The sequence below is a fragment of the Bidens hawaiensis genome, unplaced genomic scaffold, assembly GCF_021521415.1.
Source record: "Bidens hawaiensis isolate Kalapana, Puna unplaced genomic scaffold, B.hawaiensis_p1.1 tig00049023_1, whole genome shotgun sequence".
Taxonomy (NCBI): Eukaryota; Viridiplantae; Streptophyta; class Magnoliopsida; order Asterales; family Asteraceae; genus Bidens; species Bidens hawaiensis.
In genome coordinates, this window is record NW_027498770.1 from 1 (window position 1) to 72089 (window position 72089).

The 72089-nt window shown below is 38.4% G+C and overlaps 4 protein-coding genes and 1 long non-coding RNA gene across 5 annotated transcripts; 2 read left to right on the forward strand and 3 right to left on the reverse strand.

The window, feature by feature from the left end:
* Positions 1-2327: 2327 nt before the first annotated feature.
* Positions 2328-3836, reverse strand: LOC143597773 (aquaporin TIP2-1-like). The gene is made up of 3 exons (XM_077076177.1): positions 3637-3836; positions 3281-3531; positions 2328-2865 (listed from the first exon to the last, which is right to left on the reverse strand). The coding sequence occupies exons 1-3, from the start codon at positions 3761-3763 to the stop codon at positions 2497-2499; spliced, it is 747 nt and encodes a 248-aa protein (XP_076932292.1). The 5' UTR covers positions 3764-3836; the 3' UTR covers positions 2328-2496.
* Positions 3837-8775: 4939 nt separating this feature from the next.
* On the reverse strand, positions 8776-10831 carry LOC143597770 (uncharacterized). The gene is made up of 3 exons (XR_013146988.1): positions 9412-10831; positions 9115-9311; positions 8776-9021 (listed from the first exon to the last, which is right to left on the reverse strand). It is a non-coding gene; the product is annotated as an uncharacterized LOC143597770 (long non-coding RNA).
* Positions 10832-17703: 6872 nt separating this feature from the next.
* LOC143597769 (uncharacterized) lies at positions 17704-50482 on the forward strand. The gene is made up of 4 exons (XM_077076175.1): positions 17704-17751; positions 19292-20202; positions 50018-50203; positions 50291-50482. The coding sequence occupies exons 2-4, from the start codon at positions 19339-19341 to the stop codon at positions 50480-50482; spliced, it is 1242 nt and encodes a 413-aa protein (XP_076932290.1). The 5' UTR covers positions 17704-17751; positions 19292-19338.
* On the forward strand, positions 42400-45305 carry LOC143597775 (uncharacterized). The gene is made up of 4 exons (XM_077076179.1): positions 42400-42523; positions 43785-44695; positions 44781-44966; positions 45093-45305. Exons 2-4 carry the CDS (start codon positions 43832-43834, stop codon positions 45303-45305), a joined length of 1263 nt encoding a protein of 420 aa, XP_076932294.1. The 5' UTR covers positions 42400-42523; positions 43785-43831.
* Positions 50483-51440: 958 nt separating the features above from the next.
* LOC143597774 (auxin-responsive protein IAA27-like) lies at positions 51441-53759 on the reverse strand. The gene is made up of 5 exons (XM_077076178.1): positions 53252-53759; positions 52255-52487; positions 52042-52171; positions 51905-51966; positions 51441-51691 (listed from the first exon to the last, which is right to left on the reverse strand). The coding sequence occupies exons 1-5, from the start codon at positions 53620-53622 to the stop codon at positions 51654-51656; spliced, it is 834 nt and encodes a 277-aa protein (XP_076932293.1). The 5' UTR covers positions 53623-53759; the 3' UTR covers positions 51441-51653.
* Between the last annotated feature and the right edge of the window lie 18330 nt (positions 53760-72089).

The window sequence follows — 72089 nt, forward strand, 5'->3', positions numbered from 1 at the left end:
TATATGAACATAGTTATACTTCTTTTCATGTACATAAATATGATATTCATAATAACTAAGGCCCCGAATTCAAAAATAGCATTTCCTTTTTACCTTAGTTCTTTTTTATCATTTAGCATCTAGAATTTATCCTCAAATATTTTCCCTAAATCAATCCAGTTGTTTAAGAGTGGTCATTTGACAAGTTGTGCAATTTTGGTTAGCCCGAATTAAACCATATGCAAGTTATTTATCCGAAATTCCAAACCAACCCGTTATGAATCATGACTGGCCATTTTCTGTTACATGTCTTTCAAGAAAATTAAGGGGTAAATTGGTAAACAACCAGGCATGAGGTAGGATTATAACCACACTGATAGAGACCTCTAATGGTGAAGGCAATAGCACTCGTCTAATGATCTAAACTCGGACAGAAAATGGTCATTTTGTAAACAAAAAAGCCAAACTATCAATCTAGAACACGGGTGCAGTTCAACCCATGAATGCATGACAAGTTGACAACAGTTAGACCCCTTGTTATGGGCATGAAATGGAGGGTGGCAAGTTGAGGGGCTTCAAGGCATTACCGGGCAGCAAATATAAAGCTTCAACACATGGTTGGGCCTAAATGGGTGGGGCTTTAAACCACAACACGATGCTAAAGAGATGGGGCTTTAAAGTGACGTGACTCTTTAACTTGGGCTTTAAAGCCCCTCCACAACAACCAGTCTTGTCTTATAGTGGGTTCTCCAATCCGGAGCCCCGTCCCGGTTAAGCATATCCTATCAAAGTATCAATATTGGTCACACTAAGCCCAATCTTTCATCGTGGGAAAGGGCCTAATTGGCTTTCCTAACCGGCTTTTACCTATAGTTATTCATGATATGAATCTTGTATGTAAGCAAGTTCATTTAACAAATGTTGTAAAGAATAGTTCAATAGCAACATAAAAAAAAATGATTTAACTAATAAGGCCATATGTATTGGGCGACAATTAGGGGCGATTTCCGGCGAAGATGAGCGCAAACACCCCCCCCCCCCCCCCCCGCGATTTGTGGGGCGATAGGGAGGGGGGCTATTTCTCGCCTGCTTCCCTTTTGATTTTTTTTATTATTGTTATTATTAGTGATTGTATGTGATATATATATATATATATATATATATATATATATATGGCTACAACACCATTACACCCCAAAAACAAAACCCGTCATTTGTTGACCGGAGCGTCACATGGCATAAAACATCCCATTTTATAGCCCCTTCACTACACATAGCCTAACAGGTAGCTAATTATTTAGAATAAAGTTTCAGATACCGGTGACGTCCGGTGTAGTGATTGGCCTTATCAACAAGGCTATGATTGACCTTTTTTGGCCAGGCTACAACCAAATGTGACACCTCATGATTGCACAATCTTTTTTTGTTGTTTTACACATTGTGAAAGGATGAAGTTATGGACAACAAACTAAACATAAATTTTGGATCGACACTCTAGCTCGGTAGACTTGAATCTAAAACAGTAAAAAGTAAGCTTGTTTAATCTGAATTAGAGTCTAAAATAAGTTTATTTAGCAAACGAGCCCAAGTGTCATTTATCGAGCTCAAATAGCTCACAAGTCAACAAACCTATTATTTTTATAATTTATATTTAATATGTTAAAAGATATATTTATATAATCATAATTATTATTAATATATTATACATAGCATCAACAACATGTTAAAAACAACTAAATAGTACATACTATCTTAAAACACATAAACTATATTCTTATAGAAACTATAAATTAGTTAATAAATAATAAGTGAGTTGCGCCTCAAGTGGAATTCGAGTTTGAGAAACTATTCATGAGAAATAGAGTTCGAAACTTGAGCTCTTGTAACTTAAATGGATCCAAAACAGAGTACATTCCTATTCGAAAGTCCATGATGTAGCCTTGCTAAAATTTGCTTCAATGTCACGTCTCAAATATCACCAACCCGTTTTTAACAAAGAAGTTAATAATGAGAAAACATCTAGGACTAAACATGTTTAAAGGATAGTGAATGATGCTACAGATATTCTTTTACAAGTTAATGATAACCAATCAGAACAGAACTAAAAATAAAAATAAAAAATAAAAATAAAAATAAAAATGAAGGGCCAATAATCACAATATCACATGCAATGATAGACCCGGATAGGCCCATCCACTCACTATATTCCGTTTTCTTTGAACCCAATCGAAAAGGCCGAAACATGCCAGAGCAAAAGTACACCATATCGTGGGCCCACTTTCTAGTTTCTTCCACCTCATACCATACAAATATGTGCATGGCCCATTTAGGAAATAAAACAAAAAAAATTTAATAAACAAAGAAAATTACATTTCTTTTTAATTTTACAATACCCATTAAGGAAAGATTACAATTTTGGATGAATTTCTCACTAAATTAAAATAAACAAAGAAAAACAAATAAATTGCATTTCTTTTTATTTTTACCACTCAACGCAAGAACAAAAGCATTGGAAATCTAGTAGTCATTGGTGAGGGGAATATGTTCATTAGAAATGAACACATTTGGGTAAATAAGTCCAGCTAAGCCACCGCCGATGAGAGGTCCGACCCAATAGATCCAGTGTCCGGAGAAGTTAAATGCAGCAACTGCAGGACCGAATGATCGAGCTGGGTTCATTGACCCACCTGAGAATGGGCCTGCAGCCAAGATATTGGCACCGACAATGAACCCGATTGCAATTGGGGCAATTGTGCCCAATGAACCCTTCTTTGGGTCACATGCGGTAGCGTAGACAGTGTACACCAATGCAAAGGTGATGATGATTTCAAAAACTACCCCTTGAATCGCTCCCACGCCTGCTCCAACACCGTGTGTAGGGATGGCCTGGAATTAAAATACCAAAACACCACTTAGAGTTACACATAATTTCAAAAATGCCACTGCTTACAGGTAAAAACATTAATCATTAACTGATAACCACCCAACCCAACCCAACCCAACCCAACCCATATCCTTTTGGTCACAAACTCGTTTTGATACGAACCAAGTTGGTACATAAACAACTTACAAGTCAGCCCATTTTGACCCCTAGCCCGACCCAAGCCGACCTATTAGCCACTCTTAGTAAAGTCTAACATGACAAATTTCAACCCGATAGCATTTTGTCCAAAAAGCGACACCTTTTTAAAAAGGCCCGTTTAGTCACAAACTCATTCTGCTTAGAACCCATTATGACCTAAGCCTGATTTGACTTTTGACCGAAGCCCGTTTTGACTCATTCTGACCCTAGTACTCTCACCTGGCCTCCGGTGACAAAACTGAGAAGGAAGCTAGCAATAACAGCCCCAAGGAGTTGAGCAATCCAGTAAAACAACCCAGTTATGAAGGTGATCTGGCCTCCAACAGCCAATCCAAAGGTGACAGCTGGGTTCACATGGCCACCAGAGTTGTTGGCAGCTATAGAAACCGCCACAAATAGGGCGAGCCCGTGGGCAACCGCAATAGCTACTAGACCAGCAGGATCTAAAGCAGCATCTGCTGTTAATGCAGCTGTCACAAATCAACAAAACAAGTTATAATTAATAATGTTACTTTAGATATGAAAAAAAACGTGACATGATTATTAATGGGTACGTAAGTGAGGTTTGAACATACAGTAAGCGATGGCGGACCCGACACCGGCGAAGACAAAGAGCAAAGTGGAGATGAACTCGGCAACGTAGGCCTTGATGGAGTTGGAGCTGAATGAATCATCAAAACTGCCAATGGCTATTGCAGGCATTTTTGTAGATGAGGTGAAAATATTAGTGGAAAGATGAGAATATATTGGTAGTGTGTAGATAACGCTAAGGAGGCTTTATATACAAAAAGTTTCTAAAATAATAATATGATATATATAATAGTAAAATTGTGGTTTTATTTTATATATTGCATCACAAGAATCACTGCTTTGTTGTAATTTGTTGTTTTATTAGACTTGTCACGAGATTCATCTACCATATCAATCAAAATTCAAACTTATAATGTATTATCAGGGTGGGTGTGATGGTGATTATTGTATTTCTGGTTTTAATATTAAAATAGTAATTAATCCTTTATTATTATTATTATTATTATTATTATTATTATTATAGTTTTTGATCCTTTCGGATTTTTTCATGTTGTATAAAAGTTATGTCAACTTGTTTCGAGTTTTCATTCTGTAACTTACAAGCGTTATGTACGTGTGAATAGTTTTAAGTGTCTGATTATGGTATACATTTTTGGCGTAAATCAATACATGCCTCGCGTTTGAGTTCATCACTTTTAACCAATCAGTAAGAACTCATCAGCACCTCTATATAATAATATGCATAAACATTTGGTACATGAATGGTAATATTCTAAGTATTAGTTATCAACTATGAGATGAGATGGCCAGTCATCATAAAAATAATAATATATGATTTGTAATAAAGTATTTGTAATGGTTTTACAGATATTAATATTTAATACATAGTTTCCGATTAATCCAATAATTGTGTTGTAGTTAAGTCAATAAAGTGTACTTTTATTAATTATAAATACTAGTATAATTTAACTTTTAACGTATTAATTAAAACAATCAAACAAATATTAGGTGATCAAAATTGAAAAACATTATAATTAGACCGTAATTATTTTTTATGATGGGCCCAACCCGGAGATGAGGGACGCCATAAATGGGCCCGAGTGAACCGACCATTCATATAATAAGAAGATGGTGGGTGGTGTGGTCGTTAGCCATAGTTGGTATATAGGTTCTCTATTGGGTTGGTTTTTGACTTTTTGCCAACAGACCTGGCCGGCTGACGTGGATGGATAACAGCCAGCTGTATATTTACCTTTTGGACTGTTATTACAATAATAATTTAGAGTACAAGAATATCAAAATTGTGCATGCTAAGTTCGAACCCTAGAAGGCTAGAACAATGGTTTTTTCCTCTCATACATTTGTTGGAATTGAATTGGGACCTCAGGAAGTTCTCGCAAAATGCTTGTCAGTTGTCACATACATGGTTCGAACTTTCGTAAATCCTCATTGTCTCACACTTAACTGAGTTAACATTTGCCAACTAAGTCATGAATCATTGACGAGTAATGACCAGTTCCATGTTGATATTGGAACCTATTGTATTAGGGTTTAGTATCAAACCCACGAGTCTGTTTAATCCTATATTGTATGAAAATCGATAAGCATTTATGTGACACTAATGTTAACTTTACATGCTATATTGAATGGAAATCGATAAACGTTTTAAGTTTTTAAAAGCTTTTGTTAAAATCATCCAACTTTAATGACCTATGAGGCTGTAAAAGCTAATAAGTAAATTGTTTCAAACTCAATTTCAAGCATGCCCTAGATCTACAACACCACCACTTGATCCTGAAAATGTCAAATAGATAACCAAAAAACCGGGTTGTAGTTTTAATGAAATTGCATGACGCCATATTTAAAAATTATGACTTTTTTAAGATTTTATTTTTCTAGAATGTCTCTTTCGATGTAAAGACTTTTCCCAAAATGTATTTTAACAGAAACCTTGTCTTACTCTTAACTAATGCATAAATTTGAAAATCAAACTATTATTTTTTTATTTAATTATTAGTCTATGTATTTTATTCCATTCTTTAGTGTATATTTTATTCTACCATTGTTATATTACAACCAATTCATTAATTTTATTAGAAGTCTAAGATAATGATAATAGTTAGTAAAATAAATCCTTAAAGTGAGTTTTTTTCAAGACTAAAATCAAAAGATGCAGTCATGGATTTAATCCTAAACAAAATATAATTTTGGTATAATTTTGTGCTGAGTAAGTGATTAAAGTAGATGTAACATTTGTCGTTAAGAAAAAGTTATACTAAAAATATAGTGTTAAAGGAACACCATTTTTCAGAAATTCTGTTTTTATAAACATGTCAACTATTCAACCAAATAATTACCACTTTAATACTAGTGGTGTCAATCGTGTCAGGTTGGTGGGTTAATAGATTTTGGGTTGGCGGGTTGACATGTTGAAATTCTTCAACCCTAACCCAACCCATATATTTATTCGTGTCGTGTCGTATCGGCCCATTTAAACTCGTGTCGTGTTTCGGGTCAACCCATTTTACGTTCATTTACGAATGCGAGTAATATCTAGTGGCATAATAATATTAAAGACAATCAATTAATCTTATTCATATAAAACATTTTAATAATTTTGTGGTAGTTTTTATTGTTTTTGTGCATTTATCTCATATTCTTAATTAACAAACTTATGTTTACATATTTTGCTAAAGACAAGAACAAATGAATGGAAATAACAAGAGAATAGACAGTTAGGACTAATAAAATAAAAATATTGGAAGTGAAGAGTAGATAAAAAATATTTTTAAAAAAGTAATTAGTTTGATTATTAAAAATTAATAGATATATGAAAAATTATAAATCAAAGTATTTAACTTTAAAATTTAATACTTATTATCTCTAAAATCAAAATATTAATTTCTCTAAAATTCTTTTGGGTTAACAGGTCAAACCACTTTTTAACGAGCCAGGTTCGGGGTTGACCCATTTTTAGACATGTCGGGTTCGCGTTGACTTGTTTAAAAAATGGGTCGTGTCATCCGACCCAAAACATATATTTTTTCGTGTCAAGTTTCAGGTCGTGTCAAGAACTAACATCCCTATTTAAAACATCTTTTTAAAAAGATGTTAAAAGTAAGATATAAAATGTTTCTTTAAGATAAAATTGATTTTGGATATGCTGAGTAAACAGAGAGCATATTAGACATCCACATTATTGTTGAATAAAGTAGGAATATTTGCATATTTCATCCTCTTAAACACAACTACATCTCTTCTACATCTTGTCTTATGGGCTGTTTGTTTTACATCTAAATGAAACTATTCAGATGTAAAAATCTGATTCGTTCAGACTTCAGACTGTTTGGTTTCAAACAGAAAAACATCTGAATGGTTTAAATTATGTATGGATCATTCAGACTTATTGTTGTTGCTGAATAGGACAAATGCTCATTCAGATCTGAATGAACCAAACAACCCCTTAGATTTACAAAACATAAACACTTGTTAAAACTGGTCAGAGTTCGGATTTATATTTGAATATGTTATATTTCTTTCTTCGTGTACAAAAGTTAAAGCGTTTAAAACTTTGAATTTGGCTTGTCATATATATTTAACAATTATGTAGGATATCCAACACGAATATTCTAGTCTAGATTATGCTGGAAGAGTCTAATCATGATTCATGAGGTAAAATGCATCTTAATTAATCAATCACTTGTTAGTTTTAGTTTACGTACTTACACCTCACAGTACTTGTCTATTTCTTTAAAACAAATTATAGATACATAATGATCTCTCACAATTTCATACTTAACCTTAACTTCTACATTTTTTTAAAAAAAAAGGTAGATGGTTATTTTAAATTTTTAATGATATATTAGAACCTACCTGTGTATATTTCCAATTGTTTAAAAAAAATCAACAAAGAAAAAAAATAAATATTGACATTTCTATATATTTAACTCATTTGCCCCAAAATCAAAAGTTATGAAGGCAAAGAGAGTAAATATAAAACTGATGATTCCATACCTGCCGGTTTCCATGGTATATTTTGAAATGAGACATTAGGGTCAATTATATTAAAATAAAATAAATAAAAATTGTATGATTTGATCATTGCCTTGTCTAAAATCAGTTTTTTTTTCGGTCGTAAAACGGATATTATTTGATCTAAAGATTGGACATGAGAGCGCACAATTTGAACAAATACGTAAACTTGTAAAAATTAGGAACAAATGTAAAATTTTAGTAACCGTGTAATTTACTATTTTCTTTATCCCCACATGAATTGTTCTTGCATTCCACCAAGGCCGGCGCATACAATTGATGCTTCTATCATCCCCGAAAACCGCTCATAAGCATCGTATAAAAGTTCTTTGTCGTGACTCATTGGTCTACACAAATATTCGTTTATGGATAATTGAATAATACGTCAAGAAAGGTGTAAAGTGTCACGTGACGTTCTGTCAGACATAGCTAGATCTCATCGTAAGCGTCAACAGTCCCTTATGCTAGCTGGAGAATTGCATATATGCACTTTTGAATTTACGAAAACCCCTTTTTAGGTGTGAAAATGGGGTAAACTGGTTGATATAAAATTAGGTTTAAATAATTTTTTACTTTATTTTATTTCTAAGACGGTAGTTGGTATATAGCCGTTGGGCTTCGGGATCATCGGGATAGCCACACCGCTCAGGATGAAATTTGCTCGGTTTGATACCCATGGGGCGGTGCTCCCGCCGGGTCCAAGGTGGCACCACACCCATCTTATAGGCAATACGTCCACCCTAAGTTGTCACTTTTTTATTAAACGAAGGTTGATGGTTATTTTAATAATACATTAAAATGCTATATATATATATAGATTTCTGATTATTTATAAAATTCGAGAAAGATAATAAAAAATATTGACCTATCTGGATATTCTCAAAAAATTAACTTCAAACAATTGACAACCCAAACCAAAATGAAACATGATCACACTGGATTATTCAACTCCATAAGCAATGAGAAGCAACTAAAAATTTTGAGATTATAGCAATATGCATGGTTAGCCAAAGGCACGACCCGTTAGGTAACGGGTCAAAACCGTCTTTAACAACACTGCTAGAAATCATACTAAAAAAACAACACTGCAAGAAATCATTCAAACCAACATCTCTACCAGTTTTTAAAACTTTAAATTAAACCGCCCAAACTCTAATGTGTCTGTCATATCAGTTTAAAACTTGCTATATGAAAAGTAACTGAGCCCTGCCAATATCATTGCATCCAGCCGCCCTAAGATTTCTCAGGACATACGACACGATTTCCTCCTGTGCCCCTACACGAGAAAGCTGTATCACGGCTCCCCTAACTGAATGACGCCAACATCGTGAAGAAGGCGAGGTGCAGAATCTGCATAAATTCGCGGGTAGTCCCAATGATGGTTCCCCATATATAATCTGTCACCAGAAGACAAAAACAAAGATGTAAGACAGTTGTTACTATACCAACTCCGTGTAGAAGAGTAGAATTATAAAAAGATTATTTTATACCCATAGAGAAGATTTCCAGGAATCTGAGCTGAAAAATAAACGAGCAACCCTCGGACAAACCTAAAGCATGGAATCAGCAACATGCCAACATCAACAATACTCCACGATCTTGAATTTGTTTTAACGACAATATGAGACATTTTTTCAAGTGGTGGAGTAAGAAGAGTTCCCCTAAGTCGTGGTGGAATTATCAGATTCTGCATTCGACATGTAAATTAAACAAATTGTAATTCCAATATTCCATACCACAAAAAAAAAATAAATAAATAAAAATAAAACATGTTTTCAAGAACATACCCTTTTGGAGGTAGTACACAACATCAAGCTTTTAGCATGTTTCAGACACTACAACATTTTGACTAATCTTACAAACCAATCATCGCCCTCCTTTTGGTATCCTTTAGGATTTAGCTTGATACGAGCTATGACAAGACCTGGAAGGTTGACGTTTGAAAGTTAGGTACTATAGTCCCGTTGTACTTGAAAGAAAGGAGGTTCGGGGCACCAATATTGAGAGCCACCAGTTTATTGAATCTTGTAAATGATAAGTCCCGAAGAGAGTTACTAGAAATGTTAAAGCTTCCACTCATATCGTCATCGTCACACCCCACTAGTCTCAAAGTTTGAAGAAGCGGTAAACTTTCGTCGCAGTTTTCGAACATGTTGGTGTCCATATCGAACCCATCTAAATGCAAAAGGCTTAACTTTTTGCAATTAATAAACTCGATTTTGCAGGGTGTGTTACACGGTGCGTAGAAATATAAAGTGTTAAGATTTGGCGTGTTGAGCTGCACGCTCTTCAAGGCACCACAATGGCTCAAGTAAATGATACTCAGCTTGAAACTATCAAACCTCAGGTTCCTCATCCCTGGGCATTCTTTTAGAGCAAGAAACTCAACTGAGTGAAAGTCATCGTTCAAAATCTTTGGGAATTCCAGCTCGTTTAACGTGATCCCGGCCAGCCAGAGTTTTTTTTGGTCTTGAGCACTTACTCGGCGCCATGTTCTTGATAAAACTTTAAGCTGGTCTTTATCCGGTGGTGGAAGGAAAGACATGAGATGGGTAAGGATGGTTTCAGGCAGTGCAGAGAACCTGTCTTGGTGACCAAGTAACGGATGTTTGCTATCTAGGTATCGTTCCCAAGAGCTCTTTGCTGCACTTAGTCCCATCTTGATGCCTCGCAGAAAGATTTATGATGCCAAAGGTTGAATATAATCTGCACATACAGAAAGATCCATAAAGCACCAATTTTTTCTTACACGCATTGCTGGAATTAATACTAATTAGATGCACATGCCCTTAAAAACAGAGAGTATTTTGGAAACATAAACTAAAAGGCAGGCAGTATCTTGATACAATAAATCAAAACATATCACTCATCATGAATAGCATAAATGATAAAACATAAGAGCATATAAAAGCCCGAACCAGTTGTTTAGTTCATAAAATTGTTAGATAAACACACTTCATACAATAAGAGATCAAATTAAAATTGCTCAATTCAATCCTCAATCAAAATTCACTAGCAGCAGAACTACTAAATGACTACACTCTTCATCATGTTCCATCCAAATGATACACAAATTCATTTATCAACCTTCACAGACTAACTGCCGATTACCACTAACATATATAACTGCTCAAAGTGAAAAAGATATAGAGGCATAAATGAATCAATTGCTATTTAACATAAATACACTACCGGGATGCAATGGAATCAATCAAGGGTAACGGAAATCACATAAAACAATTAACGAAATACCAAAATAAGAGATAAAACTGATAACTATGATGGTTGATCTTACAGGGCATGAAATTGTTTTCTGAATTAGCCTTTATGATAATTTGCTAAAACTCACCGAATGAAAGCTCTTGAGCTTGCCCGATCTGCTTAGAAAACGCTCCCCTAAACTCGATTCTAGGGTTCCGATAGAAGCTGATCAAAATGCAGCTTCTTCGCTTTATTCCCGATCGACTTAGAGAACTTTCCCCTAAACTCAATTCTAGAGTAGATAAAAGCTAACCCGATTACAGCTTCTTCGCTTTACTCGATCTACTTAGAAATCTTCCCTCTAAGCTTAACTCCAGGGATTGATGAAAACACCAATCCCTTCAATATACCAGAGTTTTCTCAAACCGAACTCTAGGGTTTTTGGTGCGGCGACAATGTAAAGGGTAACGAAACTTTATATGGTACACGGTGACCCGAAAATCCACAAAAACCTTATATGGTACATGAACACTAAATCCACAAACCAAATTCCAACCCGAATCACAATCACCCTTATAGTTAATAAAATAACCTTCAGCTAATTACATTAAAGATGATCATACTAGATGTTAATAAAATTTACTGTAAATGGTTAAAAACAAATCTCCCTACAAATAGCATAACTAAATATTAGTAAAAATACAAGCTTCCAATTGAATAAGAATACAATGAAATGTTACCAGGCCATAGCAGCTCCCTGGTAATTTGATAGCCCCTTAATGAAGAGGCTACATCTAAATCAATCAGCATTAAGGGTTGTGCTCCGAATCGGTCAGCAAACCTCTTACCCATTAAGAACGATGATGAATGAAAATGTGTTCATTCATATTACCATTACCCTTAGTTTGCCACAACCACCAATCATCATCATCATCATCACCACATAAACAGCCCCTCAGCCTTTTGGTGTAATCATTTCTCCAAAGTGATTGATTCATTTGTAATGAAACCCCTTGGTGAATTGAGTGTATGAAGTGTGTATCTGTATCAATATAAATATAATGATCATAGCTTGAAGCTGGCCCCTCAACTTTCTTAGTTAGTGCAAATTTATTAATTTTTGGTCGGTCTTGTAGTTCGTTACCCCCACGTCACCCATATTTGTATAAAGTCCAACCAAATTAAAAGCTAAAGTTAATAAAGCCCAACAAATTAAAGTCCAAACCAAATAAAACTATTGTTCGTTGTTACTGATGTTGAACGTTTGGTTTAGGCCGGATATCAACATTCAACAAAACAAAGTTTCATTCAGTAGTTGTTTCCACCCTACACTTCCTCTGGTCACTGGACTTCCGCTCTACATCCGAGTAGTCGACGTCCTATGCTCCCTCAATCCCTCTTATAAGATTCAGTAATACTTGTTTAATTTAAGTGTTCTTCTACTTTTATCTAATAAAATTGTAATTGTAATTTATTTATATCAGTTGTTAATTTGAAATTGTTTATGTGCGACTAAATATTTGAATGATTGGTTATGGTTTATTAGATATTTGGATAATGTAAATTGGAAATTAAAATTGATTAGGAATTTGGGCTTTATGTCTAAACTGAAATTAATCATAGATTTAAGGTTTATGTGTAAACTGAAGTTGATTTTGGGTTTATAGTTTAAATTTTGTTTCTTCTAAAATTAGGAAACTTGGGAGATAAAACGAAAAAATCTTAGTAACTAATCTTTTTAAATGAAAAATCTAAGAAAATGATGATATCAGTCAACCATCAAGTTAAAAAATATATTGTATGAAATATGGTAAGAAAAAATTTCAGTTATTGTATCAGATACGGTAAGAATTTTTTTTGGTTATTTTATGAAATATGGTAAAAGAAAAAAATTCGTTTACATAAAAAATGGTAAAAAAAAGTTGAACGCTACCCCTGAGATTTTAGTTTAGATCCGCCACTGATTCATATATTTGTGTTATGTTAAGTTAACTTAATATTCAGATGTCTGCCGAGAAGTAACACTTGATGTAAAAGATGATTGTAAAAGGTGGTTAGAGGGGAATGTTTGGTGATTTACGCCCGGGTCAAGTGAGTAAGGATGAGTTTTATCCAACGTCTAAACAGCACGATGTGAGTAATGGTAGACGATGAATTCGTGACCAACGAAACCGCATAAAAACATACTTTTTGATCAATTTGGTTAATTAACCAATGTATTTAACTTGGGCTTTTACATAAGTGACAGTTCAATTTTTAACATATTATTTTGTCCAACGATCCCATACTAATGAAATTCTAACGACATTAGTATTTTGATGATACAACATGCTTGTGTGTCAAATATGTGGCAAAATCGTGCTTATATGATAGATTGCACCACCACCCTCACCAAAAGACTTCAATTCATGTGTTTAAAGTTTTAATTAACAAAAAATAATTCGTTTGGAAACTGAAACAATGTTTCGAGATAAATTTTACATCAATCAACCAGTAAAACATCATATTGAAATTCATAAAGGAAAAAAAATCAACGGATGATCCAATTAAAACAGATAGTGTGAAAAATATAACCAGTGAAATCAATTTTCTAACGTGGAATTAATATATCCAATCTTCCTAAAAAACGTATGACAATTATTCTTAGATTTCGGGCTGTGCATGAAACCAAAATAATCGAACAAACCAAAACCAACAATCCTCGAAAACTTAAATTTCAATCTATGATACAATTAGAGCCCAAAACCGACGTCTCTATAATATATTTTTAAAAAGGTTACAGAAATAGCCCTCTTATTTCGACTAATCCACATAAGTAACCCCTTAAACTCAAAAGTAGTAAACGCTCTGTTATCGTTCGTTGTTTTGCCGTTAACGCTTGTGTTGTTGAATTCAGGTAGCAGCAGCAGCAAGATGAAACAACGGTAAAGTGGATTTCATTTCCTTTTGTCATTAGTTTTCTCAATAATATAATAATAACTGTTCAACTGTTCAACTTTTTGAGCCGACCCCCAAACAGATTTCCACCACCACCACCGTTGCTACACCTTCGCCTAAAGAACAACCTGCCGTCACACATCAGTAACCAGCATCATCTCCTCGTCATCTCCTCACCACCACCCCTACTGCTATTTCAATTTTGCCTTTAATCCTCGGTTTTGGGTCTGCCCGCCAGGTGTTCGATAAAATGTCTCAATGAGTTAATCGGTTTTTTTGGGTTTACGGAGGGGAGAGCAACTAGCGGTTGCTCTCCTTTCTCCTCTTAGTTCGGGTTTTTACTCCCAAAACTCAGCTCGAGTTTGTTTGTTGGCCTTTTTGTCGTGAGGGGTTATGACAAGGGCTCGGATTGTCAAAGGAGCCCCATCGGGGGAGGTGGGCACGGGAGGTGGACATGGTTGTCGGTTCGACATCATTTCTCGTGGTGGATTAATTGATGAGGGTGCTATGTCTAAGACCCTAGAAAATAGTGTGGGTTTGGTGGGTGTTTGGCCATGTCCTTTTAGGGGGTTCCATTGTTGCCCGGATGGACGGGCGGGGTCAAGGGGGATCTCTCGGTTAATGACGCATATCAAACGACTTCATTTGTCGTCGGATGAGCGGAAAGGGACCCTACGGGACGCCATTTCCACGCATTGTGATTTATTTATTTCGGTTGGGGAGGCTTTTAAGGCCTCGGACCAGTGGCTATGTGGGGTGTGTATGCGTCCAAATGCTCTTAAACGGACGTGTCATCATGCTGATGGAGTCACCAAGTACAACGAGGGTGTGGGATCTGTGGAGGAGTTTATTGTGGGGATTGATAAACCACATGTTATGAGGGATGTTGCTCCCTTGGGAGGGATAGTGGTGGATGAGGTTCTCCTTGACCGCGTCTTCTCTCTTCCTATCACAACTGTTAAGAGCATCCCTCATAGTTGTCGTATGGCATTTGCTCAAGCATTAACTGCGGCTCTGGGTAAGGTGGTTGCTATGCCAGACTCTGTTGAGGAATGGGTGAAACTTTTCTTGTTACCGCGGTGCACGCTGCGTGTTTTCAGACCTTCTAAACGTCAGGAGCGCAGGTCCGGTAATAGAAAGTCTTTGCAATGTCAGAGTATTCAACAAGCACTAGCAAGTTGGGGTGCTAAGGATGGTTTTGATGCGCTTATTTTTTCCCTTTTTGCCACGCCTATAGGGGTGAACTCGAGTCATGGGGAGCCTCTCGCTAAGCACGATGATGTTGCGGTATGCGCCAATGTGAAACAATGTTTACGAAAAGTGGCGGACGGGCATTTTACTGCCGCTATTAAAGTATTATGCTCTTCAGGGGTTGCACCTTTCGGCAATGACACTTTGAAAGCGTTAGTGGCTAAGCATCCCAATTTGCCCCCGCCGGTTATGCCTGCTTCATTGCTTTCTAAGCCTCCTCTTGTTGTTGATGAGGATTGTGTGCTTGGATACATTAAATCCTTCCCTAAAGGGACGTCATGCGGACGAGATGGATTGAGGGCACAACATATTTTGGATGCATTTTGTGGAGAGGGGTCGCTGATCGCTGTTGGGTTACTAAAGGCTACTACTGCGATGGTTAATTTATGTTTGGGGGGGAGATGCCCAAGGGTTTTGGCAGAGTTCATTGCGTCGGCTCCTCTCACACCGTTGCTCAAACCGGACAATGGGATTAGACCCATTGCGGTAGGTGCCATTTGGAGAAGATTGATCTCTAAGGTGGCTATGAGGGGTGTTGGGAAAGACATCACTAAATACCTGTGCGACTTTCAGTTTGGGGTGGGAGTCCCTAGTGGTGCAGAGGCCGTTCTTCATAGCGCGAACAGGTTTTTAAGTAAGTTCCATTCTGATGGGTCATTGGCTATGCTTACTATTGATTTTTGTAATGCCTTCAACTTGGTGGATAGGACTGCCCTTCTGAATGAGGTTCGGGCCCGATGTCCATCTATTTCCTTATGGGTGAACTTTTTATATGGGCAACCGGCCAGGCTATATGTGGGGGATGACCACATTTGGTCCACCACTGGGGTTCAGCAGGGGGACCCTTTGGGACCTCTTCTTTTCGCCTTAGTTCTGCACCCACTTATTCATCTAGTCCAGAGTTCCAGTAAGCTTCTCTTTCATGCTTGGTACCTAGATGATGGTACAATTATTGGGGACTCTAAAGAGGTTGCCAAAGCTTTAGATATTATCAGGTCGGAGGGTCCCCGCCTGGGCCTTGAACTTAATATTAAGAAAACCGAAGTATTTTGGCCGTCGTGCAATGGGGTTAAGGTGCAGGAGGGGGTGTTTCCCTGTGATATTGGAAGACCGGTGCTAGGTGTGAAACTCCTCGGGGGAGCCGTTAGCCGGGATGCCGGGTTCATCAGTGAACTTGCTATGAAAAGGGCTTCGCGAGCTGTGGAGTTGATAAGCTATCTCCCGCATTTGCGGGACCCTCAATGCGAGCTCTTTTTGCTCTGCTCATGTATGGGAGTTGGAAAGTTGTTGTTTGGTCTCAGAACATGCCAGCCTGTGTATGTAGGGGAAGCAGTTTCTGTGTTTGACAATGGCCTTCGGGGGGCGATTGAGGACATCGTGGTTTGTGGTGGTCCCTTCTTTGGAGATTTTCAATGGAGGTTGGCATCACTTCCGACTCGTTTTGGAGGTTTGGGTTTATGTTCAGCTTCAGACGTTTCTACTTATGCGTTTGTGGCCTCGAGGGCGCAATCTTGGGAATTACAAGACCACATTCTTCGAGATTGTGGTATTGATGGGTTTGACTCCGATTATGGGAGTGCGATAAATCGGTTGCACATTTCACTTCCCGATTTTGACGTTAGCGGTTTCTCTAATAAAGATACCGCCCCCCTAAAGCCCAACATGCTTTGGCGAGTGCCCTTTATAGTGGAATCATCAAGAGTTTGGAAATGAAGTTTGATTTATCCCCTCGTCAGAAAGCGGTGTTTGAGTGTCTTCGGGCTCCTCGGGCTCAAGATTTCTTAAGTGTTCTCCCTGTTGAAGGATTGGGCCAACATATGTCGGCTTTAGAGTACCGGGCCATCCTGAAGTATCGGTTAATGATCCCTTTGTTTCCGTTAGATGAGCCGTGCCCGGTTTGCCGTAAGGTTTGTTTGGATTCTTTTGGCGAGCATGCGGTTCACTGCAAAGAGTTGCCTGGGTTTAAGTACAGACATGATTTGGTGAGGGATGTTCTATGCGATGTTCTTAAACGAGCCGGAATTTCGGCTAAAAAGGAAGCCCCCGTAAACTTTCTTACGGATCCTCAAGAAGGAAGATCTACATTACGACCGGCCGATATACTTGTTTTTGGGTGGGTGGGGGGAAAACACGCTTGTGTCGACCTCACAGGAGTGTCCCCTCTTGTTGGGATTAGGGACACTGGATTTGTAGCAGGCCAGACAGCAGTGAAGGCGGCATCGGGCAAGGTTGCTAAACACGAGAGAGCTTGTTTGGAGAATCAACACGTGTTTATCCCCTTAGCCTTTGACACTTTTGGTTTCTTAGCTCCGGATGCCGTGGACCTTTTGAATAGGGTTCAGAAAGTTGTGTATAGTAACGTATCAGCCCATAAGAATCAAAACTTTGTTTTTAGTCGGATTGGGTTTGCTATCCAAAAGGGGTTGCGACGCAGCTTGTTGCCCGCTTACCTGCCACTTTATTGTAAATCGTTTGGATGTTTCTATGAAATATAAAAGGAGCCAATAAAAATAATAATAATAATAATAATAAGTTAACTCATGTATTAATATGATGCAGATACAGATGCACTATATTCACAAACCCTAGGAGTTACAACACCCAATTTGAATCACTGAGGATTAATAATAATAATAATAATAATAATAATAATAATAATAATAATAATAATAATAATAAGGAAAGCAGATCAATTACCAGGGAGCTGCTATGGCCGGGCTATTCGCAATCGAACCATGGTAACATTTCATTGTAATCTTACGTCTATTGGAAGCTTATCTTTACTCTTAAAAGTATGATAGGACAAACATGCATCATTTAGACTAATAATACTCTCTGTAATAATATCATCTTATTATCATGTAACTAAATTATGCACTCGATTTATCACTAATATATCGGTTCCTTGGTAAAATATCATTGATTTTAGTGTTCAATGTTAGTGTTTTAAGTCTTAATTATCAATTTTTACTTGCTACGATTGTTAGTGTTTTGCAAGCTGTAAAAGGTTAATTTGTTAATGGTACGAGGAGAGTATACTGAATTATTAGTGTTAAATTGCTATATATATAAGAATTTTACATGATTTAAAATTACCGATGTCTCATCGCGATAACCGATACCCGATAGAATTTCGCATTAGCTGCTTAGAACAAAAAGAAATTGATAAGATGAAAAGCATTCACTAGTTGTATATCTACTGATATTTGATTTTGTTGTCTTAAAAGTAACTATGTTGGGGCAAAGATGTAGCTTGTTCTGCAATATCTTATGCTATTTGTTTTCTAGGGAGTTTTTTTATTTTTAGCCATTTACAATAAGTTTTATTAACATTTACTATGATCATCTTTAATGTAGTTAGCTAACGGCTATGCTATTATTAATTAAAAGGGTGATTGTGAATCGGGTCAGGATTGGTTTTCGGATCTAGTTTTCGTGTACCATATAAAGCCTTGTTACCCTTTAGGTTGTCACCGCATTTATCAGAAACCCTAGAGTCCGGTTTGAGAATATTTTGGTAAATCGAAGGGATTAGTGATTTCATCAAACTCTAGAGTTAAGCTTAGAGGGAAGATTTCTAAGTAGATCGAGGAAATCGAAGAAGCTGCAATCGAGTGAGCTTTTATCTAAACCCTAGAATTGAGTTTAGGGGAAAGTTCTCTAAGTTGATTGGGCTAGATCGAGTAAAGCGAAGAAGCTGCATTTAGATGATCATTTATCAAAATCATAGAATTGAGATTAGGGGAGCGTTTCTTAAGTAGATCGGGCAAGATCAAGAGCTTTCATTCGGTGAGTTTTAGCAAATCATCCTGAAGGCTGATTCTCACAAATCAATTTCTTTCCCTGTAAGATTAATCATCATAGATTTTCAATTTATGTCTCATTTGGTAATTGATTTATGCTACCCTTGATTGATTCCGTTATATTAGTGTATATATGTTAAATAGCAATTGATTCATATGTGCTTCTGCCATATTATGAGCAAATCCATTGTCATATTATATCTTGCTAGCTGTATATGTTCTTGGTCATTGGCATTGGTTTATGGTTTTTGTAAGCTTGGTTTCTTCATATCATTTTGTGATTAAATTAGCTGTCCTTAAAAAGTACATAAACATGGGTTAAACAGAAATCATAGTGTAGTTCAAGTTTTACTCTGTTTCATGTTTCCAAATACTGCCTGTTTTATAAGGGCATATACATCTAGTCAGTATCAAAATCCAGCTACAAGTGTATGAAAAATTGGTGCTTTATGGATCTTTCTGTATGCTTGTACAGGGGATATTCAACATCTGTAATCATAAACCCTTCTGCAAGGCATCAAAATGCGATTAAGAGCTGGAAAGAGTTCTTGGGAAATACACTTGGAAAGCCAGCATACTGCACTTGATTCACAAGACATCATCTCTACAATGCCTGAAGATGTCTTAACACATATGATGTCACTGCTTCCGTCTTCAGATAAACGTGCGGCTCGTCTTTTATCAAGAAAATGGCTCCGACAGAGTGCACAATATCAAACACAACTCTTGCTAAGGAACCAGAGATTAAATGAGCTAGAATTTTCCCATGTTTTAGATGAAAACTTTCGTTCGCTAAAGCTTCTTTCTCTAAACAAGTGCCCAGGGATGAGGAACCCGAAGCTGGCACATTTGAAGCTAGAAACTATCTACTTGACCTACTGTGGAAACTTGAAGAGCGTGCACCTGAACACGCCAAATCTTCATACTTTGTGTTTCCATGCACCGCGTATCAGGCCATGTGTACTCGAGTTTATCAATTGCAAAAAATTAAGGGTTTTGCATTTGGTCGGGGTTGATATGAAAACCACGATATTCAAGAACTGCAACGTAAATTTCCCGGTTCTTAAAATCTTGAAACTTGCAGGGTGTGATGAGAGTGGATGTATTAACATCTCGAGTAACTCTATCCTGCAACTATTATTGATAAGATTCAATAAATCAGTGGGTCTTAATATCGGTGCCCCGAGGCTAGTTTCTTTCAGGTACAATGGCACTACAGTACCTGAATTTCTAAACGCCAACTTTCCGGGTCTTTTCTTAGCTTGCATTGAGCTATATCCCAATCGGTACCACAAGCTTGGTGACAATTGGTTTCCAAGATTAGTTGACATGCTGCGGTGTCTGAAACCTGCTGAAAGGTTGGAGTTTTATACCACATCTGAGAAGGTATGTTCTTGAAAACATGTTTTATTTATTTATTTATAATGTTTTGTGGTATGGAATTACAATTTAATTTTCACGTGAAATGCAGAATCTGATCATTCCACCACCACTTAGGGACATTCTTTCTCCACCACTTAAAGAGATGTTTCGTATTGTGGTAAAAACGGATTCAAGATCGGGGAGTATGGTTGATCTTACTGATTCCATGCTTTGGGTTTGTCCGCAGGTTACTCATCTGTTTTGCCGCTCGGTTTCTTGGGAATCTAATCTACAGGTATAACATTATATCTTTTAATGCTACTCTCGTTCACGAAGTCAGTAATTACTGTCACAAATCTTTATTATTATTATTATTATTATTATTATTATTATTTATTTATTTATTTATTTTTGTGGCAGTTGTCCTATGGGGAATTAGCATCAGGACTACCCGCCGATTTATGTAAATTCTGCACCTCACCTTCTTCACGATGTTGGCGTCATTCAGTTACGGGGTTCACGATAAAGCATTCTCTTGAGGAGGCAAGGAAGGGAGTGAGGGATTATCTCCTAAGAAATCTGATGACTGCTGAACGCGATGATATTGACTGGGCTCTATTGAATGCCATATAGCAACTCTTAAGATGATATGATAAATTAGAGAATTTGGGATATTACTTGGTCTGATTTGAAGTTTAAAAACAGGTAGAGACGTGAGAGAGGTTTGAATGATCTGAAGCGGTGTTTTTCTTTAACATGATTTCTAGACGGTTTAAATAATTTTATTTCTGTTTCTTATAGACGGTTTTGACTCAATAAATGAAACTTGGGCTCGGGCTTGTTTAGTGAGCAATCTTATTTTTAGCTCAAGCTTGTGCTTGTCGAGATTTTAGCAAGCTGATCTTCATATGTATACTAACGTCAACCAGTTCATGGAAGCCTATTGGCTTTCAAAAACCCGTTAACTGAATATTTTGGTTTTTGTTCTAGCGGGGTAACGAAGACTGAAAAATGGTAATTTTAACTCAGGTCAAAATAAGCTATTTTGAAGAATAAAATGTCAACTTAATTTAGGACACAACAGTACAAAAAAATCACGCAATACAATTAAAAATATTAGTTGAAAGCTTATAGAGTAAATATACAACAAACTGTTTAATTCCTTTATGGATTCATATTCCTACTCTTATCAACTAATCTAGGTCGTGGTGACTGATAACCTAGAACCCTATAATCAAACTTGGACGTTAATTTGTCACACCCCAACCAAAGATGAAAATCGTCGGGGTGTGAACAATGATTGTTCATTGCTCTTGACACTATTAAAAGTTATAACTTATTCAACACATTTATTTCATGTTACACATACACATTGTCTCAAATAAAACATAACATAAACAAAGTTTATTTATTTTATCATCTAAAGTCCATAGTAATTCTATATTCTATAGATTGTGAATTTCAAAGCAAATCAGACTCGTGTAACTGCATCATGTATAAAATAAAGTCAACTATACGAATAGTTGGTGAGTAAGCCATGTGTTTTGTATGTATGTATATATATAGATATGAAAAACGCAATCCAACATGTTATATGTAACACTAAGCATGTATGACTGAATAAAACAAATAATTGAATAACACGTATGATCAAACCTAGTGACTTGCTTCCACAACTCGAAGGTTATGCTGATTCGGTTTCGATAATCCAAATGCCAAAACCGGTCAAATTCGGACGAACGTCACCCAGATAGATCTATCATCGTTACCGATGACTTGTTAAGTTAATGATACACACTTTCATTGAATAACACATAAATAATGAATAAAAATAACATAATCACAGAGTAACATTTAACACGTATGATTGATTGAAAACAAGTTTGATTGATAGAATGCATAGACCATTATGAGGGAATGAAAAAAAATATATATATTTGGTTGGTCAATGGAATGGTGACACACATTACCATGCTCATTCCTTCCAAGACACCCCAAATTCATTCCATCTAACCCATTGTTTTTTTTCATTCTATCCATCTTTCACACTATATCACCTCCACCACCCTCGCACCACCAACACCACCACCTTCGACGTACGTCACTGCCACGACCAGTCGACCACCACCCGTCACCACCAACCATCAATCCCGACCATCACCACCACCGCCCCACCTCTTACCACCCACCACCAACAATCGCTCTCGGCTCCCGCCCTTTGCCACTGCCGCCCACCACCACTCACTACCATTTTTATTTAATTACAACATTTTCTAGCTTACTAAACAACTCAAATTAATAATTCATTTTATTCTCACATGATGATCAAGCATCTCAATGGAATGGTAATGATCAATTTTATTACCACGTCCATTCCATTACATCGCACATTCCATTACTCCATACCTAACAGACCATATCCGCTTAAAATCATGGGTTTTATATTTAAAATGAATAAAGAAATAATAATAATAATAATAATAATAATAATAATAATATGGGGGCGAAAGGATTGAACCCGGATCCCCACCGTCAACATGGACTAAAAATAGAGACAATTCCTAAATGTAAGGCCCTGTTACCGGTAGCCCTACTTATGTGTTGGATTTACTCATAAACGCAGTTCTAAAATCAGAGTTAATTAAAAACTTACGCGGAACATAAAATTTTCATAAACGTTACATATTAAATCATAAACATGTCTTAAAACCATTCTTCTTGTCTTTTCAAAATCAAAACATAACTTATAAAACATAGCAGATCTTCAGATGCCAAGATTTTATTCTTCTGCCATGTGTACCGCTCACACTAGCTGTCGCATCCTACTCACCTGCGTGCATACTAAAAGTCAGCTACGCTGAGTGAGTTCTAGTTAATCATACATCATACAATACATTCACTTACCTTCAATTATGCATCCGAAGATACATAATAATTATTTTACTAATTTATTTTTATTTCATACTTTCATACATACGTTCATACTTTATTACGTTCATAGTTTATATTTACTGTCCATTCTATCTCAGATATTATTAGGGTCTGATCCCTTCCTTTTCTATCTCAGATATTATTAGGGTCTGATCCCTCTTTCCTTTGTCTATCTCAGATATTATTTAGGGTCTGATCCCTTTCTTGTCTATCTCAGATATTATTAGGGTCTGATCCCTTTTTACTTCTCTATCTCAGATATTATAAGGGTCTGATCCCGTCTTTTCTATCTCAGATATTATTAGGGTCTGATCCCTCTTTCTTCTTATTCGTTCATACTATCTTTACATACTCATACATATACTTTCTTTAATCATTATTACATACTTATATATCGTTCATACATTTATATCATACACATTCATCTTTCATATACATACCTCCCTTGTCAATACGTGCAATATCCGAAGATCGTTCACGTATCGACAAGCTTTCATTCACAATCATAACATAATATTTATCACATAAATCATACATGGCATACACTTACCATTTAAAGTAAGTGTATTAACTAATCACATCGAGTATGCACACAGCTCCGAAAACATAACAAGGAAATGGGGCTAGAAACTCACCTGGATCCTGTTGCGTTCGCCGTTAATAGTGATTCCTTTCTTTAATTAAGAACGGCTAATTGTTATATATATATATATTCGTTAATCAACCGTCTAACTAATTAAGTGGGTTATTTAGTTAGCCCAAGCATCATCTAAGTTGGGCTTGTTGTCAGACTTAGGATATTGGGCCAGCTTGTTAACTGTCTGGGCCCAACTGGACTCAAGCCCAAAACCTAACAGAAGACTAGTCAGCCGAGAACTCTTGGCAGAGAACTCAGCCCGTGACCGAGAACCCCATGACCGAGAACCACATGGCCGAGAACCGCATGGCCGAGAACTTGGCCACCGAGAACCCTGGGTGACTGCATGCTCGACCGAGAACCTATGGTTTGACCAAGGATCCTTCCATTGGCCGAACCCTCAGGTCTGATGCACCCAATTTTTATCTTTCTTATCCATAAATCATTCTTAGGTTTAATAACGATTAACGACCCGTAACCATATTTTTAATCACCTAAAGTTCAACTTCCTAAGCCGTTTTACGCTCGCTACCACCCCAATGACAAGTCCTAACCCTTTTTTTAGCATAAAGTTTGAACCTTTAACCATAAAAATGTCCATTAAGCTAGATCTAGGGTTTTCTTGACAAACCGTATGTAACCTTGAATCCTTTTCTTCATTTTAAATCATTAAGTTATCAACTTCATGTTCTATCTAGACCCAATCTAGTGTAGGGTTAAGTTTCATGGAAGAACGTTCATAAAAATGTAACCTTTAAACGTAAAGAACATACCTTTTTGATGATTCTAGGTTACGGCTAGCTTGGGACGTGATCTTGGACTTGTTATCTTGTTAGTATGATCAAAGGTCTAACGTGTCCACGATCGGTTTAAGGTTGGATGGTGGGCGGCGGCTATAGGGAGGGGTATTAGGCTTAAGTGTTTGTTTTAAGGTGTAGGCAAGAGTGTAGAATGGATGGAAATGGAAAGATTTAGGGTTTAAGGGGTATTTATACTCCCTTAAGCCTATGGACCTAAGGCCCGTCTTTCCTTTTTAGTCCATGATCAATTCCATTTACTTAGCCTACTTATCTCTCTATTTATTATTTACTAACTCAGGTAAATTCTCTTCCGTTAAAACAAATAATATATTAAAATATTATTATAGAAATTTAGGATGTTACAAGTCTTCCCTCCTTAAAGAGATTTCGTCCCCGAAACCTAACTATTACATAAATAGGTTAGGGTAAAACTTGCGCATCTCATCCTCAGCTTCCCAAGTAGCATCTGATCCCTTACGATGCTTCCATATCACTTTTACTAAGGGTATAACCTTATGACGAAGTTGCTTCTCCTTGCGGTCCACTATCTTTATCGGTTGCTCAATGTAGTTCAACTGTTCATCAACCTCATTGTCCACCAGGGGCACGTGAGAAGTGCCATCAGCTAGACATTTTCTTAAATGTGAAACATGGAAGGTTGAATGAATTCCTTCTAGCTCATCAGGTAGATCTAGCTTATAGGCTACTTCACCCGCACGATCTAAAATCTTAAACGGTCCAATGTACCTTGGACTCAACTTCCCCCTCTTTCTAAAGCGAATGATCCCTTTCCAGGGCGAGACCTTGAGCATCACATTGTCACCAACGTTAAACTCGATCGGTCGTCGTCGCTTATCAGCATACGAATTTTGTCTGTCTTGAGCAGCTTTCATTCTGGCTTTAATCTGATCGAACTTTGAAGACGTCTCTTGAACAACTTCTAAACTTCCCATTTCTTTCTGGCCAATCTCACCCCAACACACCGGGGTTCTACATCGTCTACCATAAAGCATCTCAAACGGTGGTATATCAATAATTGAATGGTAACTGTTGTTATAGGAGAACTCTGCTAGGTGCATGTGATCATCCCAACTTCCACCGAAATCTAAAACACAGGCACGTAGCATATCCTCAAGGGTCTGGATCATCGTCTCAGACTGTCCATCGGTTTGAGGATGATACGCCGTACTGATGTTCAGTCTCGTTCCCATAGCTTCATGGAACTTCTTCCAAAACCTCGAAGTAAACCGTGTATCTCTATCAGACACGATTGATAACGGTACTCCATGCTTAGATACAACCTCTTTTATGAACAAGCTTGCTAACGTTTCTGACGAGATAGCCTCTTGTATGGGCAGAAAGTGAGCACTCTTGGTCAAACGGTCCACAATCACCCAGATGGTATTATGATTCTTAGCTGTACGGGGTAGCTTAGTTATGAAGTCCATGGTGATGTGTTCCCATTTCCATTATGGTATCTCTAGCGGTTTCATCTTCCCATAAGGCTTTTGATGTTTGGCTTTGACTTGTAAACAAGTTAAGCACTTACTAACATAATCCACCACATCATTTTTCATTCCTGGCCACCAGTAGTCTCTTTTCAAATATTGGCACATCTTCATAGCTCCAGGATGAATCGAGTATCTTGACTTATGAGCTTCATCTAAGATTCGACCTTTGAGATCTCCATGGCGTGGGATCCACATACGGTCAAACCTAGTCTTAACACCATGAGTGTTTTCCATTAGCTCATCTTGTTGGCCGTAAACTCTTTCTTTCTTTACCAACTCCTCATCTACTAGCACCTCTGATTGCACTTTGATGATTTCTTCGAAAGGCTTGAATTCATAATAAGCTGGTATGACTTCACTGTTACAAGGACTTCCTCGTTCTTACGGCTCAGCGCGTCGGCAACCACATTAGCTTTACCAGGATAGTACTTAATATCGCAGTCGTAATCCTTAATCAGCTCCAACCATCTCCTCTGTCTCATGTTCAATTCCTTCTGCTCGAAGAAATACTTTAAACTTTTATGATCTGTGTAGATGGTACACTTAGTACCATACAGATAACGCCTCCATATCTTTAAAGCATGCACTACTGCTGCTAGTTCTAAATCATGCATCGGATAAGTACTCTCATGGACTTTCAACTGCCTAGACACGTAAGCTATCACCTTTCCTCGTTGCATCAACACGCAACCTAACCCACGATGCGAAGCATCAGTACAAACAACTAAGTCCTCGTCACCATCGGGTAAGGCAATGATTGGAGCTTGCGTAAGTCTCTTCTTTAACTCTTGAAAAGCTTCTTCTTGGAACTTTCCCCAACTGAATACTATCGACTTTCGGGTCATACCGGTCAACGGTGCGACTATCTTGGAGAAACCTTCGATGAATCTCCTATAGTAGCCAGCTAACCCTAAGAAGCTTCGTATATCAGTCGGATTCTGTGGAGTCTTCCAATTAGTTATCGCTTCAATCTTAGCTGGGTCCACGGTAATCCCTTCAGGATTAATCACGTGACCTAGAAATTGCACTTATCGCAACCAGAATGCGCATTTCGAAAACTTAGCATACAACTTCTCTCTCTTCAGAGTCTCCAATACCTCTTTCAGATGATCAGCATGATCAGACTCGCTCTTTGCATAGATCAATATATCGTCGATGAAGACAATAACTGACTTATCCAACAATGGCCGACACACCCTATTCATCATGTCCATAAATGCTGCGGGAGCATTCGTTAGACCGAATGACATCACGAGAAACTCGTAGTGTCCATACCGCGTACGAAACGCTGTCTTAGGGATGTCTGCCTCCTTCACCTTCAGCTGATGATAGCCTGATCTAAGATCTATTCGTGAAAACCAACTTGAACCTTGCAGCTGGTCAAACAGATCATCAATCCTTGGCAAAGGATATATATTCTTTACCGTAAGCTTGTTCAACTCGCGATAATCTATGCACATTCTTATACTTCCATCCTTCTTCTTCACGAATAATACGGGTGCGCCCCACGGGGAAACACTTGGTCTGATAAAATCCTTGTCAAGGAGTTCTTGCAGTTGGGACATTAATTCTTTCATCTCGGACGGTGCTAAATGGTAAGGTGCTTTCGCGACGGGTTGGGCTCCTGGTACTAAATCTATCTGGAATTCTATCTTTCGCTCCGGTGGTAACCTCAGAAGATCCTCTGGGAATACTTCTGGGTAGTCGCACACGATAGGAATATCTTTCATTTCTTTTGTCTCGGCCGTAGCGTTGACAATATACGCCAGGTAGGCACCGCACCCCCGCCTTAACAAACCCTCGGCTTTTATCATCGAAATGACATTAAGCCCAGAACTTTCCTTATCACCAAAAACCGTCACCTCACTACCATCCAAAGACTTTAACCTTATTATCCTACTCTTACATACTATCTGAGCTTCAAACTCAGATAACCAATCCATTCCCAAAACCACATCGAACCCTCCTAAGGTCATTACATACAAGGTAACAGGGAACTCATGTCCCTCTAACTCTATCTTACAGTCCTTAACCATTTTCATTATTTTAACTGAAGTATCACTAGCGGTCTCTACTAGAAATCTTTCAGACACTCGGCAACATTTCATTTTAGCTAACTTACTTAATGGAGTAGCTACGAAACTTTTATTCGCACCCGAATCAAATAATACAGAAGCGGAAATGCCGCTTACTAGAAACGTACTTGTGACGACATCTGGAATCTGCTTGGCTTGTTCCTGGGTTAACATGTAGGCTCTGGTTCTTGGCCTAGTCTGATCAGCATCATTCTTCCCACTCCCTCCGGCACCACCATCAGCGCATTCCTTAGCAAAATGTCTTGGCTTACTGCACTTGTAACATGCGGATTTTGCAGTACAATCGGGAGCATAATGCCCCACCTTTCCACACTTATAACATGCATTCGATCCCAGCCTGCATTCCCCACCATGAGCCTTACCACACTTATAACAAACATCCGATCCTTACCCCACTTACACTCACCCCCATGCATTTTGCCACACGTCTTGCACGACCTCTTCTCCCACACTTTCTGCTTCTTATCCTTGGAGTTCCACAACTGAGTACCGAGTCGTTTAACAGGAGCAACCCACTTCTTATCCTTCTTCTCTTCTTCCACCACAATATCATCCGTAGCCAGATCTGCATAAACCATCTCTGCAAGCTCGACAACAAAGTCAAAGGTAGCAGGTTTACTTGTCCTGACTAACATGCGGACTTTTTGTGGCAATCCTCTCACATAACACTTGATCCTTTTTGCCTCAGTGTTGACCATATCGGGTACCAACCGAGACATTCGGTTGAACTCGGTGGTATACTCATGATGAGTCATCGCTCCAGCTTTCAAGTTCAGGAATTTCATCTCCGCCCTCTCAACCTCGGCGTCAGCACAGAATTTCTTCATAACCAGTTCTTTCAGATCCTCCCACCTCAGAGCCTTGATTTCCTCTCGACTTCTTCTTTGCTCAATCGATTCCCACCAGTACATTGCTTCCTCTTCGAAAGACTGTGTCACACCCCGACTTAGGGCCTAGGCGTGTGACTACAAGTTGGTACCTGTTTTGTAAATATATCAGAGTATTGGGTTGATTTTAGCGGAAGACTTTAGGTTTGAATATAATATTAATTTACATTGAAAATTTACTCGGGAATTAAACACCGAGTATTAGTTTACAAAATATATGTTCATATTACAAGGATTATTAGTTATAAAAAAATGGAGCCATCCGATACGCGCATCTATCTTCATTACGACTCCAATCCTTGCTACTGCTATTAATACTTAATTACCTGCAATGGTTGGGAAAAATATGTCAGCAATATGCTGGTGAACACGTATGACTCAATAAAACATTTTGAATGACAATATAATACAAATGTAGTTTTCTTGACAATCTCAGCGGAAGCATTTCTACTTCCGATATATGTACCACTGCCCTACACACACAACGGTATTCCCCGAGCCAAACGACCCTAAACTGAGAACTGGTCATGACCGTTTAAGCTCGTGGCTTCATTGCCTTTGATTGATTGATTGAGCTTTAACAGTTATGTTTGGATCCAGACACATGCGTATTCGGTCTGAGTTGATATTATTCTCTACTTTGTATTATAATGTTTTAGAGATTTCATTATCTCATGTAGACATTGATTGACTCGTTAAGACAAACACTCGTTCGTCTCATTGAGTATAAATATGTTTTGACTGATTAAAAAGGTTGACGTATTCACCTGTACCGTCGGTGTTGTAAACCTTGACTGACTGATTGATCGACTGTGAATGATATTAACCTATACATAAATAGGTTCGTATGAATGTTTTGAATGATGTTAAGCTATGATTGTAAGCTTAACCTTGAAATCGTTTGTCTCTGATTGTGAATGAAAACACTTAGTTTTATGTGACGTTTGATATAGCCTGCTTTGGCCTAATAGGTTCTATCACGTTGGTAAGTTTCTCCAGGTAAGTAAACGGGTCCCTCAGTTGATTGGGATTTATGCGAATTACTTTTCCTTAGGCAAGAAACTTACTACATGCCCGTCAAAATATCTCTTTTGTTTAACATTACTTCATCATGAAGTAACGTTGTATGAAAACATGATTGTGAATGAATGTTTGTAAAATACGATCAAGGTTAAAGGCCATAGCCTCGATTGATAGTCTAAGCTATAATTCAAATAACTTAAACATAACTCCTACCTTAGATTGGATGCTTAGAATGATAACACGATAAGGCAGGACTTGATCTACTCGCTTAGGTGATTGCTAGCTTAATTCCAACTTCGTTTCTTGCACGAATATCGAGAAAACAATACAGTCGGCTTGCTACAGCAACGGGGCACGTTTTCTAAGGCTATGTGTGTGTAAATGAAGGTGTTTTGGGGATGATTTGAGCTCATGCCCGTCACCCCCCTTATATAGCCAATCCTTGACCCCGTCGCGTACCGCGCCCTGTTCTTTGGGACTGGTTGCATACCGCGACGCCGCAAAAGTACACCGCCTTATGCGGTGTTGACACGTGGCCTGTCATATTGCGCCACGTGTCGATACGGTATTAACACGTGTCCGGTGACTCATCAACCCCATCGCGTACCGCGATGGGTTTACATGTTACCTCGTCGCGTACCGCGACGGGACAATATTTTCAGAATTTACAATTCTGGTCCCTGTACTTTCTAAGTTAGTATATTTAAGCCTAAATTAAAAGGGCTAGGGACGTGGTGTTACAGACTGGGTAGCATAACCCACAGCTTGGTCGGGACGGCATTCGCTAATGCGGATAATCTTATCTATGACGGTTATCCATTGAATGGTAGCGATTGCGTCTCCCAAGCCAGTTAGCTTCGGCGGGTCACATCCTTTGAAGGACTTATAGTTGCACCCACCTCGGCCTCGTTTCCTGTCACCGGCTTTCACAGACCTAACTCCACTCGAGGCCTCCCTCTCTTCATCTTCATTTCTCTCACCATCACCCCCTGCCCCTCCAGCAGTTCTTTCCCGACTTCCAGCAGACACTCCAGGAGTAATGTTCTTCACAGCAGTGGCTACAGCTTGAACAATAGCTGCTTGAATTAAGGGATCGAGTTGAACCCCTTCATTGTTTTCAGGGTTTCTTCCAGCTGCGCTTTCTTCATCTCCAGTGTTGGAAGTTGTTTCTACCAAAGGTTGCTGGGCACGACGAGGCCTGCCACGACGTCCAGCGCGACCTCCAGCTCCCACATTTTCTCCTGTTCCAGCCATCGTATTCTAAAAAGGTAAAACACAAACGTCATCACTCAAGGAACTATTTAGTACAAGGATAGTAAGGCTAACAGGTAATAACAGTGGCCAGTTGTGATTAGCTGATCACGTTAGTTTCCGGTTCCTATACACTTTCCTTTACGAGTCTATTTGTGCTGGTTCTACTTTAAACAGTTAGTCAGTCAAGACAATCAATTAATCCTATCCCTATCGCTCACATATCCTTTCTTTATCATTTAACATTAAATCATACGTCTTACCTTTACTGAGCTTGCTTGAGCGACACATGGCATTCTTGAATTGGCATCTTCTTTCTTTTCTTACTTAAAATCCCATTATCTGTTCGAGTCTAAGCATGTAGGATGCTTAAATCTCTCGAACTTTGCTCTGATACCAACTTGTAAGGCCCCGTTACCGGTAGCCCTACTTATGTGTTGGATTTACTCATAAACGCAGTTCTAAAATCAGAGTTGATTAAAAACTTACGCGGAACATAAAACTTTCGTAAACGTTACATATTAAATCATAAACATGTCTTAAAACCATTCTTCTTGTCTTTTCAAAATCAAAACATAACTTATAAAACATAGCAGATCTTCAGATGCCAGGCTTTTATTCTTCTGCCATGTGTCCCGCTCACACCAGCTGTCGCATCCTACTCACCTGCGTGCATACTAAAAGTCAGCTACGCTGAGTGAGTTCTAGTTAATCATACATCATACAATACATTCACTTACCTTCAATCATGCATCCGAAGATACATAATAATTACTTACTAATTTATTTTTATTTCATACATACGTACATACTTTATTACGTTCATACTTTATATTTACTGTTCATTCTATCTCAGATATTATTAGGGTCTGATCCCTTCCTTTTCTATCTCAGATATTATTAGGGTCTAATCCCTCTTTCCTTTGTCTATCTCAGATATTATTTAGGGTCTGATCCCTTTCTTGTCTATCTTAGATATTATTAGGGTCTGATCCCTTTTTACTTCTCTATCTCAGATATTATAAGGGTCTAATCTCGTCTTTTCTATCTCAGATATTATTAGGGTCTGATCTCTCATTCTTCTTCTTCGTTCATACTATCTTTACATACTCATACATATACTTTCTTTAATCATTATTACATACTCATATATCGTTCATACATTTATATCATACACATTCATCTTTCATATACATACCTCCCTTGTCAATACGTGCAATATCCGAGATCGTTCATGTGTCGACAAGCTTTCATTCACAATCATAACATAATATCTATCACATAAATCATACATGGCATACACTTACCATTTATGGTAAGTGTATTAACTAATCACATCGAGTATGCACACAGCCCCGAAAACATAACAAGGAAATGGGGCTAGAAACTCACCTGGATCCTGTTGTGTTCGCCGTTAATAGTGATTCCTTTCTTTAATTGAGCACGGCTAACTGTTAAATATATATATATATATATATATATTCGTTAATCACCGTCTAACTAATTAAGTGGGTTATTTAGTAGCCCAAGCATCATCTAAGTTGGGCTTGTTGTCAGACTTAGGATATTGGGCCAGCTTGTTAACTGTCTGGGCCCAACTGGACTCAAGCCCAAAACCTAACAGAAGACTAGTCAGCCGAGAACTCTTGGCAGAGAACTCAGCTCGTGACCGAGAACCCCATGGCCGAGAACCACATTGCCAAGAACCGCATGGCCGAGAACTTGGCCACCGAGAACCCTGGGTGACTGCATGCTCGACCGAGAACCTATGGTTTGACCAAGGATCCTTCCATTGGCCGAACCCTCAGGTCTGATGCACCCAATTTTTATCTTTCTTATCCATAAATCATTCTTAGGTTTAATAACGATTAACGACCCGTAACCATATTTTTAATCACCTAAAGTTCAACCTCCTAAGCCGTTTTACGCTCGCTACCACCCCAATGACAAGTCCTAACCCTTTTTTTAGCATAAAGTTTGAACCTTTAACCATAAAAATGTCCATTAAGCTAGATCTAGGGTTCTCTTGACAAACCGTATGTAACCTTGAATCCTTTTCTTCATTTTAAATCATCAAGTTATCAACTTTATGTTCTATCTAGACCCGATCTAGTCTAGGGTTAAGTTTCATGGAAGAACGTTCATAAAAATGTAACCTTTAAACGTAAAGAACATACCTTTTTGATGATTCTAGGTTACGGCTAGCTTGGGACGTGATCTTGGACTTGTTATCTTGTTAGTATGGTCAAAGGTCTAACGTGTCCATGATCGGTTTAAGGTTGGATGGTGGGCGGCGGCTATAGGGAGGGGTATTAGGCTTAAGTGTGTGTTTTAAGGTGTAGGCAAGAGTGTAGAATGGTTGGAAATGGAAAGATTTAGGGTTTAAGGGATATTTATACTCCCTTAAGCCCATGGACCTAAGGCCCGTGTTTTCTTTTTAGTCCATGATCAATTCCATTTACTTAGCCTACTTATCTCTCTATTTATTATTTACTAACTCGGGTAAATTCTCTTCCGTTAAAACAAATAATATATTAAAATATTATTATAGAAATTTGGGACTTTACACTAAAATAATCCTCTTGAAGAGAGAGAAATCCTATATAGTCCAAAACTTTTTGCCTTCCCAAAATAGTCTTTCAAAATCTATCTCCCACGTGAAATTGGTATTCGTGACGTGAGATTTGGTTGACCAGTCACAGAGTGACACGTGTAAAGTTAAAGATAAAGTTTCATCGAAATTTGTCTTGGCTGACACTTTTTTAGTCAAAATAATCTTCTGAAAAACCATTGTTTTGGAATGAAAGTTGTCCATCACGTGAGGTTTCAAAAAAGATGATTTTCGCGATTTTTTGAAATTCGTCTCCTCGGACGCATTTCAAATGAATTTCGTCAACTACGTGAAATTTCAAAAAAATAGAAAAAAAAATGATACTTTTTCAGTGAACATAGTCTTGTCCGATGATTTTCAATAAAGTAAATAAAAAAACGATTAATTTACAAAAAAAGTTTAAAACAAACGATAATTTAGCTCTGAATTTTATCTCCTCAGTTGATTTTCATTAAAGTTTTATAAAATCCAAAAAATTTGTATTTTAACCTTGTTATATTATATTTTCCTTAAATGTTCTCCCACTCCAACAAAACTTTCTTGTAGAACAATGAAATTCAAGATAGGTGATCAGATTGAAGTTATTGATCTGGGTGCTGGGTTCGTCGGATTGTATTATGATGGCAACATAATGTCACGTGTTGGCAAGAAGACCTACATCGTTCAGTTCCGTACCATGCTTGAAGGTGATCAGTCTGGGTTTCTTAGAGAGTTTGTTACGGTCGACAAAATAAGGCCAAAGCCTGCTGCTGTGGTTGTTACTGACTTTGTTCTCCGCCAGAAGGTTGATGTTTTTGCAAATGATGGTTGGTGGGTTGGTCGAATTGCTAGCAAAATCGGGGAAACTAAGTAGCTGGTCTATTTTGACAGCACCAATCAAGATATCATCTACCCGTTTGCTAACATCCGCGTTCATCAAGATTGGGATGCTGTAAATGATGTTTGGGTGCACACCCGTTAGTGAAGAATGTTTGTTGAAGTTTATGTAATTTTGATGCATGTTTTGTTGTAGTTATCATGGTTTTTGTAATGTTTTAACCACCCTTTTTGTACTGTTTTAGCACTAAGTTTTCAACTTAGTGTTCTTTAAATGTTATGTTATTTTTTTATAATTTAATTTGTGTTGTATTTGTAACTGACTATTAAGTGTTAGTAACTCAATATTATCCTAAGAAAACAACATATAGTAACTTGATTAAACCATATTTTTACATGAAAGCAAATGAAAAATACAAATCCACATTTTCCATTAGTTGATTTCCATGTAATCAACACCCTTCTGGTCTTCTTCTTTTTCTTTCTTTGGATCCAGTTTTGTTTTGTTTCCAGCCTGTTTGTTATTGATCTTCAAGCCCCTAAATGCTTCCTCCCAAGCTGCATCGATGTCAAAATCATCACCATCCCATACGGCAAAGGGATCATCTTCAGTTTTAGTGTTTTGGCGAGGTTGCCAAACATTTTTTTCTTCCACATGCATTTCATCGAAGACGTGTATGAAGGTTTCAATGTCGTCAAACTTATCAAGATCTGGGAGGCATGTATCCGGATCGTTGCAAATTGGTTTGGCCATTTTAGTGAGAAATGGCAAATTATGGTTTCTTTGCAAAAAAGGAAATTTAAAGGAAAATATATAAGACAAGTTTGGATCAAATATTGGGTGGGCTTTTGGATCCTATAAATTTGGATTAAAACTAAACGATGGGCCAAAGTTGTTATATTTCGTGACATTTAGGCCAAAATTAATTATGCCGATTGGTTTTAACACATATATGTCTGGTCCGATGAGTTTCTTTGAAAATCCAAGGGGTTTATGATAACACTCCTTTTTATGCATGCTTCTCGGGAAACCCCCACCCACCTTGTTCTTCTTCCACTTCTCTTTCCAACGATTCATCTTCATCAAAACCCTAAAAACCTCACATCCTTTTTTGTTGAAACCGATTGTTGGACCACCAGGTGATTGTTACATATTAAAGCCGACAAGAAAGCATATCCCCATGGATGACCCTTTGGTGGAGCCTTCCGAGGGTGATACTAAACCACAAGAAAAAACCAATGATGATGTTGAAAAAACCATTCAACATGACGAAGACATTCAACATGATGAAGCCATTCAACAAGACGAAGCCACTCAACATGACGACCAACAGCCTGAGAAAAATGAAGCCAAAGCAAAAAGTAAGCATCAAAAAAAGGTATTTTAAAGTGATATACCCTAATATATGGTTGAAACATTTTCTTTAAACCCTAATTTTGAAACCCTAACACCAAACTTTGGTAATGTAGAAAAAGTCCCCTCAAACCAGAATAGTTTGGATGATTTGAAGTTGATTTTATCGGTACTTGGCCGTTCTACCACTATCAAGGATCTTTGGATGGAACAATGTTTAGTCACTGGACTAATGTGAAGGCCAACAAGCCTGATTGCCCGCTAATGCATGCAATTTTACTACGCGAATCACCTTTTACATATGATCCTGAGTATGATGGTATTTATTATGACATGGTTGGTTTGAATATTGTTCGTTTTGGTCCGAAAGAGTTTGCATGCGTTACCGGTTTTATATTTGGTGAAATTGTGGACGCATCTACGGTGCTGAAGTTGGGTTTTTTTGTGTCTTAAAATAACAAGGTATTATGCTATGTGGTGTTTGTGAACAATATATATATATATTTGGGTATGTAGTGTGTGTGAACAATATATTATGTTATGTAGTGGTTGTGGAAAGTAGATGGGTATATCCCATGATTTTGTGTATCACGGTAACCACCGAGTTTTCAATATATGAAATTACTTTCCATTTTAACTAGTATTTATTACCATTTATTGTTGTATGAATAGTCTGGTACATACCACCTTCATAATTGCTACTTCATAATTGGTAAGCATACCACCTACATGACCAAAGGCATGCAAGCATACCACCACCTTAGAAAACTACAACCACCATGCATGCAAACTAAACCTAAAAAGAACCATGTGTGCAAACTAAACCTAAAAAGAAAGAAAACCAACCTTCCATACATATTAACATTACAAGCGTTTATCGAATACAAAATGATATGGCAAAAGAAAACCACATAACATGTTAACCGTTTAACATGTTAACCGTGTAACATGTTAACAATCAAAAAAACCGACACTTAACATGCTTGTGTGCGGGAACCACAAGTTGATCAAAAGACGTTCAAATCAACAGTCTTTGGTTGAGATTCTGATGCAGCGGCTACTTCACAATTGGTAACATTATCTGAGTGCGGGAACATCCTGGAAGGATTCTCCTGAGATTTAAGTGGTTGTTTACACTTACCTGTTTCCTCTCCACGAGACGGGATACGTTTATTTTCCCATGGTCGACCTGCTTGCCTTTTCTCCATATGGGGGGGGGGGGGGGTAAAGGTACATGATTCTCCGGCACCACCCATTCAGATTAATTACATACCGGGTTTATTGGTTCCAAATATGTAGATATAAGGAATTCTCTTGTATAGTAATCCATTGCCCAGTAACTGCATTCCTTCTGCTTGTTGAATTTGCAGACAGCTATTACATGCCCACATGGTAACCCTGACACTTGCCATTTGCGACAATCACATTTCCGATTCAATAAATCAACCACACATCGTGTGCCACCGTCATCAATAGTATAATGGTATTCGTCTATGCCCATAACCTTCCACGCCCGACTTTTCCTCATTTTTCTTGTCGTTTTACTTTCAGCCCATGTTGAGAGTAAATGACCCATTTTTTCTGTGAATAAGTTAAGTATGTTTGTAAAGTACATCATGCGTAATTTTGTAATATAAACACAAAATTTACTTACCTGCGTCTTTTCGCCTTTCAAAGAACCATCTTCTTTGAAGTTCCACAAAGTAATAGGATATTTTCTTTCGGGCAAAGACAAAGCATTTATAGATTCCGCACTATTTGAGGTCATTATATTATGACGCCTAACGGGACAGTGGGATCTAGCCCACTTTCCAAAACCAATCGTCGTAAGGGTATCCTTGACAGACGACTGTTTCAAACAAAGTAAGTTAAAATTGCGCTTAAAGTCGGATCTCCTATACGCTTTACATGTTGCCCAATATATGCGTTGTTGACATTTTCCCTTTAACCAGAGATTAACCATCAAATGCATACAACAAAAACCTTGATAGGCAAGGGGAAATGCCTTCATTATGCCTAACTCAATTGATTTTGCTCGATCAGAAATTATTGCAAGGTTGGGATGGTCACCTACACACTCTTTAAGTTTGATTAGAAACCACGTCCACGATTCACCACTTTCACTCTTACCTACACCAAACGCAATAGGGAATATTTGGTTGTTACCATCCATACCGATTGCCAAAAACATTGTCCCTTTGAATCTCCCTTTCAAGTGTGCCCCATCGATTATAATCACGGGGCGCAAACACCTAACAAAACTTCTTATATGAAATGAAAAGTAATCAATATACATATGTTAAACAAAACAAGACTTAACCAGCGAGAATCATAAAACTTATACTAAAGACTTACAGTGGCACCAACCGCAACAAATGACATCTCAAAACGGTTCGACTCGTCTCGGAGGATATGAGTCCGAGTAAGTGGATTGGCAATTTCTAAATTGTGACAATAAACTGGAAGTCTCGCAAATGACTCGTCGGAGGTACCTAAAAGCATAGACTCGGCATAAACTTTACCTTTCCAAGCTTGTTTGTATGACAAATCAACCATGAATCTTTCATTTAAAATGTTGACAATATCTTTCCCTTTAATGTTGCGTGATCTGTCAGCAACCAAGTCCTTAATGCAGTTTGCAACTACCTTTTTATTGGCATTGCGATGATTAGGATGAAATTTAGTTTGGGAACATGTATGGAGCTCACTAAAAAAAGTTACATAAAATGCATCAGAATCTTTGACGTTACGTGACTGCAAGCTCCATTGACACCCTTCCGACTTACATTGGACTTGTAATCATTGTTTATAAGATTGGGAAGTGATGAACTCAAACCCATTAGTTATTGCCATCATTCCTAACTCAAGTAACAACTCTTTTGTTCGTAAACAACTTGTTTAAAATAGGATGCGAAGACAAGTACCTTTCTTTACGTTTCTTTCCTTTCTTTGAGTTAGAAGGACTACCTTCTTCAACTACGGGTAGACCCACATTTAAATTAATAACCTGTCGATGTTCTGAAGACAAACCTAAATCATTAGATGATGTATTCAAATATGGTATACTTTCTATCAGGGGGAAATTCAGATCAGGGACAATTTTCTTTTTCGGCATAGAACCCTCACCATATGCTCCGACCACATAGACAAGCACAATTTCAGAAATGTTGCTTCTCATAATCCGTTTTAAAAAGATGGACAGGTCATAATCGTCTACTATATCAACGGGATACACGTACAATGAGAACTTGTACGATAGTTCGGATATATATGACTTACCTTAAACCGATCTTGAATTATACCAATCAGCTCACCATAGGTAACGTTTGACGACAAACTGAACCTCCCCCGTTTGCAATTTTTTGGAACGTACTCAAAACTTCCGTTAACGTCGTTCCAATCACCACCATAACAAACTACAACATTGTCAAATTCCATGAAATTAACACGTACAACTCAACAATGGTAAATGAAGATGAAGGGATACAATTGAATTATATTTGTATAACTAATTTTAAAGGATACATACAATTTCTGGTCAAATCTGTCTTTAACAACAATTTTATGAAAAACTTCGTCGTATAATACAAATGCATTGTAACCTGGGTCATCCAAGCTAGTTTCTCATAAAACTTATCGACATACATGATTTACTCACCAAACACACCGTTGACCATAGCTTTAAGTTAAACAACATCGGATCCAATATTCTTCAAATAAAACTCATCGGATCTGACAACGTGGGCCCCAATATGCCGGAAAAGATGTTTTTATTCAAAAAACCATCGGGTTCAATATATTTGTAACAAAAGTCATCGGATCTTACAACTTGGACCCAGTTCACACGAAAAGGATAACTTTCATATTAAAACCATCGAAAAAGATGAGTTTCATATCAAAACTCATCGGATCTGACAACTCTAATTTCAACGCAAAAAAACATGAGTTTCATGTGAAATTTATCTTTTTCTAACATCTATTCTTTTTAGGAAAAAATCGATTAATTTCATCAAAAAACTATCAAATATACATACTTTGTAACAAAATCTATCTTTTCTGACAATACATCTTTTTATGCAAAAAAAGACGAAATTCAAATGAAATGCGTCGAACGAGACGAAATTCAAAATACCGCGGAAAACGATGAGTTTAAAACCTCACGTGACGGACAACTTTCATTCCAAAACAATGGTTTTTCAGAAGACTATTTTGACTACAAAAGTATCGGCTAAGACAGATTTCGATGAAACTTTCTTTAATTTTACACGTATCACTCTGTGACTGGTCAACCAAATCTCACATCACGAATACCAATTTCACGTGAGAGATAGATTTTGAAGAACTATTTTGAGAAGGCAAAAAGTTTTTGCTATATAAGATTTCTCTCTTTCAACCGGACTATTTTGGAAATTGTCCCCTATAAAAAGATGACAGAATTACAAATTTTGTCCTTTAAAAAAAGCCAAATTACGGTTCGTGTCCTTTGTTAAGTTTCCTTGCAGGCGGTGTACTTTAAACATTTTTTTCCTACACGTTATGTCCTTTACGCTAACTGGGTTAGAAAAACTCAGTTAAGTATGACATGTGCCAGACATGTGATGTGCATAATTGTAATTTTAGTGTATCTTTAAATTAAAAAAAAAAGAAAATATATATAATCCCCTCCTTTCTCTCTAAGCCACCACCATCACCATAAACTCCGGCCACCATAAACTCCGGCCACCATTAATTCCGGCCACCGCAAACGATCCCTATCACCCGAACCCGACCCATCCTTTTCCAAAACCCGTATCCCTATCACCCGAACCCGACCCATCGGCAAATTATCCACGAGTTGCAGGTTTCCGGTAGTCGATGTCCACGCCGGAAAAACGGGTATGTATAATACGATATGCCATCGCCGCCAACAACCCTCACTGTCTAATTTGTTTAAAAACTAAACCTTTCAATTATTGAAAACATCAAAATTAAATTATTTATAAATATTCTTTATCCAAACCCTACCTTCCATCTTCCATTTGTTCCTTCACCGCCACTACACGTTCATCTCCGGCGAGCCGTCACCACCGTCTACTCCGGTGAGCCACCACCACTGCAACTGAAAGTCACCACTACAGCTGGCTCACCACCGCAACTAGCTCACCCCATCTTCAAATCCCAGAAACCCTAAACCACCGCAGGAAGTCCATCCTCTTCGACACCAAGCAACCCAAACTTAAACCTTAAAATCAAAAAGAGGGGAAAAAGGAAAACCTGCAACATCGCCGGTGTTTATGGAGGTCATAGATCTGGGTTTTCGTCATCATCTATCGCCAGAAAAACGAAAGAGACGGTGAGGGTTGTTGGCGGCGATGGCATATCGTATTATACATACCCGTTTTTCCGGCGTGGACATCGACTACCGGAAACCTGCAACTCGTGGATAATTTGCCGATGGTCGAAGCCAATTTGAAGCGAAAATCGACCGACGTTTGTGATCTCCCGTCAGCGATGTAGCAGCAGATGATGGCATTCCGATGAAGTGGGTGACTGGTTGTGGTCTACCGGGGGGTGTGTGACAGGTGGTGGGTGGCCTTCCGGCAGGGTGGGTGGCCTGTGGGCTGTGGTTGGAGATCGGGTCATTCATATAATCTATTGAATTTGTATAAAAGACAAAAATGGGTGGCCTGTGGGCTATGTAGCAGCAGACGAAAAGACAAAAATGCCCTCACATGAGCCTCACGTGAGGGCATTTAACTGAGTTTTTCTAACCCAGTTAGCGTAAAGGACAAAACTTGTAAAAAAAAAAAGTTTAAAGTACACCGCCTGCAAGGAAACTTAGAAAAGGACACGAACCGTAATTTGGCTTTTTTTAAAGAACAAAATTTGTAATTCTGTCTAAAAAGATCAAACCTTTATATTTCAACAGGACTATTTTTGAGTTTAAAAATATATTTTAAAGTAAAACAGAAATAGACATCCCCTAATCTAAGAACCCTAGAATCGTTTAGACCGAAATTGATTCGATGAACACCCTGTCAATCCAAATTGATAGAGGGTTATTGTTTCCGACTTGATTTCCAACAAAAGCCCCATAACAGTTACCTGGATTAGAGTCGGATTGATGATGAACGTGTTATTAAGGCTCGGTCTTCAGTTCAATAAATCAAATCGTGTTATAGAGGGTGATTTAGTTCGATTAACCCTGTGAGTATGCTCGCAATAGATGGAAGAAAATGAATAAACTCAGATTTTGGTTCAGTTTATACACATTGGAGTGCATTAACTCAAATTGAATCCGACTTTAAGTTCAGTTAATCACTATGATTACAAGTAAATGCTTCACTAACCCTTGGAGTTTCAATCACTGAGGGGAAATAATAATAATTACAACAAACGCAGGGAGCTGCCATGGCCCGACCATTCGCAATCGAGGTTCATCCACAATGGTAACATTTCATTGTTCTATTGGAACCTTGTATTTTTACTGTTATAAACATTTTTTATTTTGCTGGTAAAAGTATCATAGGACAAATTTAGACAAATACTTATTATCATGTAACAAAAAGAAATTTATAAGATGAAAAGCATTCACTAACTATGCTCAGGGCTAATATGCGTGATGTAGCTTGTTATATAATCTCTGCAATATCTTACACTATTTGTTTTCTAGGGACATTTTTATTTTTACCCATTTACAATAAGTTTTATTAACATTTACTATGATCATCTTTAATGTAGTTAGCTAACGGCTATGCTATTATTAATTATAAGGGTGATTTGAATCGGGTCGGGATTGGTTTTCGGATCTAGTGTTTGTGTACCATATAAGGTTTTTTTTTGTGGATTTTCGGGTCACCGTGTACCATATAAAGCTTCTTTACTCTTTAGATTGTCGCCGCATTTATCAGAAACCCTAGCGTTTGGTTTGAGAATGTTTTGGTAAATCGAAGGGATTAGTGATTTCATCAAACTCTAGAGTTAAGCTTAGAGGGAAGATTTCTAAGTAGATCGAGTAAAGCGAACAAGCTGCAATCGGGTGAGCTTTTATCTAAACCCTAGAATTGAGTTTAGGGGAAAGTTCTTTAAGTTGATTGGGCTAGATCGAGTAAAGCGAAGAAGCTGCGTTTAGATGATCTTTTATCAAAATCATAGAATTGAGATTAGGGGAGCGTTTCTTAAGTAGATCGGGCAAGATCAAGAGCTTTCATTTGGTGAGTTTTAGCAAATCATCCTGAAGGCTGATTCTCACAAATCAATTTCTTTCCCTGTAAGATTAATCATCATAGATTTTCAATTTATGTCTCATTTGGTAATTGATTTATGCTACCCTTGATTGATTCCGTTATATTTTGATAGTGTATATATGTTAAATAGCAATTGATTCATATGTGCTTCTGTCATATTATGAGCAAGTCCATTATCATATTATATCTTGCTAGCTGTATATGTTCTTGTTAATTGACATTGGTTTGTGGTTTTTGTAAGCTTGGTTTCTTCATATCATTTTGTGATTGAATTAGCCGTTTTTAAAAAGTACATAAACATGGGATAAAACAGAAATCGTAGTGTAGTTCAAGTTTTACTCTGTTTCATGTTTCCAAAATACTGCCTGTTTTTTAAGGGTATATACATCTAGTCAGTATCAAAATCCAGATACAAGTGTATGAAAAATTGGTGCTTTATGGATCTTTCTGTATGCTTGTACAGGGGATATTCAACCTCTGTAATCGTAAACCCTTCTGCAAGGCATCAAAATGCGACTAAGAGCCGGAAAGAGTTCTTGGGAAATACACTTGGAAAGCCAGCATTCTGCACTTGATTCACAAGACATCATCTCTGCAATGCCTGAAGATTTCTTCACGCATATGATGTCACTGCTTCCGTCTTCAGATAAATGCGCGGCTCATCTTTTATCAAGAAAATGGCTCCGACAGAGTGCACAATATCAAACACGACTCTTCCTAAGGAACCAGAGATTAAGTGAGCTAGAATTTCCCAATGTTTTAAATGAAGACTTTCGTTCGTTAAAGCATCTTTCTCTAAAAAAGTGCCCAGGGATGAGGGACTTGAAGCTGGCACATTTGAAGTTAGAAACTATCTACTTGGCCTACCGTGGCACCTTGAAGAGCGTGCACCTGAACACGCCGAATCTTCAAAATTTGCATTTCCATGCACCGCGCATCGGGCCATGCGTACTCGAGTTTGTGAGTTGCAAAAAACTAAGGGGTTTGCATTTGGTCGGGGTTGATATGAAAACCGCGATATTCAAGAACTGCAACGAAAATTTCCCGGTTCTTAAAATTTTGATACTTGCAGGGTGTGATGAGAGTGGTTGTATTAACATCTCGAGTAACTCTATCCTGCAACTATCATTGATAAGATTCAATAAATCAGTGGGTCTCAATATCGATGCCCCGAGGCTAGTTTCTTTCAGGTACAATGGCACTACAGTTCCTGACTTTCAAAATATCAACTTTCCGGGTCTTTCCGTAGCTTACATTGAGCTATATCCCAATCGGTACCAAAAGCGTAGTGACAGTTGGTTTACAAGATTAGTTGACATGCTGCGATGTCTGAAACATGCTGAGATGCTGGAGTTTTATACTACATCTGAGAATGTATGTTCTTGAAAACATGTTTTATTTATATATTTATAATGTTTTGTGGTATGGAATTACAATTTAATTTTCACGTGTAATGCAGAATCTGATCATTCCACCACCACTTAGGGACATTCTTGCTCCACCACTTAAAGATATGTTTCGTATTGTGGTAAAAACGAATTCAAGATCGGGGAGTATCGTTGATCTTACTGATTCCATGCTTTGGGTTTGTCCGCGGGTTACTCATCTTTTTTTCCGCTCTGTTTCTTGGGTATCTAATCTACAGGTATAACATTATATCTTTTAATGCTACTCTTGTTCACGGAGTCAGTAATTACTGTCACAAATCTTTATTATTATTATTATTATTATTATTATTATTATTATTATTATTATTATTTCTATGTGGCAGTTGTCCTTTGGGGAATTAGCATCCGGACTACCCGCCGATTTATGTAAATTCTGCACCTCAGCTTCTTCACGATGTTGGCGTCATTCAGTTACGTGGTTCACGATAAATCATTCTCGTGAGGAGGCAAGGCAGGATGTGTGGGATTATCTCCAAAGAAATCTGACGACTGCTGAACGCGATGATATTGACTGGGCTCTATTGAATGCCATATAGCAACTCTTAAGATGATATGATACATTAGAGAGTTTGGGATATTACTTGGTCTGATTTGAAGTTTAAAAACAGGTAGAGATGTGAGAGAGGTTTGAATGATCTGAAGTGGTGTTTTTCTTGACATGATTTCTAGACGGTTTGGATAATTTTTATTTCTGTTTCTTATAGACGATTTTGACTCACTTAACGAAACTTGGGCTCAGGCTTGTTTAGTGAGCTATCTTATTTTTAGCTCAAGTTCGTGCTTGTCGAGATTTTAGCAAGCCGATCTTCATATGTATAACATCAACTTTTGAAAGCCAATAACATCAAATAATCAATTAATGGAAGCTTATTGGTTTTCAAAAACCCCTTAACCGAATATTTGGTTTTTGTTCTAGCAGGGTAACGGGACAGGGTAACGAAGACTAAAAAATGGTCATTTTAATTCAGGTCAAACTAAGCTATTTTGAAAAAAAAAATGTCTTAACTAAATTCAGGACACAATAGGTATAAAAAAATCACGCAATACAATTAAAAAGATTAGTTGAAAGCTTATAGAGTTTGAAAATAGTCAAATACACAACAAATTGTCTAATTCCATTCCGGATTCATATTCCTATTCTTATCAACTATAATTTAGGTCCTGGTGACTAATAACCTAGAACCCTGTAGTCAAGGCTTGGATACCAATTTGTCACACCCCAACCAAAGACGGAAATCGTCGGGGGTGTGAACAATGATTGCTCATTGCTCATTCATGACACTGTTAAAAGTTATAACATATTCAACACATTTATTTCATGTTACACAAACACATTGTCTCAAATAAAACATAACATAAACAAAGTTTATTTATTTTATCATCTAAAGTCCATAGTGATTCTATAGATTGTGAACTTTAAAGCAAATTATACTGGTTTAACTCAATCATATATAAAATAAAGTCAACTATACGAATTGTTGGTGAGTATGTGTTTTGTATGTGTGTGTGTGAATAACGCAATCCATGTTATATGTAAAACTAGTAAAACTAAGCATGTATGAGTGAATAAAACAAATGATTGAATAACATGTGTGATTACACCTAGTGACTTGCTTCCGCAACCCGAAGGTTATGTTGATCCGGTTTCGATAATCCAAATGCCAAAAGTCGGTCACATTCGGACGAACGTTACCCAGGCAGATCTATCATCGTTACCGATGGCTTGTTAAGTTAATGATACACACTTTGATTGAATGATTGAATACCACATAAATAACGAATAAAAACAACGCAATCATAGATTAACATGTAACACGTATGATTGATTGAATACAAGTTTGATTGATAAAATACATGGACCATTTTGAGGGAATGAAAAAAAAAAGGTGTTTGGTTGGTCAATGGAATGAAGTCACATGTTACCATGTCCATTCCGTTCCACCTAAGACACTTCAAATTCATTTCATTCACCCCGTTATTTTTTTTCATTCTAGTCCTCTTTCACACTATATCACCTCCACCACCCATTGCCCTCTCGCCACCACCACCACCAACGTCGTCCGCCACTGCCACGACCACCACCTGCCACCACCAACCACCTACCATGGCCACCCACCACCGCCCGCATCTTACCACCCACCACCAACAATCGCTCTCGGCTCCCACCCTTTGCCACCACCACCCACCACCACTCACAACCATATTATTTTATTCCAACATTTTCTAGCTTACCAAACAACAAAAATTAATAATTCATTTTATTCCTGGAATGATAATTATCCATTTTTATTACCTAAAAAGAAAATGGGGGCGAACGGATCCGAACCCGGATCCAGACATGGACTAAAAAACTGGTCAAACCTTTATATCTCCTAGAAAAAGCGAGTTTAAAATTATATTTATTTTTTATTTAAAGTAAAACAGAAATAGACATCCCCTAATCTAAGAACCCTAGAATAGTTTAGACCGAAATTGATTCGATGAACACCCTGTCAATCGAAATTCACAGAGGGTTATTGTTTCCGACTCGATTTCCAACAAAAGCCCCTTAACAATTACCTGGATTAGAGTCGTATTGATGATGAACGTGTTGTTAGGGCTCGGTCTTGAGTTCAAAAAATCAAATCGTGTGAGTATGCTCTCAATAGATGGAAGAATGTGAATAAAACTCAGATTTTGGTTCAATTTATACACATTGGAGTGTATTGAATCCGAAACTTCAGTTAATCACTATGTTATACCAACCGATTACAAGTAAATGCTTCACTAACCCTAGGGCTAGGAGTTTCAATCACTGAGGGGAAATAATAATAATAATAATAATAATAATAATAATAATAATAATAATAATAATAATATAATAATAATTACACCAAAAGCAGGAAGCTGCTATGGCCCGACGATTCGCAATCGAGGTTCATCCACAATGGTAACATTTCATTGTATTCTTCTTGTTCTATTGGAAGCTTGTATTTTTACTGTTAAAAACAATTTTGATTTTGCTGTAAAAGTATGATAGGACAAACATGCATCATTTAGACTAATAATAATCTCTGTAATAATATCATCTTATTATCATGTAACGAAAAGAAATTTATAAGATGAAAAGCATTCACTCGTTGCTGTCTTAAAAGTAACAACTATGTTGGGAGCAAATACGTGTGATGTAGCTTGTTAGATAATCTCTGCAATATCTTACGCTATTTGTTTTCTAGGGACATTTTTTATTTTTAGCCATTTACAATAAGTTTTATTAACATTTACTATGATCATCATTAATGTAGTTAGCTAACGGTTATGCTATTATTAATTATAAGGGTGATTGTGAATCGGGTCGGGATTGGTTTTCGGATCTAGTTTCCGTGTACCGTCTAAGGTTTTTTGTGGATTGTCGGGTCACCGTGTACCATATAAAGCTTCGTTGCTCTTTAGATTGTCGCCGCATTTATCAGAAACCCTAGAGTCCGGTTTGAGAATATTTTGGTAAATCGAAGGGATTAATGATTTCATCAAACACTAGTGTTAAGCTTAGAGGGAAGATTTCTAAGTAGATCAAGTAACGCGAAGAAGCTGCAATCGGTTGAGCTTTTATCTAAACCGTAGAATTGAGTTTAGGGGAAAGTTCTCTAAGTTGATTGGGCTAGATCTAGTAAAGCGAAGAAGCTGCTATAGATGATCTTTTATCAAAATCATAGACTTGAGATTAGGGGAGCGTTTCTTAAGTAGATGGGGCAAGATCAAGAAGAGCTTTCATTAGGTGAGTTTTAGCAAATCATTCTAAAGGCTGATTCTCACAAATCAATTTCTTTCCCTGTAAGATTAATCATCAAAGATTTTCAATTTATGTCTCATTTGGTAATTGATTTATGCTACCCTTGATTGATTCCGTTATATTCTGATAGTGTATTTATGTCAAATAGCAATTGATTCATATGTGCTTCTGTCATATTATGAGCAAATCCATTGTCATGTTATATCTTGCTAGCCGTATATGTTCTTGGTAATTGACATTGGTTTGTGGTTTTTGTAAGCTTGGTTTCTTCATATCATTTTGTGATTGAATTAGCTGTCCTTAAAAAGTACATAAACATGATTTAAAACAGAAACCGTAGTGTAGTTCAAGTTTTACTCTGTTTCATGTTTCCAAAATACTGCTTGTTTTTTAAGGGCACATACATCTATCTTGTCAGTATCAAAATCCAGCTACAAGTGTATGAAAAATTGGTGCTTGATGGATCTTTCTGTATGCTTGTACAGGGGATATTCAACCTCTGTAATCATAAACCCTTCTGCAAGGCATCAAAATGCGACTAAGAGCTGGAAAGAAACCTTGGGAAATACATTTGGAAAGCCAGCATTCGGCACTTGATTCACAAGACATCATCTCTACAATGCCTGAAGATGTCTTAACACATATGATGTCACTGCTTCCGTCTTCAGATAAAGGCGCGGCTCGTCTTTTATCAAGAAAATGGCTCCGAAAGAGTGCACAATATCAAACACGACTCTTGCTAAGGAACCAGAGATTAAATGAGCAAGAATTTCCCAATGTTTTAAATGAAAACTTTCGTTCGCTAAAGCTTCTTTCTCTAAAAAATTGCCCAGGGATGAGCGACTTGAAGCTGGCACATTTGAAGCTAGAAACTATCTGCTTGGCCTACTGTGGCACCTTGAAGAGCGTGCACCTGAACACGCCAAATCTTCATACTTTGCATTTCCATGCACCGCGTATCGGGCCATGCATACTCGAGCTTATTAACTGCAAAAAGTTAATGGTTTTGCATTTGTCGGTGTCGATATGAAAACCACGATATTCAAGAATTGCAACGTAAATTTCCCGGTTCTTAAAATCTTGACACTTGCAGGGTGTGATGAGAGTGGATGTATTAACATCTCGAGTAACTCTATCCTGCAACTATTATTGATAAGATTCAATAAATCGGTGGGTCTCAATATCGATGCCCCGAAGCTAGTTTTGTTCTGGTACAATGGCACTACAGTACCTGAATTTCTAAACGCCAACTTTCCAGGTCTTTCCATAGGTTGCCTTGAGCTATATCCCAATCGGTACCAAAGGCGTAGTGACAGTTGGTTTACAAGATTAGTTGACATGCTGCGATGTCTGAAACATGCTGAGATGTTGGAGTTTTATACTACTTCTGTGAAGGTATATTCTTGTAAACATGTTTTATTTATTTATAATGTTTTGTGGTATGGAATTACAATTTAATTTTCACGTGGAATGCAGAATCTGATAATTCCAGCACAGCTTAGGGAAACTCTTGCTCCACCACTTAGAAAGATGCATTTTATAGTGGTAAAAACGAATTCAAGCTCGTGGAGTATCGTTGATCTCGCTGATTCTATGCTTTGGGTTTGTACGAAGTTTTCCTATCTTCGTTGCCTCTCGGATTCTTGGAAATCTTTTCTACATGTATAACATTGTATTTTATAATTCTACTCTCATTCACCAAGTCGGTAATTATCTGTCGTAAATCTTTTTTTTCCCTTCTGGTGACAGTTGTCCCATGGGTTAGCACGCGGACAACCTGCCAAGTTATGCAGATTCTGCACCTCGCCTTCTTCACGATGTTGGCGTCATTCAGTTATGGAGTTCCAGATAGAGCATTCTCGTGAGGAGGCAAGGCAGGAAGCGAGGGAGTATGCCCAGCAAAATCTGAGGGCTGCTGAACGCGATGCTATTCACTTTTAAGTCCTTTGGCAACCATTTATATGATATGATGAATTAGAGTTTGGGATATTACTTGGTCTGATTTGAAGTTTAAATACAAGTAGATGTTAAAGACGGTTTGAATGATTTGTCGTGGTTGGAATGATTTTTAGACAGTTTGTTAAAGACAGTTTTGACCCGATATATGAAACTTGGGCTCGGGCTTGTTTAGTGAATAATCAAGATTTTAGCAAGCCAATCTTCAGTAGCTCATGATTGGCTTGGCTAGTGATAATGAAGTTAAATTGTTTTCTGCAATGATATATCGTAAAAATTTATAAATGATTTAGGGGTAAAACAAAATAAGTTGGCAGTGCTGTAGTTTAGGTGCTTTGGATGAGAATACAATGCTTCTACGTTTCAATGTTGGTCTGCTTAAAAGGGGAAACTAGTAGGCAAACAGTGGCCCAACATAACGACTTATAGTCTGTATTCAATGCATTTAAATCTTTATTTAAATAATCAAACATATCGACCCGCTACCAGTTTGACTAAACAGTTGACCCATCAACCAACTTGTTATAACCCACTGTCTCGTTTAACATGTTTACAACTTGATTACAACCTAACAACCATCAGTTATATATTAGACAATGATTAAAACTTGATTACAACCCTTATGCTTGTGAGAATTTTGAATTTCCTGGCTGCAAATGATCTTATACAATAAACTTGACCCGTTTCATTTTTGTTGCTACTTTTATAAACTCGTCTTATTAAAAATAAATATAATCCAAATTGACCGACCCGTTAGTAATAAGAAAAGTATAAAGATAATAATTGCAAGTGTCACTTTCTCTTGCTCCACCTATTTTGTATCCATTGAACCCTAAACAGAAACTCAGAAAGTGATTGCTGAAAATGGATAAACTTGGGCAACAGTCCATTGTATTACTGAAAATGGATAAACTTGGGCAAAGAGTCAAAAAAAAACTAATAATGAAGGAAAACAAAGCCATTTACATTAACAAGTGTCAATCAAGTGGTTCACAAGTCACAACAGGTTTTCACCAAACAACTGGATGTTCTTTCCAGTTATGAAAAACATTTTGCCATTCATGAAAACACAAAAACAAAACTACAAATCAAAATTATCGAAGCAAGTTTATGAACAACCCTTTATCTGTGTGTTCGTCCAACGCCTCATACAATGTTAGATTTTGTTCTTGCACTTCTCCGTTGACCTTGGAGCTGCAAAGTCAATAAACACAATTCAATCACTCTTGTTAATTCTTATGCACTTATACATCCAAGATTGTAAAATCGAAAACTTTTTTGGTTTTAGTAACAAAAGAACGGTGGGTTAGGGGCGATTTTAGCCCACGAGCCTCGGTTTTGACAACCTTGAAAACGAAAACAGGATATTATTATGAAAGTTATAACTTTTAAGCAAAATTTGCATACCGAGTCCAATTGCTTCAGAGCCTTTCATTATCCTTAATCTTTTGCATGAATCTATAAACATCCTGCAAAACCAACAACATTATTGTTAGATTAAGTCAAAAAATTATAAAGCTTTTGTTCAATTTTGAAGAACTTACTCCCAAGGAACATCACCAACAAGCATCCAATCACCATCTTTATCTTCATATGTTAGCACACATTCAGAGCCATGAAGAAGATCTTTTAAGTTACTTTCACTAAGCCCTTCGCGCCCTTTAACTCCATTACCTAATTCATATAAATTTGCAAAATCAACTAACATATTACAATCTCAACTTGAACAATAAATACATTAAATAAAGCAACCATACCAAGAGTAAAGCAACTGAACATTTTCTCAAGAGCCTTTGAGAGTTCTGCATAGTTATGGTAAGTCTTGAGATCAAACTTCCTTAAATACGGAGCACCATCCATGCTCACCTTCACAAATAGGCACCCTCCGGATGCCAAATTACCTTCTGCCATGTCAGCGTTCTTCGACGAGTTGGCGGCCATCGTGTTCTTGCGGAAAGATCTAATCGGTGGCCATCCAACCACTTGTGCCCTGTTACATAACCCAAAAGAACTGTTCTTGAATGCAATTCAAACAATCTTTCAACAAACATTAGAGATAAACAAAAGGTCAAAACACTAAATAAACAGCACAAATTCCACACAAGAAAGCTAAAATCTTGAAGAAAAAAGATAACTCAAGATCATAATTTTGTAGCAAAAATTGTCCTAGATTGGTGTTTTAAGCATAAACAATTTACAAGAAACAAGAACACAGACACATGAGCAGAAAATCAAACACAATTTCAGTACACATACATCTAAAGAAAAACAAAGGAAAAAACAAAAGATACAGATCAGCTCAAGATTAGGTCTTTAAGCATATTTAACTTTCAAGAAACACGAAAACATGAAATTAAACCCTAATCCAGTAAATAATGCAACTAGATGATAAATTAAAGGTCAAAACATAAGATAAACAGCACAAGTTCCACTCAAGAAAGCTAAAATCTTGTTTTCTTAAAGGTTAGATTACAGAAAAAAAAAAGATAATAATAGTAAAAAGACAGCAAACGAACATAACTTTTTAGTAAAAGTTGTCCAAGATTAAGTTTTTAAGCACAAACAATTAACAAGAAACAAGAAAACAGGCATGTGAGCAGAATATCAAACCCTAATTCAATAAACATGCAGAAAAAAAAAAAAGATACAAATTAGCTCAAGATTATAACTTTAAGCATATTTCACTTTCAAGAAACAAGAAAACATTCACTTTAAACATAAAATTAAACCCCAATTCAATAAATGAACACTTACTTAGCAGAAGGCTGAGCACTGCCATTTTCATTACCAGAACCTTTCTTTTTATCTTCAACAGGCTTAACATCAGGAGTCAAAGTTTGACTTTTCTCAAAACCACCATCAATACCCAACTCAGCTTCAGATCCACCTTTCAAGACCCATTTACCAGACACATCAGCAAACCCTCTTTTAGCTCCCAACATGAAGTTCTTGGTGGTGGGCCCAACATTCTTGGAAAAACCAGGCAGCCCAAGACTGAGTTCTGTAGCTTTGAGGTTTAAAACATTGTTGGGTTCATTTTGATCAGATGAGATGTTTGAGGACTGATCAGAGCTTCTGGAAGCATCTGATAAACCTATGTAGTCATGCTCAAGTGGAACAGACATATTATTATATTGTGTTAATAAGAGATTATTATTAGTTTCAGAATAAGAAGAAATGAGGAATGTATGTATGTATGCAGAGGTTTGATTAAAGATGGAAAAAAGAAAAGTGTATAGCGGAAAAGAAGGGAGGGTGTTTGTAGTTTGATGCAGGAGACAAGGTGCTCTTGTTGCTTTCTTTTTCGTTTTTTTTAACGGGCTATTTTCTTATATTTAAGCTAACGTACTCTTTAAATTTTGAGAACCCTGAAGTCTTATCCTAGCCAAACTAAATTGTCTTGATCAGACTCACGCTTAGTTTTAGCGTTCTCGAGAAACCATCCGCAGACTAATACTTGACGGTGTTTGCCTAAATCATGAGGTTAACTTTCTCTTTTTTTTTAAATTTAATTAGGTTAAAGATATTAATAAACTCTCCTACCAATAGTGTAAGCATCACTCTTTTGAAAAGAATCTAAGAATACAAGAACAAGGAATAATATATAGATATTTTTTTTCTTATCTCCATAAAATACACATTTTAAAGTTTAAACCATGTCTAAAAGGAAAGTTTAAACAAATATTAAAATTTCTAGTGTCTGGTTGAAGTTACTAAACGTTTTCTTGTTTTTCAAAAGTCAATAAGTAGTGCAGGTATTGTGGGATATTTTAATAAATTATATTCTTTTAGTTTAGTGAATTAAATGAAACATATAAGCCTTAGGTTTTATTTAGTGATTATTTATTTTCTAGGTTTTATTGTTGTTGGATAATCGAATTGCGTAGCTATCCGGTCGAAGTTACCGATATAAGAACGTGTGAAAGCCGCTTATGATATTAACATATAGTTTAATTTGAATACAACTCTGTTTTTATTATAATTTATATCATAACTTTAAAAAAAAAGGTCATACTAGACATATACCCTATACAGGGTGGGGCGTATAAGAGGGTGTTTTGTGTCCCTAGAAAACCCAAAAAAATAATAATATGGCTATCTATTTAGAATTTTTAAGAAGCTAGCCAATAAAAGTCATTAGAGAAAAATCCAGTAACTAATTAAAAAAGTTTTTCGTAAGAAATAGTTATAATCCTTTTATGTAGTTAGGATAACTCATTTTTAAAGTTTATATCTAGTACGTTAATAGTGTAAATATTTTTCACGCACATAATTAAACTTTACTAAAGTTTATACACGATCCATATATATTTATGCATACGAGTAATAATTTTTTTAAAAAGAGCTGTAAATTAATTGGAACAGATCAAAATAATAATATTTATTGAAACAATTGAATTCTTGTCAAAATTTACTACACTACTTTCAATAATTCGTGGTACAACTCACTTCACTAAATTCAAGACCATAGCGCCACTAGGCTGGTCCAGCATTTGGGACTAAAACGCACTTAATTTGCAAGGTTGCTTTAATGGAACATCAATGTAATGTAACTATGTAAGGTTCTAAATTTCTTGTGTTTTCGTTTAACCGGTCACGCATGACATGACACATTTAATTATAAAGGGTGTATCTAACTATCCGCACATGACAAGTTTTACTGAAATTATAATTTTATAAAACATAAGATAAACATATTTAATAAATGAGTTACAAGACATGATACGTACATAAATAGTTTATATTCAGTTATTTATAAACTATAAGACTATGCGGCTTTGATAAAACATGTCTTAAATGTGCCATGTAACCCATTTAACATGACAAGTGAAACTTGTTATCCATGTCATAAGCAGGTGACAAGTCAAGCGGGTTAAGCCCTGTCAGACGCATTTTCAACGTGACACCCTGTTTATGACCCGAACTTCTTTACTCACAATGTAAACCATTATTTAACGTGATGTCATGTCATGGTGTGACGCAGCTTTGCAAACAAATTTGTTGTTATAATGACAAATCAAACGGTTTTCAACGGAAAGAGGGACCCGCAAGACTCACCTGGAAGAGGTACGTCTGAGCAAAGACCAACTGGATCCGCAGGACCCACCATGCTCAGAGAGATGAAGACCTTACACGCAGTAAGTCAGCTGTTCCCGCAGGAAAGCCTCCCTTGGTACAGTACCCTGCCTGTCCCCGCAGCTGTGGGTACAAGCCAAGAAGGAAGGCTACCCGCATTAACAGTAAGGCTACACGCATAAGGCACTAACTCTTAATACTTCAGTAATGTCACCTGAAGAAGGAATGAGCAAGGCGGGAATATTCCAGCCCAAAAGAGCCAGTCCGTACGCTTTTAGAAGATCTTTTGTACTATACCTACCAAGGTATGGACAAATGGACAAGATCTGACGAAAGCGGCCCATGAACCAATCACAGGGTGACAGCTCACCGACAATAGTACGAGGAGGAGCACGCTCCAGTACAAAATGTCACTATCAGCCGCTGCCTACCCACCAACTCCCATCGTGGCACGAACATAGCTCATAGTTGGTGGAAAAGGAATATTATACAGCTGGTCGTACCTGCTTGGAAACCTACCTTCGGCTATAAATACTCCAACACCTTGGAACGGTATCATCATCTTCTCTCTAGCTATTTCTCTCAATATACACTTATATTCAGAACAATCTAGTCTGATTCTCACGCCGGAGGGTGGTCACAAGGAGGAACCCCCCCTTTCTCAGTGACGAGCTTACGGTGTCTGTTTTGCAGGTTGAGAAGAATAACCATCTTTGCCGGACCTAACCCTCGTGGGAAACATCTACTTAACCCTAAGATTATCCTTAATCTGCCGGGGTCACTTAGTGTTCCTTCAATGGCGCCATCCGTGCATTAAGCTAGAACTAATTCTTCTTTTTCTCAGTTTTTTCATACTTCTGGAAAGATGGTTAAGGTTACTCCGATGCCAAAGCCACCGAGTGACCAAGAAACTCCGGTAACCACAACCCCAGCTACTGGGGGGAACACCGGTGAATACACGATTTTTACGAACACTACCCCGGTTACCCAAGCCGGGGCAAGTGTAGTAAACAATCCTCCCCTGGGATTCATTGATACCCAGTTGGAGAAACAACAGACGAGGCTTCCCCGACAAACACTAGATCAAGTTAAAGCTTGGGCGGAAGCAGGTCAGAAAGAATTCCAAGCCGAGTTGGACGAACGTTTACGTTCACTCCAACAGGCCAATGGCGAATTCGGAAGCACTCGACAACAGCTCAACATGAGCAATGATTGCGAGTATTTGGATGATGAAGATTGGGAAGAATCTGACAGTGACGCAAACCCTCGTCATAAGGCGAAAGGGAAGCGTAAAGAAGTAGACTTCCACTCGAGAAGAAATTTCGAGGGAACCTTCAAACCAAAGAACACGGGGGGAAACCCACGTGACTTCTCCAAAACTTTCAGACCAACTGTTGCGAATGCGGGAACGTCCAAATTTGCAAGGGACATTGCGGAAGCAATCGCTCCAAAGAGTGCCAAACAGATGTCCAACATAGGCACTTACGATGGCATATCTGACCCGGACGATCACTTGAACAGATTTATAGCGGGGGCAACCGTCAGTAATTGGACGGAACCCACATGGTGTTACATGTTCCAGATGACGCTCGTGGGGGCAGCCAGAGCGTGGTTTGATCGTCTACCGGTCCACCACATCTATGATTGGGCAGACTTCCAGCACAAGTTCAGCCAGCACTTCAGTCAACAAAGAAAATATACTGAAGAGCAATGGACGATCCTCAACTGCATCCGAGAGGAAGATGAATCTTTGCTAGACTTCATCACTCGCTTCAACTCAAATAAGGTAAGTCTGGGCACTATAAGCGAAGATCTTGTTCGCGCCGCTTTCATCCAGGGCGCTGAGTACCCAGAGCTCATCCGTACGTTGACAGGTAAAGATGGCATGCCATCCACGTGGGATGCCATCATGACGGCAGCTAAACGCTTTGCCGAAACGGAGAAGCAACTGGGTAGAAATCTTCCCCAGAGCACAAACCTCTACACGTAGAGAACAAGAGAAAATAACGTCCGTACCGCCCGACAAAATAAAAAGAGGAAGCTTGGTATTTGGCAGTCAAGGATAAACTTTGACACCTCATCCAGCTCTCGCCCTCTCTTAGGCGGAAGGGACAACATGCACTCGTCGAACCGGAATCCCAGATGGACGCCACTCACCAAAAGCGTCACCGAGATATTTGCCACCGAGAAACTCCCATGACCAAAGGCTCCAATAATCCGACAGCGTCATAACGCTGATCAGAGAAAATTCTGTGACTTCCACGGGACAAAAGGCCACACCACAGAGGAATGCACATCTTTGAAGGATGTCGTCGAAACATTCGTCAAAGATGGGAAACTCACACACCTCGTGGCGTCAATTAAGAACGGAGGGAGGAATGACAATCGGTATAAGGGCAATGGACGAAAGCCCGTCGACATCAGCATTCACATGGTTCATGGCAAAGTCAGAGGAAGAAAACGACGAACAACAGAGCCAAGTGCGTGTAAGGAAGCTGAAGTGCGTTTCCCGCGTGTGCCAGGAGGGCCCAACAAAGAAGGCCCCATAGTCATCAAAAGCCAGCTGGGGCACTACATCACCTCCCGCACTCTTGCTGATAATGGCGCTTCGTCAACAGTCATGTATAGGCAGTTCTTCGACAAGATAGACAACGAAGACAAAGAACGCCTAGAAACGGTTTACGCCTCGATGGAAGGGTTTGACGACAGCACAAACACCCCTTTGGGAATCCTATCCTTCCCCGTCACTCTCACGGACGGGAAGTACTCCCGCACAGAAGACGTGGACTTCGTTGTAATGAGGAAGCCACACCACACATACGACATTCTCTTCGGGAGAGATGGGATGGCAAGATTTAATGCCGTGGTGTCTTCGGTCCATGGGATGATGGGATGGCCAACAGCCGAGGGCGTTGCTATGATCACGGGCATTCCCCAGGTATGCATCGCATCTGTCTCATCTAAACCCAAACCAAAAATGGCTAAACCAACCACCTCTGAGCCAGAAGAATGGGCCTTCAATGGCAAATACCCCGACCAGGCTGTTACCATTGGCCCAACGATCACTAACCCCACACGCACCTTACTCAAACGCTTGTTGCAAAAAAATGCCGACATCTTCGCGTGGACACCAGCTGACATGACCGGTGTACCTCGAAGTAAGGCTGAGCATAAGCTCAAGTGTGACCCGGCATTTGCGCCGGTCATAAAAAGTGTCGCGTAATGGGTGTTGAACAGGCTAACGCGTGTAGAACCCAAGTCAAGGAACTCATTGACGCAGGCATCGTACGCGTTAGTAAATATCAAACATGGGTTGCAAATCCCGTCATGGTACCGAAATCCAACAAACAATGGCGCATGTGCATAGATTTTAAATACCTAAACAAAGCATGCCCCAAGGATTGTTACCCGCTACCCGAAATTGACCTTAAGGTAGTTTCATTAGCACCGTTTCGCCTTAAATGCTTCCTTGATGCGTATAAAGGGTACCATCAAATCCACATGGCTGTTGACGATCAGGATAAAACCGCATTTCGGACGCCCGATGGCACATTTTGTTACCAAATGATGCCATTCGGACTTAAGAATGCCGGGTCCACATACCAACGCCTGATGGACAAAGAGTTTCATGCCCAAATTGGGAGGAACTTGGAAGTTTACATGGATGACTTGGTCATCAAAAGCCTCGAGCCAGAAGCGATGTTGAAAGACATCGAAGAAACTTTCAACACGCTCAGAAAGATAAACATGAAGCTCAACCCGAGCAAGTGTTCCTTTGGGATGGAAGAAGGGAAGTTCTTAGGAGTCATCGTTACCAAAGATGGCTTCAGAGCGAACCCTGAAAAGGTCGAAGCCATTATGAAAATGGAATCACCTACTACCATCAAACAGGCTCAGACACTGAATGGACGACTAGTCGCACTTAACCGCTTTTTGGCAAACCATGTGGATAGGTCGTTCCCATTCGTGTCAACATTGAGAAATTGCTTGAAGAAAACGCACTTCCGCTGGACAACAGAAGCGGAAGCAGCTTTTCAAGAGATTCGGTCACGCTTGATCGAACTCCCAACGCTCACAGCACCAGAAGTGGGGGAGGAATTAATTCTCTACCTCTCCGCCACAGACAGAGTAACTGGGGCAGTCTTACTAGTAGAACGAAAAGGCATCCAGATGCCCATCTACCATGTAAGCCGCGTCTTAACAGACGTAGAAACCCGGTACTCTACTCTGGAAAAATTAGTCTTAGCGCTTGTACAGGCTTCACGCAGGCTAAGACGATATTTTCAAGGTCACCCAATCACCATTCTCACCAACTTCAAACTTGCAAACGTTCTAGGCAAACCCGAGTTGTCAGGGCGCCTAGCCAAATGGGCAATTGAGTTGGGGGAATACGCGATAAAGTACAAGCCAAGACTAGCCATAAAAGGCCAGGTCTTGGCCGACTTTATTGCAGAAGTCCCCGCATCGCGGGAAAAAGAGTGCCAGGAAGAGGCTCAACCCTCTCCAGCACAAGACATTAACGATGTCTGGCGACTCTATACTGATGGAGCAGCCAACAACGAAGGTTCAGGCGCAGGGTTGAAACTAACTAACCCAGCAGGCCAAGAATACACTTACGCTATTCGGCTGGATTTCCCAAGCACGAATAACGAAGCGGAGTACGAAGCATTCTTGGCCGGATTAAGAATTGCGCGTAAGATGGGGGTGAAAAACTTGGAAGCCCACGCGGATTCCATGCTAGTAGCCAACTAGATAAACGGGACGTACACGGCCGTGAACGACACAATGGCCCTGTACCTCGCACAAGCAAAAACCCTTATGCGCGATTTTAACGATTGCAAAGTTGTGCACATCAAGCGAAGCGAAAACAAATCTGCGGATGCGTTAAGCAAGCTTGCATCGTTAGCCTTCACCCACTTGGGAAAGGACATCCGCGTTGAACTTCTTGGAGCACCATCAATCCCGCACAAGGAAATTTGTGTCATCCAAACCGGCACGGAAACATGGATGACGCCAATCATAAATTACCTTGCAGCGGGTGTACTACCAGAGTCAAAGACACGGGTAAGAAAGATACGCTGTAAATCACTGAACTATCTGTTGGGTTTCTATGGAATTTACAAACTTAGTTAACCATTTAACTAGTCACATTAAAGGTGGAAGCGTGGTATTTGCAAACTAAACATATGTATCCATGTGTTTATATGTGTATATATATTACAAGTCTATATAATATATGTTCATGAACAACCTAGTTTATCCATGTTATTAGATTACCAATAATCTATATATTAGAAACCCGAAGTAAGGATCAAGTAATACGGGAAAGCTAAACTATCAAAGCTTGTAAAACTTACATTCTTAACCCTTTAAGAGTTTAGTAGATGGTTGAAGAAGATGATGATGTGAATGCTAGACTTTCAAAGGAAAACCCTCAAACGGAATATACCCCGAGCCTCCAACACACACCGAGCTATGCTAGGAAGCTTGAACACGAAAAACCCGAGACCCGAGCCCTTCCTTTTTCTTTTTGGCCGTAAAACAAGAAAGAAAGAAAGGGAGAGTTGTTGGTGTTTTTGTTACTTGAAAAATTATGTTGAATGAACTTGATCTTACCTTTTATCATTATACACCATCATGAAGCATGGTGTTAGGTTCTTGTTTTATGCAAACACTCAACCTTTCATGACATGATATTGACCAAGATATGGGGTGTGGGGCCCACCCTAAAACCGGCCCCAATATATATATATATATATATATATATATATTTTTTTTTTTTTTTTTTTTTATTTATTTTATACTTTATAAAATATATAAACACCCCATCTTTTATAAACCATTTTATAAAAGAATACATAGTTAAATAATCATTCCAATAATAATTATTTGAATAAATAAATTAACCGATTAATTTATTTAACACTTTCAAGTAAATATTCAGAAACCCGATTTTCTGAATGTATCGTGTTCTGTATTTGTCTTATAGATCTTATCTTAACAAATACATAATTGGTGTGTGTCTAACTCGTTATTGGGTATGACCCGACTTGGATCAAACACAACTAGCCATATTAACCTAATTATGTGTCTCGGGCATATGGTATTCCAACAATCTCCCACTTGCACGTGACTCATAAGAAGTTAATGCTAATGGTGAATACCGCCTAACAACAGGTCACCACCCCTAGTGTGTTCGACTAAGTGCCATTCAATAACATCATCCCCTTCAAGTCCATACTTGATATGATATAGGTAAGTCTTATCATTATATCCCTTTGTTGGTAGATGTCCTGTCAAATCGAAGAGACACAGAGTGATCATTCTCTCAATGATTTAACTTAACAGGCCTTAGACATCTAAACTCTCAACACATAAGAGGAACAAATCCCATCTTGACTGCATACATCCTTGTTGACATCTCGTATGATATCTGAGCTCTTTCTTTTACGTCATCGTGTTACCGAAAAACAAAGAAGAGAGTCAAGTTATCAGACTTGATGAAAAACCAGATCCAATATGCATCTCAGGTCAAAGGACACAATGATACTCGCCTTTACTCAAGGATTACTTATGATCAGTTGCACTAACTCCATGCAGTGATCCTTGAGAGCGGATCATGTCCAATATTTGTATCCCACAAATATCTATGAACCTTGGTGGCAAACCTATGTCTTATATTCATCACATGAATATCAACCAATCCGGGTTCATAATAGTCTTACCTTCATACTTGTTCCCACAAGTATGATCGACTACGGACGTTTAGAACAACATAAGTCATTCATGGATTAAACATGCAAATATAGAACATAACTCATTGAATAATTAAAACATAATTAATTTTCATGAGATACCCATTACATTCGTTCTTATACAAACACTAAATACAGATTAAATCCACTCACTAGAATACCGAAGTCCTAATGCACAAACATGACCCTCATGCTTTGGCCTATCGAGGAGCTTCGTGAGTGGGTCCGCAATATTTTGATCGGTATGAACTTTATGAATACATATCTTTCTCTTTTCAACTTCATCCCTTATGTAGTTGAATCTGCGCTCAATGTGCCTCGTTTTCTGATGAGCACGAGGCTCCTTGATCTGTGCAATAGCACCCTCATTGTCACAGAATATCTCTAGGGGCTCCTGAATGGAAGAGATAATCCCTAGATCCATGATGAACTTTTTCATCCATGCAGCCTCTTGGGCTGCCATTGAAGCGGCGATGTACTCAGATTCTGTAGTGGATAACGCGACAACATCCTGCTTCGAACTCTTCCAAGAGACAGCGCCTCCATTCAAAATGAAGACATATCCCGACTGTGACCGAGAATCATCTCGGTCAGTTTGGAAACTCGCATCCACGTAACCCTTTACGACGAGTTCCTCCTCACCAGACCCATATATTAAAAACATATCCTTAGTCCTTCTAAGGTATTTTAATATATTCTTGACAGCCATCCAATGACTGTCACCTGGGTTGTGCTGGTATCTACTCGTTATGCTTAAAGCATACGAGACGTCCGGTCTGGTGCACATCATTGCATACATAATAGATCCTATTGCCGAAGCATAAGGAACATGCTTCATCCTATCCTGCTCTTCCTTAGAGCTAGGACTTTGGGATGAGCTCAACACGGTTCCTCTAGGAATAGGTACCAAACCTTTCTTAGAGTTTTCCATCCTGAACCTTTTCAGGATTTTATCAATGTACGCACTTTGATTGAGTCCGATCAATTTCCTTTGTCTATCCCTATAGACCTTTATTCCCAAGATATATGTCGCTTCTCCAAGATCCTTAATTGAGAAACGACTACTTAACCACGCTTTAACGTTTTCCATACTTGGTATATCATTTCCAAATAAAAGTATATCATCGACATACAAAATAAGGAAAATGATTATACTCCCACTAGCCCATTTATACACACACGCCTCATCACCGTTTTGGACGAAACCAAACGCTTTGATTTCTTCATTAAAACGATGATTCCACATCCGTGATGCTTGTTTCAACCCGTAGATTGATTTCTTTAACTTACAAACTTTATCAGGATTAGATGGATCGACAAAACCTTCAGGCTGAACCATATGGACATCTTCCTCAAGATATCCATTTAGAAAAGCGGTCTTGACATCCATTTGCCATATCTCATAATCAAAATGAGCTGCAATGGCAAATAATATCCTGATCGACTTAAGCATCGCGACCGGCGAGAAGGTTTCATCATAATCAATCCCTTGAGTTTGCGTGAAACCTTTTGCTACAAGTCGTGCTTTGTAAGTATCTAAATTTCCATGCATATCAGTCTTCCTTTTGAAGACCCACTTACATCCAACCAGTTTGGAGTTAAGTGGACGATCAACCAATTCCCAAACTTGGTTATCGTGCATGGATTGCATCTCGGCGCTCATGGCTTCAAGCCATTTGTCACAATCAGGTTGTGACATAGCATCTTTGTAGGAGATCGGTTCATCCGAATCGACCAAGTAGCAATCATCCACAAGAAATCCGTATTTCTTGGGAGGTCGACTAATCCTATTAGATCTGCGAGCAACGTGTGTATGATCAACCATTTGATCATCTTCAACATCCTCGTGTTGAAAGCTAGTATCGACCAATTGTGTATCATCCAGTGATTCTTGAACCTCTTCAAGTTCCACTCTCCTTTCACTAGGTCCTTCCATAAGGAACCTAGTTTCTAAGAAGTATCCTTTGCGTGAAACAAACACCTTTTGTTCACTAGGATCATAGAATATATATCCTATATCATCCTTTGGGTATCCTATGAAGATACACCTGATGGATCGAGCCTCAAGCTTATTTGGGGTGTCACGTTTAACATAAACTATGCATCCCCATACCCTTAAATATGAAAAGGATGGAACCTTTCCATGCCACACTTCATAGGGTATTCGATCCACCTTTTTGGTCGGGGCCATATTCAAAATACGAGCCGCTGTAAGTAGCGCATATCCCCAAAATGATGGCGGTAGTGAGCTTCGTGCCATCATTGATCGAACCATGTCCAACAGTGTTCGATTCCTCCTCTCGGATACTCCGTTATGTTGAGGAGTTCCAGGAGGAGTGAGCTGTGAAATAATTCCACAATCTCTAAGATGACTTTGAAAAGCATCACTTAGGTATTCGCCTCCTCTATCGGAGCGGAGTACCTTGATTGTTCGGTCGAGCTGATTTTGTACTTCATTTTGAAATTCTTTGAACATTTCAAAGGCTTCATGTTTGTGTTTCATTAGATAAACATACCCATATCGACTAAAATCGTCGGTAAAGGTAATGAAGTACCTTTCACTATTCCTACTAGTTGGCTTGAAAGGTCCGCATACATCCGTATGTATGATACCTAACAAATCCTTAGCCCTTTCATTTGTACCTTTGAAAGGCTCTTTGGTCATCTTGCCTTGAATACAAGATTCACACTCATCAAACGAACCTAACTCGTTTGTTTTCAAAAGACCTTTCTTTTGGAGAGTATTTATACGATTCTTGTTTATGTGTCCAAGGCGACAATGCCAAATGTAGGAATCACTCAAATCCTTTTTGAGTCTTTTAGTAGAAGTTTGATATAATGAGCTATTTAAGGTATTATCACGAACCAATTCATAAATACCGTTGTTTGGTACAGCTTTAAAATAAAAGATACCATTAGATGATACATGCATTTCTGATCTTACAAATTTAAAGTCAAAATTACATTGTCTAAGAAGGTGCACAGAAATAATGTTCCTAGTCAAACTAGGAGCATACAAAACATTTCTCAAAACTACTTCCAAACCACTTGGAAGCGATAAAGTGAAGTCTCCTCTAGCGACCACGTGCACCCTTGCACCGTTGCCCATGAAAAGATTCACTTCGCCCTTCTTTAAGTCTTCATTCTTTTTGAACCCCTGCAACCAATTGCAAATATGAGTTCCACATCCGGTATCCAATACCCATGTGTTAGAAGAAATAAGATTTAGCTCAACATTAATCATAAAGACATTACCCGAGGTATGCGCCGCATTCCTCTTGTCTTTTAGCTCTTTTAGGTAGACCGGGCAATTGCGTTTCCAGTGTCCGGTCTCCCCACAACCAAAACAAGGATCATCCTTATGACCCCTCGGTTCCATAACCTTTTGTTTCTTTGCCATAACCGGTGATTTGCCCTTACCCTTAAGATGCATAGGAGGACCCTTTCTTTTGGCTACCTTAGCCTTAAGATTGGGTTGAGATCGATTCTTGGATCTACCTTCATTGATCGCAAACATGGGTAAAACCCTTTTGCCCATGCTCGCCTCGGCTGTTTTAAGCATTGAGTGAAGTTCTCCAATGGTTTTGTCCCACCCGTTCATGTTATAATTTAACACGAATGTGTCGAACCTTTTCGACAAAGAGTTAAGGATCAAATCCGTTGCTAACTCTTTTGAGATGGGACAATTGAGCTTGGCGAGGCGATCAATGTAACTTTTCATCTTAAGTACATAAGTTGAAACTGGTTGATTATCATCCATTCTACATGCATGCAAGGCTCGAACCGTTTCGAACCTTTCAACTCTTGATTGCTTAAGGAACATTTCCTTAAGTTGAGTAATCATGTCGTACGCATTATGGTTTTCGAAATCCTTTTGGATTTCGGGAACCATAGTCGCCAACATGAGGCATGACACTTGAATGGAATCTTCCGTAAGTTTGACCCAATTCATATATTCGACCTCACTTCCCTCTTCCGGTTCTTCGGGGATAGGTGTTTCCAAAACATGATATAATTTTTCTTGTTTTAGAACAATCCTTAAATTTCGGAACCAATCCGAAAAGTTATTGTGGTTAAGACGGTCTTTAGCGAGAATAGATCGGAGAGAGACATTTTGGACGTTAGGGATTATGTTGTCGTCGACGTGTGCGGCCATCTGCAGAATTTTAATTAAGTTCATTTTAGTGTTTTACCTTTTTAATTAGTAATACCCTTTTATATATACCAAATATAATTAATAATTAAAATCTAGAATCCAACGATAAACCCGACTCCGGTTAGGTGACCTTTTTCCCATTGTCGGTTTATCAAGGTAGTTATTCATAACAATTGCAAACCCTTTTGCAACTTCTAGAGTTTATGGGACCGGTTCGAAATCATATTTCGTGTCGGCATGTTTATCCCATCAACACCTATTAGACCCCATGCTTGGGTGACCCTCTTCACATGGTTCTAATTTAAGTCGTCCTACTTGTATCAACTTGTAATATTAACATACAAACGGTTAGGTGACCTTTTTCCCATTTATATGCCAATATTACCTCAACATATTAATTTACTCTACGCGGTTAGGTGACCTTTTTCCCACTAAGAGCTTACTAATATGTTAAGCGTTGTACAAAAGGATGGTGTTTAACTTATTATCCTTAATTTTAAAAGGGATTTTTAGTTTTAATAATTCTAGTTGTAAAACTTTAAATCATGTTCTAACATGCATTTAGTAACATGATATTTTGAAACCATTTTCAAAATTCTAATTTATAATAAAGCCATTTTATTATGGGCGTGAGACGGCTAGTTAATAAATCCATTTTATTAAACTATGTGTCACGTAATTACCGATAATTATTAGAACCCGTTTTATGCTTTGTTAATTAATTCTATGTGACGAAGTTGATATCCTAATATCTAACAACCACACAATCAAACAATCAATTAATTAACAAGCATACACAATTATACTAGACACGAGCCACTAAGTTAGATCACACTTGTTAGCCGAAACAAGTGTGTATCTTAGGTCCGATCCTAAGGGACACATGACACATGGATGTTGTAGCTCCCACTCGATCCCGCATCCAAATGCTTCGAGCATCTTCTTCAACCCCGTTGTGATCCATTGGGCTTGAACTTGGGCCTTAGCTTCCATAAGCTTCCATTTGGGCTCAATTGGTGGGCTTAGGTCCTTTTGGTTTGAATCCCTTTAATGGGCTTGTGAGACCCATTATCACCATACCCGGCCCAATTAGGCCCAAACTTCCAATTTTGCAATCTTCTTTATTTTACAAAATAAATGTCCTAATACATTTTTCTATAAAATAAAGATAATACAAATAACCTATTTATTACATACCCATATGAATAAATAATTACAAAATTACAAAATTGCCCCTAATTAATTATTACAAACCGAAACTTGAATAATTAATTACAATCACAACATCAACCACAAACAAACATCCACTTGGTCTACGGCTCGGTCTAGTATTTAACAAACATAACCCTTTATGTCTTAGGAACCCGTTCCAAAACCCCTTGGCTTTATCGGGCCTAGCCCAACCCAATTTTGGGCTTGACCCAATAACGTGATTATGGGCTTCGGCCCACATGTGCAAAACACATGGGCTTCGGCCCAATTAAAAGGCTCACGGGCTTCGGCCCATTTAACCAAAAATGGGCTTCGGCCCATATGCCTTTTTCCCTTTTATGTCCGGTTAGCCCAATAACCATATCCAAGTGGGCTTCGGCCCAAAATCACCCGATTTGGGCTTCGGCCCATATACTCGGTTTTATTTTTTTTTTTTTTTTTTTTTTTTTGAACAAAGCCAAAAACAATAACAAGATTAAATACAAAGAAAAATTCATGCATGTTAATTTTTTTTTTGTATAAAATCTTTCAAGGGGAAAAAATAAAACCGAGAACCCGAAGCTTAGTTTCCCGTATCCCGGCTCTGATACCATTTGTTGGGTTTCTATGGAATTTACAAACTTAGTTAACCATTTAACTAGTCACATTAAAGGTGGAAGCGTGGTATTTGCAAACTAAACATATGTATCCATGTGTTTATATGTGTATATATTACAAGTCTATATAATATATGTTCATGAACAACCTAGTTTATCCATGTTATTAGATTACCAATAATCTATATATTAGAAACCCGAAGTAAGGATCAAGTAATACGGGAAAGCTAAACTATCAAAGCTTGTAAAACTTACATTCTTAACCCTTTAAGAGTTTAGTAGATGGTTGAAGAAGATGATGATGTGAATGCTAGACTTTCAAAGGAAAACCCTCAAACGGAATATACCCCGAGCCTCCAACACACACCGAGCTATGCTAGGAAGCTTGAACACGAAAAACCCGAGACCCGAGCCCTTCCTTTTTCTTTTTGGCCGTAAAACAAGAAAGAAAGAAAGGGAGAGTTGTTGGTGTTTTTGTTACTTGAAAAATTATGTTGAATGAACTTGATCTTACCTTTTATCATTATACACCATCATGAAGCATGGTGTTAGGTTCTTGTTTTATGCAAACACTCAACCTTTCATGACATGATATTGACCAAGATATGGGGTGTGGGGCCCACCCTAAAACCGGCCCCAATATATATATATATATATATATATATTTTTTTTTTTTTTTTTTTTTTTTTTATTTATTTTATACTTTATAAAATATATAAACACCCCATCTTTTATAAACCATTTTATAAAAGAATACATAGTTAAATAATCATTCCAATAATAATTATTTGAATAAATAAATTAACCGATTAATTTATTTAACACTTTCAAGTAAATATTCAGAAACCCGATTTTCTGAATGTATCGTGTTCTGTATTTGTCTTATAGATCTTATCTTAACAAATACATAATTGGTGTGTGTCTAACTCGTTATTGGGTATGACCCGACTTGGATCAAACACAACTAGCCATATTAACCTAATTATGTGTCTCGGGCATATGGTATTCCAACACTATCAACTTGTTGATGACATACTTTACAGGCGTAATTTTCTTGGCCCACTCCTCAGATGCGTTGACAACCAAAATGCCGACTACCTCCTAAGGGAAGTACACGAAGGCATCTTTGGAGTACACGCAAGTCCACGCACAGTTGTAGCTAAGCTAAACAACGCGGGATACTTTTGGCCGGGGATGCACACGGATGCGCTGGCCTACATCAGAAAATGTAGGTCCTGCCAGCTCTACGCACCCAACACGCATCGCCCGAAGAACGAACTTGTTCCAGTCACTTCTTCACGGCCATTCCAGAAGTGGGCCATCGATGTGACAGGCCCATTTCCCACAGCAGCAGGGAACGTTCAGTTCCTAGTGGTAGCCATCGACTACTTCACCAAGTGGATAGAAGCAAAACCCCTAGCCCAAACAACCGCAAAGCATATTAAAAAATTTATTTGGGAATTTATTATTTGTCGTTTTGGACTTCCACAGAATTTGGTGAGCGATAACGGCACCAACTTTGCTGACCAGAAGCTACAAAAGTGGCTGAAAGAGCTTCAAATTACCCACACCTTTACCTCAGTGGCACACCCGCAGGGTAAATGGTGAGGTGGAAAGAGCAAACAAGAGCATCGTCGACGGCATAAAGAAAAAACTCTTGGAGCATAGATCCGGTTGGGTGGACGAAGTCCCACATGTCCTTTGGGCAAACAGAACGCTGAAAAAGGCAAGCACGGGCGAAACCCCGTTCAGCCTCACCTATGGCACTGAAGCCATGGTTCCAATCGAGATTGGTCTACCCTCACCAAGAGTCATAACTCAACCAGAAGACAATGATGCGGAAAGACGGTTAGACCTTATTCTAACCGAAGAGCGCAGAGACTTAGCCGCAGCGCGTGAAGAGAACTACAAGCGACAAATGCAAAAGTACTACAACACGCGGATGAAACTCTGCAACTTCAATATAGGAGACTACATACTGCGTAACAACGAGGCTTCGAACCAGGAGCGCCCAGGAAAGCTGGCCCCGGTCTGGGAAGGGCCATACATTATTAAAGAAATTCTGGGAAAGGGCGCATACCGGCTCGAAAGGCTCGATGGCACCCCCATCCCAAGAACATGGAATGGAGCTCAATTACGCAGATGCTACATGTAGATCAATTCCAAACTTGTAACGAACAGGCCTAGAGCCACTTCTAATGGAAATGATTCTCCTTATCACATTGATGTTGATAGCCTTACCTTTATACTTATGAACCGACCACACTGATATGCCGGTATTCACCGCATAAATAAGTGAGGGAGGAAGTAAGTCGTTGCGTGTGGAAAGCGGCACAACCCGCATAAACACAAAAACAGTAAAAATTTCTAAGGGGAAGATGAGGAAAACCTTCATGCAGGTCAGATATAGATGAAGTCTGATCATCCTACTAAGTGAAAGTGACGGTCCTACCCGCACAATCATGATAGAGGAAACGGAACATTAACCTATTATCTGACACGCGTCGGAAGGTTAACTTATTTAAAACACTTAGAAAATTGCTAGGTTAAACTAAAATATGCATGAGCAAATCATATAATGTTTACAAGGCAAGGCGTTAACAAAACATTTATATTCACATTAAAAGCTGTTCAAGCATTACAAAATGGCTAGGTATCTACCCGCCTACAAAAGGTAAAAATCTATCCTAACGGCTGGGAGGAATCTCAAGATTCAGGCTTCGGAACCACTCCCTCCAAACCCACTTGAACCCGCACCATCAGTTGGCTGCGGCTGTTCAAGGAAAGATTTGAGAACGGCTAGCCCGTCATTAGCAACAGCAACTTCGTTCACCTTCTCCACAACAGGATGAGAAAAAGCAGCATACTGGTTCACAAATTGGTCGTAGGCAGCTTCAGTATCAACATCATGTAGAGGAAATTTGGAAGGCGGGATGCCTTTCTCTGCAAATCCTAGACCAAGCAAGAAACCAGCTTTCTCTCCATCCTCATGAGAAGCGTTGAGGGCTGCACTCATGGCATCATCATAAGATGTGTTCGCGAAAATCCGATGCACGACCTACAAAAAAAAAACTTTTATAAGTATAAAGAAAAGAGCAAAAAACAAAGAGTTATGGAGCTATGCGTACCTGCGGCAACGCTTCTGGTAGAAGCCAGTCCTTATTGGACAGAGCCTCTTGAAGGGTAGCGTGAGCTTGATCGCGTGCGCGTTCGGCCTTATTCTTGTTTAAGTTGGCGAACAGCACTTCCTTGGCAGCAGCTTCCTCAACACTTTTAAGCTTGCGCTCAGTGCGATCAAGCACACCCTTCTGATCCAAGAGCTCCTGTAGCTTCTTGGCATCCTCCAAAGCCAAAGCCTCATGAGCCTGCTGAAGCTTCTCCACTTTAGCTTTTAATTCTTCATTTTCAGCGCGTAGAGGCTCAGCAACAGCTTCAGCTTTGGTGGCCCTTTCGATTGCATTACGCGCAGTTTCTTTGGCCAACCTAAGATATTCATTAACAGCTTGGGTAGCCTTGGAACGGGCCTCATGCCTAGCTTGTACTTCGGCCTCAAGGTCCTTGAAGGCATTTTCCTTCTTAGCAGCGGGTGGCGGCAAACTTCTTATTTTCTTCTCTCAGTGATCGCACCTGAGCCCCCTCCAAGCTACGCGCAGTCCTTAACTTGTCGTTTTCACGACAAAGTAACTCGATACGCGGCTGCATCCGGGCGAGAAGGATTCGGAGCTCAGTGGACAAGCGGCCTTCCTGGTAACTAACCATGGCCTCCCCCAATGCACCACTTGGAGCGGCATGGCGCG

Excerpts from the sequence above, each read along its gene's own strand:
- LOC143597773 (XM_077076177.1), bottom strand. The coding sequence starts at position 3,763 with ATGCCTGCAATAGCCATTGGCAGTTTTGATGATTCATTCAGCTCCAAC. Across the intron at positions 3,532-3,636 it reads CGGGTCCGCCATCGCTTACT|CTGCATTAACAGCAGATGCT; the intron begins GTATGTTCAAAC and ends GATTTGTGACAG. Across the intron at positions 2,866-3,280 it reads GTTTTGTCACCGGAGGCCAG|GCCATCCCTACACACGGTGT; the intron begins GTGAGAGTACTA and ends TTTTAATTCCAG.
- LOC143597774 (XM_077076178.1), bottom strand. The coding sequence starts at position 53,622 with ATGTCTGTTCCACTTGAGCATGACTACATAGGTTTATCAGATGCTTCC. Across the intron at positions 52,488-53,251 it reads AGTGCTCAGCCTTCTGCTAA|GGCACAAGTGGTTGGATGGC; the intron begins GTAAGTGTTCAT and ends GTTATGTAACAG. Across the intron at positions 51,967-52,041 it reads GTTGGTGATGTTCCTTGGGA|GATGTTTATAGATTCATGCA; the intron begins GTAAGTTCTTCA and ends TTGGTTTTGCAG.
- LOC143597769 (XM_077076175.1), top strand. The coding sequence starts at position 19,339 with ATGCGATTAAGAGCTGGAAAGAGTTCTTGGGAAATACACTTGGAAAGC. Across the intron at positions 20,203-50,017 it reads TTTATACCACATCTGAGAAG|AATCTGATAATTCCAGCACA; the intron begins GTATGTTCTTGA and ends CGTGGAATGCAG. Across the intron at positions 50,204-50,290 it reads CTTGGAAATCTTTTCTACAT|TTGTCCCATGGGTTAGCACG; the intron begins GTATAACATTGT and ends TTCTGGTGACAG.
- LOC143597775 (XM_077076179.1), top strand. The coding sequence starts at position 43,832 with ATGCGACTAAGAGCCGGAAAGAGTTCTTGGGAAATACACTTGGAAAGC. Across the intron at positions 44,696-44,780 it reads TTTATACTACATCTGAGAAT|AATCTGATCATTCCACCACC; the intron begins GTATGTTCTTGA and ends CGTGTAATGCAG. Across the intron at positions 44,967-45,092 it reads CTTGGGTATCTAATCTACAG|TTGTCCTTTGGGGAATTAGC; the intron begins GTATAACATTAT and ends TCTATGTGGCAG.